Genomic DNA, 72089 nt, shown 5'->3' with positions numbered 1-72089 from the left:
GCTGGGGCATATACAGGGAAAGGCAGTCCCTAAGTTATGCAGGATCCTGACCATATAGGATTTTAAAGGTTAAAACCAGTGCCTTGAAGTGAATCCGGTACATTATTGGTAGCCAGAGCAGCGCTTTCAGCACAGGCTGAATGTGTTCCCATAAAGGAACTCCCATTATCAGCCTGGCGGCGGCATTCTACACTAGCTGAAGTCACTGGATTTGGCACAAGGGCAGCCCCATGTAGAGGGCATTACAGTAATCTATCCTCGAGGTGACTGTAGCATGGATCACAGTTGCCAAGTCATTGCATTCGAGAAAGGTGACCAACTGCCTCACCATCCGTAGATGGTAGAAAGCTGACATGGCAGTGGCAACTACTTGGGCCTCCATTGTTAGCTTTTAACTTTGGGTGCCAGCATAAGCTGCACTCCATCAAGGGTCAGTAAATGGACCTCTGGTCCTGGACCGTGATGTCTTAGATACAGAACCTCTGTCTTCTTTGGATTTAATTTCACTCTACTCAGCTTGAGCCACCCCGCCACAGCTTGTGGACAGATCATCTGGGATAGAGTCAGACTGGCCACCCATCAGCAGATAGAGCTAGGTGTCATCTGCATATTGGTGACAACCCAGCCCATGCCTCTGGGCAACCTGGGTGAGGGGGTGCATGCAAATGTTAAATAACATCAGGGAAAGAATCACTCCCTGCGGCGCACCACACGTAAGTGGGTGTCGCCGGGAAAGTTCATCCCCAACCGCCACCCTCTGTCCCCAAACCTGGAAGAAAGCCACTTCAAGGCCAATCCCGGATCCCAGTGTTGGCGAGGTGACAGGTTAGCAGTAGATTATCGACCATGTCGAATGCTGCCAACAGGTCCAATAGTATCAGCACCGCTGAGCCACCTCTATCCAGGTGCATCTGGAGGTCATCTGTGAGGGCAACCAGAACCGTCTCCATTCCATGACTTGGATGAAAGCTGAATTGATGTGAGTTAAGCACAGAAGCATCATCCAGAAAACTCTGAAGCTGCACCGCCACTGCCCTTTCAATAATCTTGCCTAAAAATGGCAAGTTAGACACCAGCCGGTAATTTGCCAATTCAGCCAGGTCCAGAGATGGCTTTTTTAGAAGGGGATGAACCACAGCCTCCTTAAGAGGCTGGGGGAAGGTTCCTTGAAGAAGAGACCTGTTGTCGATTTCCAGTAGCTCCTCCCAGCTGGCTTTTATTAGCCAGGAGGGGCACGGGTCCAACCTACAGGTACTTGGGCGTGCAGTGGAGAGTACTCTGTCAACCTCCTCCAAGCTGAGTGGAGTGAAGCAATCCAAAACCTGACTAGAAGACATGCTTGGAGCCTTGAGTTCATTTACTGTTTCCATGGTGGCTGGGCGGTCATGGCGGAGTGACAAGACTTTATCTGCAGAGAAGTTCGCAAAAGCCTCACAGCCAATATCCAATTCTCTAGCATGTACCCAACGGAAGGGTAGTTAATGACTGAATTGTCCTAAACAATTGTGCTGGGCGTAAATTTGCAGATGCAATCATAGTTGTAAGCTATATTTTCTTAGCAGCCTTGACTGCCATCTCATAGGTTTTCATATATGACCTATAAGCTGTTCTTGCCACTTCATTGTGGACTCGCCACCACTGCCTCTCTAGCTGTTTGAGCCTACTTTTCATCTGCCATAGCCCTGGCGTATACCAGGGCACCGGCTTTGTATGGGGGCACAGAGGATGCCTGGGAGCGATCTCATCAATGGCTGTGGTGAGCCTGTTATGCCAGGTCTCCACTAGCTCATCTAGAGAATCGCCAGAGGGCCAAGGATCCCAGAGAGCCGTCTGGAACCACAGGGGGTCCATTTGGCTCCGCAGGCGAACTAAAATACGCTCGCCGCCCACGCAGGGTTGTAGCAGAATGTTCAAATGGGCCTTCAGGGTGTAGTGGTCTGACCACGGCACTGCGTCAGCAGTATTACGATCCACTGTCATTCCCGCCACAAAGATCAAATCCAAAAAGTGTCCAGCCTGATGAGTAGGACTTGTAACATATTGAAAGCGTCCCAGCACAGCCATGGATGACACCAAGTCTGACGCCAATGTGGAACCCACGTCATCGGCATGGACATTGAAGTCACCCAGGACCAAAAGTCTAGGGTGCTCCAATGCCCAGCCTGCTATGGCCTCCATAAGGGCTGGCAGGGCATTGGCCGGTGCAGAGGGCAGTCGGTACACCAGCCAAATAGCCAAACTCTCTTGCTCCTCAACCACAATGCCAGCACATTCGATATTGGTGATCCTTGGGGCAGGGAGTGCCCAGAAGGACTAAGCCTCCTGGATGAATATTGCTACTCCTCCCCACTGTCCACTAGTGAAGGACCGAGAACCCAGGGAGAGCTACTTGGGAGAGAGCAACTGTCTCCCCGTCTTGCACCCAGGTCTCAGTCACGCAAGCCAGGTCCATATTCTGTTCTAGCAGGAAATCCCGCAATACAGAGGTCTTATTATTAATTGACCTGGCATTGCACAACACCAATGTCGGAGGTGGATGTTCCAACTTGGCCCCACTGCTTGCAACCGTTGGGATGGGACACAGGTTGGAAGGAGGTGGAGCATTCGGATATCTCAGCTTCCTTCCCTTATATAAATGCCTGTTCCCACCGCTATACTTTCCTCTCCCCGGGAGCACCGGGATCCCCAGCTCAGTCATCATCTTATGCTAGAGTGTGTATAAAATATACAAACACTTCTAACCTGGTGATATAAGGCTTCACTAACCTGCTTAATACCCAATTTAGTCTAAACTAATATCTAATCTCTAATACCTTGGTGGGGTAGGGCGGGATATAAATCGAATAAAATAAAAAAAATAAAAATAAATAATAATTAAATTTCCACCTACTAAATTAATTATGCCCCATATATAGCCAATTGAACAGAGCTTCCAAATAGGGCTGTAATAGTTCCCCTCAATTTCAGAAATTTACCTAATTAATCAGCACTTTCTAATGACCCAGTTTAGTAGCCAATTTCATTAGGAAAACAGAGAGGGAGCAAATCTATTTCCTTATCTACTAAATTAAATAATCCCTCCCCATCGCCAATTAATCTAAAAATAATCAATTCAGTACTAAAAATATATGCCTCTATCAATTAAGTTATACTAATTGTATAGCTCATCCAATTAATTTAGCAGCCAATACAGTGATATGATAATTACTTTAAAATTAATTCTAATTAGACTTAAATAAAAGTACTGTGCAAATTTATCAAGTTAGCAGTGGATGGTAGGTATCACAGTCCAAGTTAGCAGCAGTTGTTGATAGTGGAGTCCAATTTCCAGATCCAGCAGCCTGGCGACAGAGTAGCTGGGGAAGTTGGGTGTTTATCTAGAGTCTTTAAGTGCAAATGATGTAAAGTGCAGGTAATATATGTACAGTCTGAGTGCAAAAGAAAACAAGTCCCCATCAACATGTAGCAGTTTGGGCAGTTCGTTAAGTCATGCATGGTTCAACCAGCTACAGTTTGTCTGATGTATTGAGGGACCTTCCCTTCTTTCGTATGCCTCCGCAACAGACCAGTGCAGCCCTGCAGCCAGCTGATCGGTGTCGCGTCCATATATCGCTGTGGGGGGTTTCTGAGAGAGCAGAGACTCTCCTGAAGCTCCCCCGGTTGTTCTACTGGCATCTGTAATAGAGAAGACTTTAGGATCAGGCCTTCAAATTACCCCAAAAATTACCCCAAAACAGCACTGTTATCTGAAAATGAAGTTGTAAGCTTCTGACAACACCCTACACAAAATCTCTTCACTAAAAAAACCCCCAGACCAACTGGGAAAATAGCTGATAATTAATCTGATATGATTTTTGAGTGGTTTGAGGTAATTAGTGGTACATCATAGGTTGGTTAGTTTTAGTATTTCTAGCAGAACTATATTTTGTTATGCTGCATACATAGTTTGTTGATATTAGTATGTGTGCCCCCCAAAACATCACCTCCCTATGATGATAGTAGATAAGAAAACAATAACTTTAATCACAATTCCTCACAAGTTGAAAGTTTGACACATTCTTAAATATCTTGTCGATTCTGGGGCTGCAAGTTGTTTCTGCAGCTGGTGGAAATGTTGTCTAACTCCCAGACTAAAATTAAGAGCTGTAGGATAACAACTATGCCATGAAAATGTCCTAGCCCATTAAAGACTTGAAGATGATAGCACGCTATTAATGTTTCACATAAATCATTTGGGATTTGGAGAACTTTCAGTGCTTGCAAAGAAGTCAGAATAAATGCTTACATGGGTAAAGAGAAAAAAAGACAACACTGCTGAATTAAATTTTTGAGCAAGGCATTCTCTATTTTCCTACATGTTGCTCCACACCAAACAGGAGGAAAAAATAAAATCAGCTTTGTTCATGAGCATATGCTTTTGACATTTTTTTATTCTGGAAGCCTGTGAATTATTAATAAACTAATTTCTCTTTATAGTTCAATCTTTGGAGATTTAAAATGCTCACTCAAATGCATCAAGAGGGGAAATACTTCAGCTCCAATCAGCTCCTGTCTTCTGTAGAGATACTGGCCTTGAGGTATCTTGGAGTCTTTGAAATCCATCTTTTATTCAGCTGGGAATTTCTGAAGGTTTGGAGGTGTAGTCTGTTAATTCTATTTAATGCCCTGTTTATGTTCAAGCCATTTCAACAATATGACTTCTTGCCTATTTATGTTGTTCATGAGCTAAATGTATTTCTTTTCATTTGCCCTACCCTTTACATTACCATTATGTAAACTAACATTCACTATTAGGATGTTTAAGAAACATAGGAACCTAGAATAATTAGGAAGACCTCAGAACTGCAATCATTACTCATATCTTGATATCTCCTTTTATACCAGACACAAAATACAACTTAGAAGTTGTTCTTATGCTGTGTTTAGGCGTGTGCATGCATGTCTGTGTGTACACAAATGTACCTCTTCCAACTGTTTGCACTGGGAGCAACACTAATGTGGGCTTGGTGAGGAGCAAAAAGAAAAATGAAATAGTGAGAATTAACTAGGCACTAATAATATGTCTAGTGTATATAATACAGTATATTATTCAAGTGGAAGAGGAATAGAAACAAGAGATAATTGAGAAGACCTCAGAACCTTTAAACAATTTTTTGGAACATTTTCTCACCACAGTTGTCTATTTTTTTGGCAGAATGCTGAGAAACATGGCTAATTTTTTTCCCCCCGTTTTGGTGCATTGTCACCTGAAAAGTACTAAATAATGTCTCCAACAGTTATCATTTACAATTTGTTGTCTGAAACAAAAAAAACACTCTGTGGAAAAACAGTCCCAGAAATCTATACATTTGCTATCAGGGAAGTTTTTACCCCAGCCTAAGAGGGCCCAGTGGCGCAGAGTGGTAAAGCTGCAGTACTGCAGTCGGAGCTCTCTGCTCATGACCTGAGTTCAATCCCAATGGAAACTGGTTCAGGTAGGCGGTTCCAGGTTGACTCAGCCTTCCATCCTTCCGAGGTCGGTAAAATGAGTACCCAGCTTGCTGGGGGGAAGGAAGTGTAGATGACTGGGGAAGGCAATGGCAAACCACCCTGTAAAAAGTCTGCCGTTAAAATGTGAAAGCAACATCACTCCAAAGTCGAAAACAACTGCTGCTTCCACAGGGGACTACCTTTATCTTTTTAATGTAATCTATTGAGGTTAAAAAAAAATACTCCATGAGTTTTTCCATAACACACTGCTCCTGAAAAGTTATTTTAGGTGTCTTCAGAGAGTATATGTTTATTGTGATTGCCTAACCTGATTAATTGATAACATTTCAGGGTTAAAGTCCACAGACACCTTTCATGGTACCTTGAGAGCTAATTCCTGTTGATAACCACATATTACAAGGATCCCCAACCTTTTTGTCCCTAATTACTTGCACAGAAAAGCCTGTTTGAATAATTCAGTTTTATAATTTGCAGAAAGCCAGGAGAGTGGCATCACAGATCTCCCAGCTACAGAGATCAGTTTCCCTTAGGGTTGCCAGATCGAGGTTGGGAAATCCCTGGAGCCTTGGGAGGGCAAGGTTTGAAGAGGGAAGCAATCTCATCAGGGTATAATGCCATAAAGTCCACTCTCCAATGCAGGCATTGTCTCCAGGGGAATTGATCTCTCTGATCTGGAAAGCAGTTGTACTTCTAGGTGATCTCCAGCTCCCATCTGGAGGCTTGCAGCCAGGGCCATAGCCAGGATTTTAAAGGTTGAGTGGCTTTTTAAAAAGTCAGGGGGCACACTTTCCCATCCACTGTAGGGCTCAGAAGCTTTCAAGGGTAGGGACAAAAGTTGGAGGTTCTGAAATTGGCCAAGTCGAGGCAGAAAACCCTAAAACTTTGGGCTCAAGAAGGGAGTGCATCTTGCATGCAAGCAGGGGATTTTCCTTCCACCTCCCTATCCCCCACCCCAGTGCTTTGCAGCCAGCAGCACCATCTGTTCCCCTCCCACCCTGGCCTATTCCACATGGCTTCCTCTGCCTCCCGCTCCTCAACCTTCCTCCTCTTAATCTGCTGGTTTTGCTGCTGCAGTACACTGTGCCCTGCTCAGCTCTCCTGGTACTGGCTGCTGCTGATGGCACTTTGCTGGCTCAGCCATAGTAAAAATAAAAATAAAAAGCAGGCTGCACCCTGGAGGACCCCCTGGGAGTTGGGGGGCCCTGACTGGAAGTCAGGGGACAGTGCCCCCACAGCCCCCCCCCCCCCCCATGGCTGCAGGCCTGCTTTCAGCCCTAGTTCCCTAGAAGGAAATGGCTGCTTTGGAAGATGGAGTCTATAGCATTATACCCCTTTGCTGTTCCTCCCCTCCTCAAACCCCACCTTCTTCAGCCCCTCCCCCATTTCTAGGAATTTTTGTTAACCTCTTCACCTCCTTGCAGCAATCCCCATATCCTCTCCCCGCCTCATTCTTTCCTTCTCAGTCATTCACCAACCTACCTTTTATCTGCCTCCCATCTTCAGCTATGTTTATTATTTATTTACTTCATTTATACTGCACCTTTCTCCTTTATATCCACATAAACCTGTGAGGTAGGTTAGGCTGAACGTATGTGACTGGTCCAAAATCACCTAGTCAGCTTCTGCAAGAAAATGGGGATCTGAACCTGGGACTTGCAGGCTCTAATTTGAAGTTTTAACACCTACACCCAGGGCTTTTTTTGAGCAAGAACGCACAGGAATGCAGTTCCGGCTGGCTTGGCATCAGGGGGTGTGGCCTAATATGCAAATGAGTTTCTGCTGGGCTTTTTCTACAAAAATGCCCATTGCTAAACAATGGTGATGTCAGGAGGTGTGGCCTAATATGAAAATGTGTTCCTGCTGGGCTTTTTCTAAAAAAAAAAGTTCCTTCCTACGCATTGGCTTTCATAGGGTAGTTGCTGTTGGACAGTAGCAAGCAGCCAGACCTGCTTTAGTCATGCAAGTCAGGTGGCATCAAGTCATCCATGGTTCCCAACCTTCAGGTGGGACCTAGAGACCCTCCATAATTACAACTAAACAGCAGACATATGTCCCCCTGGAGAAAATGGCTGCTTTGGTGGATGGACTCTGTGGCATTATACTGTGATGAGGCTTTTCCCCTCCCCAAGCCCTTCACTCCCCAGATTTCACCACAACATAGCCAGGAATTTCCCAACCTGGAGTTGGCAAGACAAGCCAGCTTTGGCCCCAATGAGTTTTCTCTCAAAGGCCAATATAGGGCTAGAAAAGGCCCTCCCTTTGGTTTTACTAACAGAGCCAGGCTTAGGATGCTGTGGTTGCCTAGCAACATCCACTGAGGAAGTCTGTTGCTTAAAGCTACAGATGCTCCTTTTATCATTTTCAGATTTTTAAAGCAGTCCAGTGTGTTTTTATATTTCACATTTTTTTCTGCAAAAGTAGTGCCCTTTTCAGGTGTGTAGAAAAATCTATCTTGCCAATTAACAGCTCCAGCCACCAGGTTTAAGTATCCAAAGATATTCTGTCTTTACAATTAGAATTTAAGATATATCATATGCAGCCTTATTTAAAAAAAAAAAATTACCCCCCACAATTCCTAAACAAATCTAAATAACAATCTAAAAGGAGATATCCAAATGATAGATTAAAATGATGGGGGAAAAGAAGCTAAAACCAGTAACTTCCATCCGTCTAAAATACATAAGATAACTGTCAAGGATTAATAATTCATTAGAGAACATAAAGGACCTAACAGACTACTTTCACAAGTGAGCTGTGGCATCTCCTAAGGGCCTGTACTGGGGCTATTGATATTTACCTTATTTATAAATGGTTTTGAGTTAGGAGCGAGCTGTGCTAAAACAAATTTTGTGGCTAGCCCCAAATAATTCAGGAAACTGAAAACCCAAGAGGCCTATGAAGAGTTCCAACATGATTTTTCAGTGCTGGATGACTGGGCAATAGAATGGCAAATGTGCTTCAGTTTAAAGTGGGACAGAAATTCCCAACTTCACTTACAGAGTGATGGAATCTGAATTGGTGCTGACTAATCAGGGAAGAGGCCATGTACAGTAGCTCAGTGGAAACTGTGTGGCAGAAGTGAAAAAGGCAAATCCCATGCTTAAAATTACCCATAAAGGGTTTGAAAATAGAACAGCCAGTACCATAATGAGTTATGGTACAGCTGCATATAGAAAGCAGTTCAACCCATCTCAAAATAATTTGGGAAAAGTGCAGAAAAGAATAAGAAATATGAGCAAGGACACCCCACCCCCAGAGGTAAAGGCTCATCTCGGAATCTTTTATTACAAACAGAAAAAGTAATGGAAAGACATGACAAAAGGTGTACAGATACTGTGGAGAAAGTAGATAGAGAGAATGTCATTGTCCAGTGAAGTTGATAGACAAGAGATGTAGGACAATTGGGCAAACAAATGTAATTTATGGCTATGTCAACCTGTCACATTGTGATGCCCTTCCTTCAGACATCTCAGTGTGATGTAGATAGTTATCCTCATTCAATAACTCTTGGGATTAGGTTAGATTGAGAGGTGACTGTCCCAAGCAAGCTTTATGATTGAGTGTGGATTTTGAGCCCTGGTCTTTCTAATACTAGTTTGATACTCTAATCACCATACTCTCTATGATGTAACTATACCCTTCAGCTTAAAGGCTTTAAAACGGAATAATAGCAGTTTACAGAGGCCAGATCTGACAGTGACTTAGATACAGGAGCTAAAGGGAAGCTCCAGCTTCAGAAGCAATAAGCCAATGAATGCCAGTTGTTGGAAGGAAATAGTGGAGAAGAATGATTCTACTCTAGCCCTACTTGTGGGATTTCCAGGAGTTCATCTGGCTGGCTACTATTGAAAAGTGGATGCTAGACTAAATGGACCTTTGGTCTGATGCAGAAAGTGTTACCGGGAATCCCCTTCCCTTAAGTTTGCTATCTCTTCTTCCTCCCTATTGGCTCCAGAAGACCCTCCAGACCCTCCACAAGGAGAGCCACATAAAGACAACAGGATTTAAGGGGGGACTGTGTGTGTGTGTGTGTATATATATCATGAAGGTAGAATGCCAGCAGGGGGGTGGGGGCTTTCCAGTGTTTTACACTGAGTGTCACATGTATGACTATCTGTCCACAGGACAGAAGTCTTGGGTGTGTGCTCGATGCAAGGAGCTCCTAGTCCTCAGGGAACAAGTTCATACCTTGAGGCTGAGGTGGCGGACCTGGAGAAGCAGAGACAGTCAGTTAGGCACTCGGAAACTCTCAGGGACGTATTAGATGAGCCCCACTCTGAACATGGCAGCCCTGGAGCATGAAGTTCGAGAAGGAACAGGCACCGTGCTGAGGACAAGGAGAATGTGCCCTCAGAAGGGACCTCTTCTTCAGTTGGTGAGCAGGTATCCTTTTGCGCCAAGGAGCCATCCCTGGGCAGGGTGGGAGGGGGTCTTGGTAGTTGGTGATTCGATCCTTAGGCAAGTAGACAGCTGGGTGGCAAAACCGCATACTGATCATATGGTGACTTGCCTGCTTGGTGCAAAGGTAGTGGACATTACACATGTTGTAGATAGGCTGATAGACAGTGCTAGGGAGGAACCAGTGGTAGTGGTGCATGTTGGTACCAATGATGTGGGGAAATGCAGTCGTGAGTTCCTGGAGGAAAAAATTAGGCTCCTAGGCAGGAAACTTAAGGCCAGGACCTCCAAGGTAGCCTTCTCAGAAGTGCTACCTGTTCCACGTGCAGGGCTGGAGAGACAGGCACAAATTAGAAGGGAGGAAGGGTTTAAGTTTGTTAGGCACTGGGATGCTTTCTGGAACAAGCGGGAACTGTACAAAAGAGATGGTCTCCACTTGTCCCCAGAAGGAACCAGACTGCTGGAGCTTAAAATCAAAAAGGTGGCAGAGCAGTTTTTAAAATAAATCTTGGGGGAAAGTCGACTGGAGATGAAATGTCTCTGGTTTGGGAGGACTCATCTCAAAGAGATAAAGGGTTAGCTGTTACTTTTCTACCGGGTAATGGATCAGATTTGTCCATTGAGATGGTGACAAACAGTATGGACTGTCTGCCAAAGTCTCGAGGCAGCAGGAGGAAGGTTGCGGGCCTAACTTGCCTGGGAAATTATAGATGTTTGTATACAAATGCTAGAAGTGTTCGAAGTAAAATTGGTAAGTTGGAATGTTTAGCGTTGGGGGAAAACATAGACATTGTGGGAATTTCTGAAACTTGGTGGAATGAGGTGAATCAGTGGGACACAGTGATTCCTGTATATAAATTATATTGAAAGGATAGGGAGGGAAGGGTTGGAGCTTGGCTGCCTCTGTATGTCAAAGAGGGTATACAGTCCAGTAAGACTGAGGTCAGAGAATTAGATTCCCTTCTAGAAATGCTTTGGGTAGAAATAGAGGGCCCAAAAGGAAATTTAACTATGGGAGTTTGTTATCGCCCACCAAATAAAAAAATAGAGGATGATTATAATATAATGGAAGAATTAAAGATAGTGGCTAAATGTAAAAACTGTGTCATAATAGGTGATTTTAACTACCTGCAGATTGATTGGGTCAATATGTGTTCTGGTCAAGAGAAAGTGATTGAGTTTCTAGAAGCTCTCAATGACTGTACTATAGAACAGATGGTCACAGAACCTACCAGAGGTGGGATGATCCTGGATTAGGTCCTAAGTAATGCCCGAGACCTGGTGAGAGATGTAAAAGTGATTGCATCACTTGGAAGCAGTGACCATAACATTATTGATTTCACCATTTGTATAAATAGGGAGTTGCCCCAAAAGACCAGCACAACCATTTTTAACTTTAAAAGGGGTAAATTCTCTGAGATGAGGAGGCATGTGAAGAGGAAACTGAAAGGAAAAGTAAATGCAGTCAAAACCCTTGAGGAAGCTTGGAGGCTATTTAAAATTACAATCCTAGAAGCTCAGATAAAATATATACGACAAGTTAGGAAAGGCACAAACAGGTATAAGAAAAGATCTGCATGGTTAACAAACAGAGTTACGGAAGCTGTAAAAGGTAAGAAGGATTCCTTTAAGCAGTGGAAAGCTAGTCCAAGTGAGATTAATAAAAGGGAACACAGGCTGTGGCAAATCAAATGAAGACTGATCAGTCAGGCAAAAAGGGACTATGAGCAGCATATGGCAAAAAACATAAAGACCAACAATAATTTTTTTTCAAATATATTAGAAGCAGGAAACCAGCCAGGGAGGCAGTGGGGCCTTTGGATGACCAAGGGGTAAAAGGATTACTGAAGGAGGATAGGGAAATGGCTGAGCATTTTTTGCCTCCGTCTTCACTGTGGAAGATGAGAAGTGTTTGCCCACTCCAACAGAACCGCTAATTTTGGAAGGGGTGTTGAAAGACCCGAGTCAGATTGAGGTGACAAAAGAGGAGGTCCTACAACTGATAGATGAATTAAAAACTAATGTCACCAGGTCCGGATGGCATACATCCAAGAGTTCTGAAAAAACTCAAAGGTGAACTTCTGGATCTCCTGACAAAAATATGTAATCTTTCATTGAAATCTGCCTCCATTCCTGAGGACTAGAAGGTAGCAAATGTCACCCCCATCTTTAAAAAGGGTTCCAGAGGAGATCTGGAAAATTACAGGCCAGTCAGTCTGACTTCAATATTGGGAAAGTTGGAAGAAACCATTATCAAGGACAGAATGAGTAGGCACATTAATGAACACAAGTTATTGAGGAAGACTCAGCATGGGTTCTGTAAGGGAAGATCTTGCCTCACTGACCTGTTACAGTTCTTTGAGGGGGTGAACAGACATGTGGACAAAGGGGACCCAACAGATGTTGTTTACCTTGACTTCCAGAAAGCTTTCGATAAAGTTCCTCATCAAAGGCTCCTTAGTAAGCTCGAGAGTCATGGAGTAAAAAGACAGGACCTCTTGTGGATCAAAAACTGGCTAATTAATAGGAAACAGAGTATAAATGGGCAATCTTTGCAGTGGAAGACGGTAAGCAGTGGGGTGCTGCAGGGCTCAGTACTGGGTCCCATGCTCTTTAACTTGTTCATAAGTGATCTGGAGTTGAGAGTAAGTAGTGAAGTGGCTAAGTTTGCAGATGACACTAAATTGTTCAGGGTGGTAAGAACCAGAGAGAATTGTGAGGCACTCCAAAGGGATCTGTTGAGGCTGGGTAAGTGGGTGTCAATGTGGCAGATGAGGTTCAATGTGGCCAAGTGCAAAGTAATGCACATTGGGGCCAAAAATCCCAGCTACAAATACAAGTTGATGGGGTGTGAACTGACAGAGACTGGCCAAGAGAGAGAGATCTTGAGGTCATTGTAGATAACTCACTGAAAATGTCAAGACAGTGTGCAATTGCAATAGAAAAAGGCCAACGCCATGCTGGGAATTATTAGGAAGGGAACTGAAAACAAATCAGCCAGTATCATAATGCCCCTGTATAAATCGATGGTGCGGTCTCATTTGGAATACTGTGTACAATTCTGGTCACCGTACCTCAAAAAGGATATTATAGCATTGGAAAAAGCGCAGAAAAGGGCAACTAGAATGATTAAAGGTTTGGAACACTTTTCCTTTGAAGAAAGGTTAAAACGCTTGGGGCTCTTTAGCTTGGAAAAACGTCGACGGTGGGGTGACATGATAGAGATTTACAAGATTATACATGGGATGGAGAAAGTAGAGAAAGAATTACTTTTCTCCCTTTCTCACAATACAAGAATTCGTGGGCATTCAATGAAATTGCTGAGCAATAGGGTTAGAACGGATAAAAAGGAAGTACATCTTCACCCAAAGGGTGATTAACATGTGGAATCCTGCCACAGGAGGTGGTGGCGGCTACAAGCATAGCCAACTTCAAGAGGGGTTTGGATAAAAATATGGAGCAGAGGTCCATCAGTGGCTATTAGCCACAGCATATTATTGGAACTGTCTGGGGCAGTGATGTTCTGTATTCTTGGTGCTTGGTGGGGGGAGGCAAAGTGGAAGGGCTTCTAGCCCCACTTGTGAACCTTATTTTTTTTTGCCACTGTGTGACAGTGTTGGACTGGATGGGCCATTGGCTTGATCCAACATGGTTTCTCTTATGTTCTTAAATTTGTTTTGGCAGCCTTTTTAGAAGCTAGCAATTGCATGCTTTGCAGAAAGTAAGGTCAAAGCTTTCCTTAGGCTATGCTGGCTAACGCGTAGCCAAAACTTGGGTAGGAGACTGATACACTGATGGGACATCTGCCTATTCATTGCCACAGGGGCTTACGCTAGTTATATCAACATAATTTCATCAGCAAGGACCGCAGCTTTTTTTGTAGAAAAAGCCCAGCAGGAACTTATTTTCATATTAGGCCACACCCCCTGACATCACCATTGTTTAGCATAGGTTTTTTTGCAGAAACAGCCCAGTAGAAGCTCATTTGCAAATTAGGCCACACCCACTGATGCCAAACCAGCTGGGACTGCATTCTTGTGCATTCCTGCTCAAAAAAAGCCCTGGCAAGGACTAGTACAAAATCTAATTACTACCAATCAGCCAGGTAGGTTAGTTACTTTCACTGACCTTGTCTCCCAACCTTGGTTCCTCCCAACCTGCTGAAGCCATGGGTGGTCTCCAGTCTACCACCCCTTTTGTCCACTCTGCCCAGATGCAATCAACTTTTATTGCCTTTCTGGGAAGAAATACCCCCCCCCCCCCGCATACGCTTTTTGAATGAGTTAAAAGCTTTTGAATGAATTAAGAGTCAGGAAACCTACAGATTCTCATCTTGGACCCCCCCCCTCCAAATTCCTGAACTTTACCATTATTCCTTTGATAGCCTTTGGTGCCAGTTCCTATAACTATTGCTGTTCTGCCAGCCAAAAATGGCACAGTTTCATCCTTCTGCTGGCTTAGAGGCTACCAACTTCATACTTTTCTCCAGGAACAATACAATCTTCATACTATTTTCTTGGAACCTTTGGAAGATCTGTCTAAAGTCCCCTTCTCCTATCCTGAATCTCTGGATCATCTACACAGACAATGTAATCTATTCCGCTCAGCAGACTGAAGATAGGTAAAACTCTGTTCACTCCTTTTCTCTTAAAATCTTTCCCCTTCTTTAATTCCTTCCCTCTCCTCTTCATGGCCAGTCTGTAGTACAGAATTTTCACTCAGCTAGAGGCTTGGCTCTCATTTACTTTTTCTTTCTCTCATGTAACTCTTCATAAGCAAGTCCTTCTGAACACACCAGTTTCACTGTTATTATGCTTGGGTGCCTTTCTCAGTTCCTGTATTCCTACATTTCCCTCAATACATTCTTTTCTTGTTTCAGAAAAGATCTGGCTGTTTGGAGGTAGCCTACTAGAGGCACTTTGAACATACTGTCCAGGTAACATACTCTGTTCCCCCAATTGGTAAGTGTGTCAATTTTCCAAGCTGCCAAGCTGTGAAAGCAGGAAGACATTTCCCCTGACACTCAGCTTAATTTGCTCAAATTGATTGTGGTTATGGGTGAGTATCCCAAACCCAAATTACATGTGTCTAAGACAACACACCAAAGAGAGCACATGTGGTTCATATTATATTCTTGTTTTGTGATATTTGAGTATTAATTTATAAAATACACATTGCAGATGGAAGAGCAGGCAGATTTCCATACAATAAACACCTTTAAGGTAGCACCAGTTCCTCGGTATGACTAAGATCTGCCAAACACCATGCAGACTTGTTTAAAAAAACAACCAGTAATGCTACATTCCAAAAGATATCAGAAGAACCCTGCTAGATAAGATTTTGGGACTACAGTGCAGCATCCTTTTTCTTCTTAAACGTTTTATGTGCATGTGTGTCTCTCTCTCTTTGTGTGAACCTGGAAGTTATGGTGACCTCTGGTGACTGACCCCTACTTGGGGACATGGATGATATTCAAAGAGGTGGCTGAGTAAATCCTGACCCTGCCTCCATGCTCTGGTATACCAAAGAGTTCTCTGATCCAAGTACTTGCCAGAGTCAACCCTGCTTAGCTTCCAAAATCTGATGAGATCAGGCTTGCCTGGGCTATCCAGGTCAAGGCAGCACAGCATCCTTTTTCAACAGCATCTAGCCAGATGTTTGCAGGAAGCTCACAAGTACCCATTCCTACTCTCAGCTATTTCTCCAGACATGAATACTTACAGAACACTGATTTCAGCTCCTTCCTGGCAGGTGTTCTAACCACTGAAGAAACATCTATGGACATTAGCGCCCAGAGAAGAAAAGGCAAGCCATCACTATCAAGCAAGTACATACAAATGATAGCCACTTGAAGTCATTATAGTATCCTCTATCATTTTTGTTGCTGTTCTGTACCAACTGCAGGTAGAATTGCACATATTACTCAAGATTTATATGGCCATGGATTTATATAAGGCCATTCTTTTTTTTTTTTATTAATTCTGTCCCTATTTTAGCCTTGATATTAACACTGCCACGTTCCCTAATGATCTGCTTGCCTCAGAAAAATGGTTGTAGTAGTGAGCTTGACAATTTCTGCCCATTGATCTCTGCAACCCTTAACAGACTGAGTTAAAAGCTACAAAACTACATCTTGCTGAAAGCTCATGCTTGCCTCATGTGCATGGAATGAGGGTACAAGTCATCACCATGGCTTATTTTTCAGTTTTGAAGAAAATATTTAAAAACTAAATAAGACTTATATATAAGCAACCAGAGAACATACAGTCCAATCTGAAAGCATTGCTAAAGTATGCTGTATAATAAAAGTGTTATTTCTTTAGCAGAATTTTTTTAAAGAGGAAGAACTACAAAAAGCAGTGGTCTATTAACATGGACAGAGGCAATATTACCGGTAACATCCTGAGAAAAATCTACTTGATGTTCCCCATTCCAGGAAACTGGGGGGAAATGCCTTAAGAAATATATCTGGCTATATCTTATAATAGATGCATTTTTTAATTTCTCAATATGCAAGCTATTTTACATTAAAAACCCTTGTCCAAAGAATGGTACACTCCTATCTGGGATGGTCATCCTCTTCCACTGAGCATGCAGGTTTGGGAATGATACACATGGAGCAATGAGGGAGGTAGGGGACACCCGCCTAGCCTGCCAGATCACCCTAATCAACCCTGGCGATCAGTGGGGTGACAGATGATGCAGACAGATCGCCCTCACATTCATAGGGCAAAACTGCCTTTTAAACATTCTGATTTAGTAGTAAAAAGCCATGACCATCAATTTAGAAATGCTCTATTTAGAAATGCACCTACTCAAATATCTGTAAAATTAACACAATAAAGAGAAAATAATTGCTTCTAGTTAAGATTTGCATCTGAATTTTCCATGAGGCATCAACAACTCTTTAAGACAAAGAAAATATACTGGAGCAGAGGAGGGATGAGTTATATGAACACCCATCACGAACAACTAAGAGAAAATTATTTCTTGATCCAAGAATAATTGATGATAGTAATGTGGATTTCTTGGCTATCAAAAAAAATCAGGGGAGAAAATAGAGAAATATACAGTTTCATGCCGGAAATTACATCATAATAAAAATATAAGTGATTCTGGAGTTCTGGTCCCACCGGTTGACCACCTGATGTCTTTGGGGTTTTGGCTACTGCATGACACAGAATGTTGGACTACATGGGCCATTGACCTGATCCAACATAGCTTATCTTATGTTCTTATGATTTTAAAAATTAAACACTTAGGAAGTGGTAGCAAATTCTTCTGCTGCACGGCATCTGCCTTTCCTGGTGTCTGAATGTGGGAGCACACAAGCAAGGTAGATTGGCAGCGTGAATCCACCAGACCATCCCCAGCTGTTTCCATCTTAAAAAAAAATCCACTGAGCACATGAGCGCATAAGTGCATACACACATGACCACTCCACTCCATAATCTGCTCCATTTTAAACCAGCCAAAGTTGGGATGCCTCTCATGCACCCTAAACTGCCTGTCTGTACCCTGCCAGGGGTGTGATAAAAGTAGGGTTGCCAGCCTCCAGATGGGGCCTGAAGAACTCTAGCTTTTACAACTGATCTCCAGCTGGCAGAGATCAGCTCCCCTGGAGAAAATTGCTATTTTGAAGGGTGAACTCTATGGCATTGTACCATGCTGAAGCCCCTCCCCTCCCCTCTCCTGGATCCATCCCCAAAGTCTCCAGGTATTTTCCAACCTAGACCCAGCAACCTTAGCTGAAAGCCATCCTTCTAGCCAAAGCTTACCTTTCTATATTTCCCCTCTCCTTCTGGAAATCCAATAGCACAAGTATTGATATTGGCTGAAAGAAACGAAAACTCTTGAAGAGAATACCTAACAAGAGGTAAGAGGCAGGCACAAGAAAGGCACATACTTCAAGCAGACACATCTTTTTTTCTTTAAGTTGCCCCCTCCCTCATCTTCCACTTTACTCCAAGGGTCACCAACTTTTTTTAATGCTATGGGCGCTTTTAAAATTCTGGCAGAAGATGGTTGGCACAACCAGAAAATGGCTGTCACAAAAAGCAAAACCAACCACAAAATGTCAGGGAGTGAAATTGTGAATAATTCTAATAGTAACTCTTCAGCATTTTAGGCAGAAGCTCTGTTATATCTGTTATATGCCTTTTAAAAATGTCAGCAAACACTATGGCATTTACAGATACCACATTTAGGAACCCTGTTCAACATGATCAGGGAACATCTGGGTTTACAGACACATATATCTTGTAGGAGTTTAAACATTACTGTTATTGTATCTTCATACCAAAATCCATGCTTCAATTCTGGTGAACATTCAGGCTTTCAAGTGTGCAGGGCTCTTCTGTATCAGCAGTATCAGAAAACAATGGTGATGTCAGAGGTGTGGACTAATATGCAAATGAGTCCCTGCTGGGCTTTTTCTACCAAAAAAGCCCTGAGAAAAACAATTTACCTGGGAAAAGGTGTGAAATTCAGAATCTAACAAGCTCTTTTTCTTGTATACAGGCTTTTTTTGTAGCAGGAATTCCTTTGCATATTAGGGGACACACCTCCTAGTACAGGGCCTACTGTAAGCTCCAGGAGGATTGGCTACATCATGGGTTTGTGGCCTAAAATGCAAAGGAGTTCTTGCTTGTATACCTTCTCAGGCAGAAACCTCTCTGTATTTCACATGCATGTTCATGAATATATTTGCCCCAAACATTACATTTCACTAAAATGTACCTCCAAGTAAGTATTTTTCAGATTGAATTCTTAATTGAACTATATTGTCAAAAGCTGTGACTTGCCCTTTCACCTATCTACCTTGTTGCCTCAAACTCATCCACACTTCTATTTGTCTTTCTTCCTTTCCTATATTGGAATGTACTGAGAATGATAAAGAAGTTTCCTAGAAAATGTGAGGCATAACTTTTCAGCATAGTTTGTAGGATAAGTGGTTTGTAGAGGATTCTTAATTCTCAGTCCCTTAGGTATAATGTCCAGGTGTTTGCATTTCAAAAGAAAGGAAATATCAGACTGTACCTGTGCAAGTTTCTCTGCAAGGTTGATGGAGTTCCATTCCATGTGGCTTAATGTGGTGCATTCCATGTAGATAGATCCAAATAGGCAGCCATGTTGGTCTGAAGTAGTAGAACAAAATAGGAGTCAATTGCACCTTTAAGATAAAGAAGTTGTTTGGGCTGATCTTGGCCTGGATTAAGCCTTTCTGATTGGCTCAAGGTGAGCACAGGGACTGAGACACATTCTCCTAAACAATTTTGTCCATGCAGTAAGAGTTCTTGAGCTCCATCCAGCAAAATGGATGGAAATTTTATTATATCGTGGGTCTCTGTCAGGAAGCACAGGATAGTTAACATTTGCCATTGTTTGCTCCTGCCTGTGTTCCTTAAGTTATTTCCTAATGGGAGAAATCAACAATAGCTAAGTATGCAATTTCCCTCATCACTGAAGTGTATGGGGCAGGCACATGCAGCTTTGTGTGTGTAAGCTATTTCTTTAAACTGTGAAATATTTGTCGTTGTCACTCACTTTAAATGCTTCAGTATTGAACAATTATCTATCCCATCTTGAAACTCCCTAACCTCATGTCTTCCAATCCACACTTTCCCCCTTCAGCTGCTTCTTTCTCTTTAAGTGACAGACATATGTTCTTCTATGCTCCTATCACCAGTTACATTACTGTTCTATATTATATAACATATACTTAACAGCCATATTGGTTTGCTGTTTCATACACACATTACAATCCTAAAAAGAGTTACATCTGTGTAAGCCAGCTGACTTAAATGGATTGTGAAGGGTGAAATATTGTTTAGAATTTAATTTGTTTACTTTGTTATTCACATGTGTGAAGTCACATGTCTTACCTAGCTCCTGGTGGGGGATTTTCTTTGTGCATGCTTTGCATGCATGGCATGATGACATCATCCAGAAGTGATGTTATCATGCTGGGCATGTTGTAGGGGACACTCTAGCACATTGGGGAAAATTCTATGATTATCATAGTTTTCTCCCAAAAGCTAGAAACCCCCCCCCCCATGTGCCTGGTGCAATAACATCACTTCTGGGTGACATCATTGCACCAGGCACATTGCAGAGTGCCGGTGCTCTTTGGGGGTGGGGGTCTCCCCACCAGCCAGTTCTGTGGTGGCAGGTTGGAGGCCCTGAAATCAAGGTACAGCCCAACCCCTCTTGTCAAACAGCTGTAAACTTGGCTATACCCCCCTCAAACCTTAGAGGGGAGGGGGAGGAAAAATAGATATTAATTTAGAGTTGAACTTCTACCTTTAAGGGAACTGGGTTCTTATGGTCTGGTAAGCTTTTCAAATAGTGGCCAGTCTACAAACACCAAATCTAACTATAATATAGTGGGTTCTATGCATGATAGCGTCTCAGAGTAAGTGATAACAAGCTCTTTAATAAGAATCACATAGAAAAAGGTCACAGTACAAGACTGGCTTTGGGCCCACGGGCCGAACTTATATACATCTCTGGGTTCCTGTGCAAGCAGGTTATTGGGTCATTCAAACTGGTGAGGGCTTGTGATTGGTCCTGGGCTGCAAGGGGTTTGAATCCTACAGCCTTTGTTCCCAAGTCCCCAAGCTCTATGTATGGCAGAGTCTTGGAGTAAGTGATAACAAGCTCTTTAATAGGAATTACATAGCAAACGGTCACAGTACAAGACTGGCTTTGGGCCCACGGGCCGAACTTATATACATCTCTGGATTCCTGCGCAAACACGTTATTAGGTCATTCAAACCGATGGGGGCTTGTGATTGGTCCTGGGCTGCGGGAGTTTGAATCCTACAGCCCTTTGTTCCCACGTCCCCAAGCTCAGTCCATATGGCTCCAATGAGTCAGGCAGAAACACCAAAGTCTTCCCTTAAGTCCACACACATGACACAAACGTTACAAAAACATAAAAGGACATTAAAGCAAACACAAAAAATAACAGTGTATAGAGATGAGGAACAAATATAAAACAAAAAAAGCTATTGGCAGCTAGCCAGACTAACTCTTACACTATGTACTGTTGTCTCAAGCTGCTTGCCCCACACAGTTCCTAGTTTACTACAACATAGAAATACTGAAAAGCACTTTGCATAAACCCTCTGTTAGAGGAACACAACCTATTGCCTGTTGGAGTTTTTTTAGCAGAGTCTCCAGCCCTTGCTTGTCCTTCCAGCCCACAGGTGCAATATCACAGTCTGATAAAAGAGAAGCAAAATACTTCCACTGCAGACATTAGCTCGCTCACCCTCTGCTTGTTGGAATATCTCTTGGTCAGGCACACCTTTAAACAGTCTTGGCTTCATTTTCTCATCTGGATGATGGAGCTCTTTTGCATAGCCTCTGATCTGGCTATATCCTGGCTGTTAGCACTAACTAGCTTAATTAGATAGCCAGTCCAGCACATGATCTAAGGCTATCTCAGCAATTTCTTTTAGGTTTCTAGTTGTCAAAGCTTAGTTCTAGATGTTTTGCTGTCACATCATTAGTGGTACAAGTGAGACTAATCAACTTTGTACATAATAAGATAATTGGCTTCTGCCAAAGCACACTTTTAACAGGTACAAGTTCTTACAACACTTAGAACATGTGGCTGACCAACACAAATACTTAGACATTGAATACTAGGAATTAATTTCTTGACACCCTTGCCCCCAGCGGGAGGCTGAGAACCCTAGATAATATTCTGGTAACTTGATGTCACTCATTCTGTAAAACTCTGCCAAATTCCATAAGGGCTCTGTGGGACCTTATGCAAACCCACAGGGCCTACAAGGCAGAGATGTTCTGCCAGGCTTTTGGTTGAGGACAGCTATGGTTTCCACCTTGGCTGGTACCCTTCCCTGTTTTTCATGCTCACTTTGCCCACTTCCCCTGTGCCTGTGAAGTGGCCAGCAATCTGTAAATTTGGATAATTCATGCATCAGTAGTCACAATCTTTTTTTATAGTGTAATGTTTACTGGTTTTTGTTGGAATTTTGAGTATTTATATTGCATGACTAGGCAATGTTTGAACTTCAATCATTATAGGGTGAAATGTGTTTACCAGTTGGTATTGTTTAGCTGACTCAAGAAGGGATATCTGGCTCACTGCCAATGAGATGACAGCTGATGGAATGTTAAGGAGAGGGTTAAAAACGATGGTTAAAGAAGAGCAGTTAACAGTTTTGGATCTGAGAGAGCTGACTGAGTGCCAAGCTTGTTAGTGATAGAGTAAGGATGTAGTCTATAGTGTTATTATTTTCATCCCAGTGTCCCTATCCCTTTAGAAATAAAATATATATTTTAAATACTAAAGATCTCTTGATTTCTTTTGTGATCCAGTGGTCCATTGAACTGTCTGGAAAAGTTTAAACAATTTTCCTCACAAAATTTCCCAACAGTTTTATCTGGCAAATGTTTTAGTGCTAATGCACATTGCTCAGAGCTGTGCAGCAGCAGAGACTGGGCAATTCACAAATTATTATTTATTTGTTTGTTTGTTTATTTATTTCTTGGATTTATATACTGCCCTCCCCACCGAAGCAGGCTCAGGGCAGCTCACAACAGAAATTATTAACAACAACAACATAGTTGTGTCTAGGGCTGCCCATTATGGGAAATTTCTGGAGATTTGGGGGGGAGGGGTGGAGCCTGGGGAGGGTGGGGTTTGCAGGAGGAAGAAATCTCAACAGGGTATAATGACACAGAGCCCACCCTTCAAAGTAGCTACTTTTTTCCAGGGGGATTGATTTCTATAGCCTGGAGATTGGCTGTAAGTATATGAGACCTGCAGGCCTCCCCTGGAAGTTAGCAACTCCAGCTGTTGTGGCATGGTATTGTGTAGTGTCCCTGGACAATGTATGTTTACAAGAGGCTCTATGCACCTGGGGTACTGCTTTTTAAAGCATTTATCCATATGCAATAGAGGAAGAGAGGTAAAAACAGACTGATTTGCTGCTGACCAACTAGCAAATAAGCTTAGAGGGAGACAAAAGGATGGTATGGTAGTATGGTAATGGTGTCAGCAGGAGCTTCAGACTTGTACTGTTTTCCCACTTATCTTACGCTGCTCTCACATTCGTCTTCTCAGCACGGCTTCCTTCCGATTTCACACTGTCTGCCCTGGGGCTGCAGCAAGCATCGGTGTTTTTGTGCAGCAAACAGAAGCTGGTTTTTAGTGATTTCTGTTTGCTGTGCGAAAACGCCAATGCTTCCTGCAGCCCCAGGGCAAATAGTGTGAAATTGGAAGGAAGCCCCGCTGAGAAGGCAGACGTGAGAGCAGCGTAAGGTGAGTGGGAAATCGGTCTTACTTTTTGGAAAGTCCCATGTGAGAGCAGGCTCTTTCTCTTTTTTTTTAGATTTTCTTTTAAGTTCTAACAAAGGAAGCTTGCAAGAAGTTAGTGTAAATTGGTGTAAGCTAAGGGGTGTTCTCACTAATCAAAATGTGCCTTACAACATAGCTGATTAATTTTTCTCTCACAGTTGGTAAAGTACTATCATCTGCTTTGCCCCAGTCTCAGCATTTTACTTATAGTGTAGTGCTCCTGTGATAGGTGGGGATGATACATAGTTGATTGGTTGGCTTCTTAGTTGGCTTCTGACCTCACTTGCAATGTTTGAGAGATTTCATTTAAATGTTTGAAAAAGAAGTCCCTTCTTTGAGGCTACTGAGAGCCCATATTTACTGAATACTTATCTGCAGAATTTGTTTAATGACAATTTTTTCTTTTAGTCATAAGAATAACAAGTCTTGCTCTTAAATCAAAATCAATGTTACTCTTGACAATGATATCATTGCTATGTGTTTTTTTTCCCCATTCCTGAGGTTCCTAAGAATGATTGCCATATAACATCCTGGAATATTTATTTAATTTATGATACGCATTAACTGAGCCTCTAGTATATATGCTTTTGAGCATGAGTAGATGACACAGATTATTGCACCAGTTTTCCATAACTTGCATGATTCTGGCATTAGGATCTAGCTCCAGTTTATGGTATCATATAATTAGTCTAAGCTTAGAGAATATCTATGAACCATTGTGGTTCAGTACAATAAAATATATTATTAATGCTATATGTATTTTGTGGCAGATGGTTTCTAATAATTTACATCTAAGCCCTGCTTCAGTCTTCTTAACATTGAATAATACTGTGTTTGTGTTAGAATATTTACATTGTATTAAAACCTCAGGTATTCTAGCATTTAGTATTATTTGCATGTTTGATGTTATCCTTCACTGCTTCCACATATATTTATTTCCACCCATAAACTACAGCTGTTGAATAAATTTTATTCCACTATGGTACGTTCTGTCTCCCATTGGAACTCTGTCACTTTGTCATAATTCTGAAATGGTAGTGTTGTGGTCTTGATCCAGGTTTTCCCTTTAGCCAGCCTTAAATGATCAACTTCTAGGGGTGAGCAATGATGAAGTGAATGTCTCTTCCGTATGGCTGATAATATTAATTCTAAAAATGAATTTCAGATGAGATAGTCTGAATTTACTAATACACGTGTATAAACCATATGTGATATCAGAAAGTGTCTATTTTGATTATTTATTTATTTTTGCTTAGAGCCTGCAACTTTACGGCAACTCTTGCTTTGTGGTGACCAGTCTTTCTAAGCTTGACTTCTATTCCCCTCTCCTGTTTTCCCTAATATGGAACAGTATGTACCTTTACCATGGATTTTACTTTTTTTTTTTTTTGCATTTTTTACTTTCCTAGTAGTAAGAGACGTGCCATTTCTTTTAAAAACTCTTCTGCCAAGTTGTTATTCCCCTTTTTGATAGCTGTTAATGCAATTCAGATTACCTGTATTAGATCACATTTTGTTTCCTAGCTAAAATTCTTGTAAACTATGTAAAAAGTCACAATTTTGGGAATGTTTAGGTTTTACCTGCACAGCTTATTTTTATTTAATTTGCAGCTTCTCCTGCTTAGAATCATATGCCTATATTACTGTCATTGTGTAGTCCAACTGCAGGTCAGTCTCCCATAAATCGCTTCAACTAGAATACTGATAATAGCTCCTGCAGCCACAAACAATTGTGAATCCATGTAAATAGTTGTTTCGGTTGCTGGCTGCATCTTTGTGAATATGGTTTAGTTTTCATTTTTATTCTAGAAATGTAATCGTCTTCCCTGTTCAATGCTTGGTTTATTTTATTTACCCGAGGGTTTGGCTTATTTGTTCCCGTTTGCAACTTTGCTTCAATTTGCATACTTTAGTTAAATGATTATTTTCTCCACAAACATCAGTCTTTCTCTTTTTCAGGGCATGCAATTTTATAGGGATAGCTGCCACCAGTAAATAACAAGTAAGACCTTTCTTTGCTGACAAATTCTGCTTTAGTTTTATACCACATTTTGAGTTGCTTGTTTATTGCCTTTTTGAGTCTGCAGTTTATTTTATCTTTTCTCCTAGTGGATGATTGGATTGGTTGATTCTGGCCTCTTGCATTTCAGATGTTTTCTTGGAAAGTTCAAGATTTAACATTTCTGTTGGTGCAGTTTCACAATCACTTAGCCCTTATTTTTTTAATCAGATTGCATCAATGATCAGGGTAGCCAAAAGGTGGGGGTAGGCATTCTATTTACCTGCTTTGGGGGCAAAGAATGACCTGCCCCAGTTCCCAGTTCCTACCCTTGGGAGAACAAATAGCCTCCTTGTAATGTTGCTCTAGGAATTTACCCTAGTTTCTGTGAAAAAGATCATTGTGACTAAAGGAAATTCTTAGAGTTTTCAAGCTATGCCCTCCCCAGGCACCACTGCCATGCCCAAATATCCTGGCTTTTGCCAAGACAAGTGTTGGGAAAACCTAGGTGAGGTTACTCTGATCACTCTGAAATAAGATTGCTTGGGAAATTCTTGAAGGTTTGAGAGTGGAATTTTTTGTTTTTTTTTTGGGGGGGGGGTGAAATTAATGTGTTGCTGGCCTGGGTCTCTTCTAGTCTCCCCTGATGCCCCTGCTGTTTGCCAGGGTGACCTGGCAAACCCTAGTTGTTTGTGAAGATCTAGTAGATACCTTCAAACACAAACATAACTTTATTGAACAAACTTTACTGTAATTTATTTTAGTTTGCACTCTATGCCTTTTTCTTCTAATTTCTTAGTTAGAAATGCTTCCTTCTCTGAAGTGACAGACACAGTTTCTGTATTTACACTTTCTATTTATGTACTGATTTACAACTTTATTTTAATGTATAACTGCAGCCTTAAAGGTTTGACAATATGGAAATACAGAAATACGTTTAAATCATGGCTCATTTTGGTTCATAGGGCCACACGGACCATGAACGTTCATGAACCTTACCATTTACCGAACTGGTTTGTTTTGTGAGGCTTGTGATGTGGTAGAATGGCCCATCTGTGAGCTCACTGCAAGTCTCTAGCTGACTCTCCATTACCTGCCCTCCAAGTTTGGTGATTATTGGCTTTAGGGTGGCCAAGTTATAGTTCCCCAAAGCAGGTGCTCTCAGGAAAGTGCTTTCTGGAAAAATCAGGTTCAGGAGTGTGTTGAATGCCCCACCCCCCCGCAAACTCTCAGTGAACCTCCCCAGTATTCCCCTCTCTCTGCCCTCCAAGTCTGATGATGATTGGCTTTGGGAGGTGGAGTAGCAGCCCCCCAACAAAGTGCCCCCAGGAAAATGCTTTCTGAGGAAACCAGAGTCACAGGTCCAGGAGTGTATAGAATGGAACCCCCCCAAGCCAGAGGCATCAGACTTGCAGAGGACCTCCATGAGATGTCCTTGTACATGATCCCCATAGAGCAGAATGGGAGCTCTCTTACTGGCAGCCAGCACTGTCTGTTAGACTTTGGAGGGCCCCTACTGTTGTCTCCAGAGCTGCAGAAGTCCATCACACCTGTTGTTTTGGTGATCATAATTGATCACCAGTGTGACAGACATGGATGCCACTAACATGCACCACCACAAACTATGAGCTTTTTCACACAGTCTATGTATTCCGGTATGGAAGCTGGTCAGTTACTGAACAGTAACGGGTTTCTGCTGGCATTTCAGACAGACCCGATTCAGTAACTGGCTGCTACCGGAATACTCTCACCTTTTCACACACTCCCGCGGCTGTCCCGGTAGTGAGGCGTGCCTGAGTCGTTACAAACAAAGAGCAGCTTCTTCCACTTTTCAACCCCTCCTTCTGGGTTGAAATCGCTATGGGGTGCTGTGTGAAATGTCCAGTATCTAATCCGGGAGCAGTTTTCGCGCCCTTTTTCGCCCGCCGGCGCACAATCTCCGGCTTTTTTTTTTTAACGTCGGGCTAAGATCGCTATAGCGCTATAACGACATATCACAACAGCAGCACCATAGGGATGCCTGGATTGCATTAAGATGCCAGAGATCGCCGCCGCTGAAACTTGGTAACTTATTTCAATGGAGCCTAGCCATCTCTATGGTGGTGCTGTTGTGATACAATGCTATAGCGCTATAGCGATCTTTGCCCGACGTTCCAAAAAAAAAAAAAGCCGGAGATCGCGCGCCGGCAGGCGAAAACGGCTGGCGCTGGTGGAAGCGAGATAAAAGCGGAACAGTGTGAAATGGCTTGCTTCAATCACGGAACCCTACCGGGAAAAAAAACATGTGTCTGAAAACTCCCATCCCTGTCTCGGATTACTGCAAGGCGGCACAATACCGACTCCCTTCCAGCTTCCACTGGTAAGTGTGAAAAGGGCCTATCTGAACCTGCAGAAACCACATGGAGGGTTGTGGGAAGTTTGCCTCACCAGCTTCAGCTCATCAATAATAAACCAGATGAGTTTCCTCATGAATTCAGACTCATGAACCGGTTTGTGCCCATCCCTATTCTTAAGCATTTCAACAACAATGAATATGTATTTTTTTTCAAACACAGTCATCAAATCCAGAAGGAGCAGCAAGGAGGTGCTCCCTTCATCAAACAATAGAGGAAAATCATCCCCCAGTGCAGAGTGGTTCACATTCCAAGACCACTCTTAAAGAAGAAACAAAACAGAGTAGATGTTTCATCCAGTGATGCAGATATTTCTGCTACTGCTTTGTCAACACCTGTCCAATGGTTTGGCTCTGAAGAGAACATTGCAAACTGATCTGATTAGTCAACACTTAAGACTCAAGGGTAGGCTTCTTCAAGGTGTCTAATTATAACTTTTTAAAGACTTTAGAGAAAACCTCAAGTAGCATGGAGTGCACACTCCTCCACAATGTGGGCTCTCCTTATAAAGTTTTATGACTCATGATGGAAAGGATCAAAACAACAGCTTGTGAGTCTAATGGAACCTAGAATTCTGTTGATGTCATCAGGAAACTAAGCTGAAATTGTTCCAGATGAAAAGGATAAAATGGTGCAGGTGACATTTCTCCTGCTTGACCTATTGATAAGCTGGAACACATCTGAGAGATTTTATCAAAAAAGTATTGCATACCAAAATATCACAGATAAAAGGAAATTGCTATCAATCTGTGATCCATATTAGGAGTCTTCATAAATCTGTAGCATGCTAAACAATGGAGCTGGTTGTGATATGGCCAATGCTTAAGCCTCTATCCTTCCTCCTCCTCAAGTTCAAAGCAAGGCTGCAAATACATTTTAAATAAGCCACAAACCACAGAGCTCCACTCATATCCTCATGTGCACTGTAATGACCTGGCCCAACCACGATTCTGCAGAAAAATTGTTCTCCCCTGATCTGTTGGTGCAAAACTAGCTGGAATAAAAGCTACCAAGAGTGACTATCATGTGGCTTTGAAGCTGCCCAGTTAATGCAGGCAGGCAGTTATCAAGCTACCAAGAGTGACTATCATGTGGCTTCATGTGGCTTCGAAGATGCCCAGTTAATGCAGGCAGTAAATTGGGGGGAGGGGCTGAGAAGAAGACATTTAGGACTAGACTCACAAGGAAGTCACAGCTGCCTGGTAAATGGGTCCAAGGCAAAGTTCTCAGTATGTCTAGAGATTTCTCAGATACTTCTTTTATTGATTTTCCATCCCTTTGAACCACAGACCTGCTTTAACAACCTATATCCTGTACATTTCCTTTTAAAGCAGAGATAGGAAAAAGAGGGGAGAATTAGTTGATCTAGCTAAAACAAATTATTGTGACTATTTTTAAAAAAATGAGGGAAAAGTTGTCTATAGAAAAGCAAACAATTACTTTTAAAACCATGTGAAGTCAACAATAAAAAGTCTCATTACGAGATTATGTGTATTCCTTTAAGTGGCTGTTTCTAGTCTCTGAGGTAACAAAGTAGTCATGTGATGTGGTAGGTTGCCATGACAATAATCTGTAATTGTGCAGAAAATCCACTGAACTAGTATGCAGGTCCTTGGTGTATTGGATTGAGAGAAAAATCAAGCCTGTGTAAACCATGAATTGATGCTATGAAGCAACACTGAGATAAGTGAATCCTATGGTGAAATTTAGGTAGTTACCTTTAGTTTTATGACTCTCTCTCCCCCTGTTTTCATTATTGCTTTTTTGTTTGTTTGTTTGTTTGCAAGCAAAAAACCCCCAAGATCTTCCATTTTCAAAAGAGCATTTTTTTTATTTCCCCAATTAAGCAAAATTTGTTTTTGGACTGAAAACCTTAATAATCTCACTGACAGAATGCACATGCCCTGACTAATATAACATTCTGTTTACACATCAGTGAAGCATGTGCCTGAAGCATGTCATGTTGGTCATAATCCAACATTAAACTGTGCTTTAAAACATTGAAATCAATGGAATCAATTTTGTATTAGATTGTGGTAAACACTTTTTAAAAAAAAATTTGCAAAGTAGGACTTCACTTTTAAGTAGGTGACATGTAACATTGCTGAGTCGGGTGTGTTCTAGTTGTAACTTGGCAACTGTGTATACTCATGGAAACACACCCATTAGGTGGCAGCCAAATGAAGCATTTGTAATTCAAAACAGTCAGTGAGGGGAGGGGGAAGAGCACTTCAAGTCTACTATTCATTACAGTGCACATGACTCCATTTAAAACAGTGGACAAGTATGCTTAACTCTGCATTGAACTGTGGTTAAAGAGAAAATGTGATTGTAGTAGTTGTAGTATTCGACTGGGATGGGGAACCCTTGGCTCCAATCCCCATCCTACTAAATAGCTTGCTTGGTTACCTCGAACCTATCAGTACCTCTCAACCTAACCCACCTCACCAGGTTACTCATGCAGTTCAGTTAGTAAACCTTAGGCTTCCCATTTAGTGTGTGACAGCTCATTGGTTATTACTTTTGTCATGAAAACAGTAATTAAGACAAAAGTTGTTTTGAGGATAAAATGGGGGGAATGGGAGTAAACTTAGTTGAGCTTGAGGCAAAGCATAATTCTTGTCTCCTCTCAAGGGTTAATGAACAAATAATGGGCCTGGTGTTTTCTTCAAGTGTCATTGATTAAGGGCTTCAGCCTGCCTAGCACCTTATCAGTCCAAAGTCAGGGGAATGAGCTTCACATGAGAATCTGTTGGGAGGGGGAAGATCAGGAGCAATTATGTAAGATTCTGGAAAATACTCCTGAAAGCATATTGGGACTGGACATTACCATCGCCTGACTTGAAGGGTCAATAATTATATTCCCCAGAGGGCAGGGGTTCCTCTTTGAAACATCATGCATAAGATGCTTCACAAATCACCAAAAGCATAGTCTGTGCTAATTTGAGGCCTATTCTTGGATGTAGGTTTTGTACCAGCTGACAAACCTAAGAAAGCATTGGGTAGTAAAAACTAGCTTTGTTGTTTTGTGTTCTGTATGTCTTTTGATTATCTGTTGGCTATAATCTTAATAAATTGTCTAATCTAATAAATAATATTTAAAAAATTTAAAACAATAACACCAATCTGGCTACTTGTGTACATTCATTCTGGGGACTCATAAGGTCAGCCTGTGCAGTTCCTTGGCAAGCTCCTTGAGGGAAGTCAATGAAATTTATTAGTTTCTTTTTTCCTTTGAATTTTTTTTACTTCTTAAAAAATTAAAGCAGTTAAGGATATCTTTCAACTCACATAAGAAAGTTTATTCCCACTAAAGCTAAAAGAACATCTACATTTCAGAGGTGGTTCTTCATATATTATCTGGGATTATTACCAACACCCCAGCTGTTCCTTGTCTTCTTTTTCTGTTGAAAGAGAAATGTAACATATTTGGGTCTTACCTGCCCTATGGGATATTCTGGAACAAACTGTTGCAGCTGCATCACCTGGTGCCTAATTATAACATCAAGATTTGCACAAATTGGAATAGCAATTGAATCAATAAATACATTACTGTACTTGGTACAAATCTGCAGCCAAACAGTAACTACTGCTGCCTCCATACTCTCCTTTCCCCCTAGAAATCAGGAAAATATCACATTAAAATGGAATGTCCACATGACATAATTCTCAGTCCTAAAACAATTAATGACATTCAATTCTGTTTTAGTTACTATCAAAGTGAAATCCATGAACAGGCTGTAGGGGATTGTGAAACATCTCTCCATCACCATGAAGGAGGGAGAGGAGGAGTAGATTGGATTTATCCTTCACTCAGAGTGGCTTACAATCTCCTTCCCTTCCTCTCCCCATGACAGACACCCTGTGAGGTAAGTGGCCCTAAGAGAGCACTCAGAGAACTGCTTTTGAGAGAACAGCTCTGTGAAAACTGTAGTTGACCCAAGATCACTCCAGGAGTTGCATGTGGAGAAGTGGGGAATCAGACCCAGTTCTCCCAGATTAGAGTCTACGCACCTAGCCACTACACCAAACTGGCTTGAAGCACAGCCAAGCTGAAAATGTGAGTGATCAGTCCCATGCAGCCCCCCCCTACTTTACCTCTCTACTCCAGCCACACTGGAGTGTAACCACATTGCTCATTACGTAAAGTGAGGAAAAGGGGAGATTTCAAGACTGTCTGGGTCCCAGCATGACATGAGAAGTGGATGCGGGGAACATCAGGGAGTGGCATGGAAACTGGTGTGTGTAAACACACTTGCTCCTATGAAGATATTCTGAGGATATGCATGTAGAACAGCTAGATTTGGACTCCAGTAGCACCTTAGAGTCCAACAAGATTTTTGAGATATGAAGTTTCAGAGTCAAAATTCTCTGATAAGGGTATCTGATGAAAGAAGCTTTGCTCTAAAATATTTGTGCCCCCAAATTCTTGTGGTTCTGAGATGCTACTGGACTCATTTGCTCCTGTTCTGTTTGTTGCAGCTGAGGTGGCATAAGTCCATTTCATACATCTGTGTGGGTTTGTTTAGTCTATGTTTGCTCAGACTTCAATGGGATTTATTTTGAGTAAGCATGCTCAAAGTTGCAAAATTATTGTGCTCTCCTTTTTTTAAGGAAATGGGCAAACTGGAAAGACCTCAAAGGGGAGAAGCAAAGGAGACTGGGTTCAAAGAGGCCAGATTGTAATAATTGAACTGAATATGCTTTGCTTAGAAGAGATGATTGGGGATGATCATGACAACTTTAAATTGACCAAAACTTTGTTCAAGCAGAGAACAGTGAGGCAGGAAATGTACCATAGAGATGACGATCCTTTTGGTGCACATAGTGGCCAGACTGTTTCCCAGCATATCTAAGGTCCTTTAACTGGAGATGTCAGGGACTGAACCTGGGAATTAAGGCACATGAAACAGATGCTCTCTACAGAGCTTTTCCACACTGGAGAGCAGTGTCAGAGCATATTATGTACTCTTGTAATGAATGTTCTGTCTGCTCCTTTCTACATAGGTTCAGAAGAAGCAAAGCCTTAGCTTTCTAAGGTATCATATTTTTATTAGGTTAGGTTAAGATACAAATATTTTGGTGCTTTTAGTGTTAAAACTTGCACTTTTACTAGATTCAAATATTCAAGCCCATTTATTTCGTTAGAAAATATATATGCCACCTAAAGATCATCTTGAGGCAGCTTATGAATAAAACAATAAAACAAAACTATAAAAACAAAACCACTTAAAGAAAAAATTATTAAACAAGGCACTAAGAGCAATCAAACACTATTAGGTCCAGTATTAGTTTTAACATGAGAATGTTTCTCTTCATTCTATTTATTTGCCTGCATTTCATGTTCAGTTTGCTGAACAGATGCTATAAAACACAGTTCTAGAATGGTTACTATTACTAACATCCCATCTGGACATCTGCTTGTAATATAGTTGTAATATCCATATTGAGATGTGTGTGTGTTTGTCAAGAATGAGAGATTTCCATCAGTGCTTAAAATGCAGATTGCTATAGAGTTTGCAACCTGATTGCCCTAATATATGAACACATAGAACACTGGGTTTAGGGATCCTTAAACTCCTGCAGGTCTGCCTCATGTCATGATTGCTAGCTGTGAATAAAACCCAGATTGATCACTGTTTTGATCACATAAGCCTTTCATCAGAGTTCAGTTGAGAAGTTACACACTTATGTCTAGCATAACAACATACATGCACATGTGTGGTAGACAGGCCCGTAGCTATGGGGAAGGGGTCCGGGGTGGGGAAGGCCTCTCTATTAACCCCCCCCCCCTATGTAGGGCCCCTCCATTGGAGGGCCTCCAAAACCTGTCAAGCATGCATATTTCTGAGTGCCATTATAGTTCCTCAGATGAAGAACAGGACACCAAGCTCTCCTGCCCCCACCTCTTTTTACAGCCTAAGGGCAATAATAAATCCATTTGGCTTAAGGATGTTTAGGTTAGCTTAGCTGGTAACAGTGTGATACGCCTCTCCCCCAGATTCACACAGTCTTATCTACTTTCAGAGAAAGTGTGAGAAAGGGAGATGTTTCTGTTACTTGCATTCCTTAGCATAAAAGAGATATGTAGTAGTAACCTTTGAACTCATTACTCAAATTGCATCTGTAGGTTATCCTTTGAAACTATCCTATAAAGTAACTATGTGAATCTGTACATGTCATTACTTCCAAGGATTCTGTCCTTGATAAAGCTATGCAGTTTCTACAATAAAGCAACCTTTGATTTAACAACAAAAGGCTGATTATTGAGAAATATCAATGCTTGACTGGACCAGAGAGAAAGAGAGCATGGGAAAGAGGCAGAGAGAGAGATGCAGCAAGAGAGAGAATGGGAGACCAGCAGAGAGGGGGGCAGGGAGGGGGAGAGCAGCAGTGAGAGAGAGAGATCGGCAGCGCAAGAGAGAGGGGAAGCAGAATGGCACACACAGAGAGAGAACAGCGGTGTGAGAGAGGAGGGGACAGTGAAAGAGAATGGCAGCATGAGAGAGAGGGGGGCAGTGAGAGTGCAGAGAGAGAGCAGCACCATGAGAGAGAAGGGGACAGTGAGAGAGCAGAAGCAAGACAGAAAGCAGGAGAGTGACTGTGATGAGGGAGAGTGAGAGAGCAACAGTCAGAGAGAGAGTGCAAGAGAGAGCTGGGGTTGGGCAGGCTTGCTGCTGGAGGGAAGAAGCAGCCAAGGCCCATGCCCCCCCCCTACCAAATCTTTTAGCTCCCGGGCCCCTCCACCCAAAATTTTCTGACTATGGGCCTGGTGGTAGAGCAAAGGAACATATGTTTATGTGTAAAGTGCCATCACGTTGCAGCCAACATATGGCTGCAAGGGGCTTTCAAGGCAAGTGAGAAGCAGAAGTGGTTTGCCATTGCTTTCGTCATGGTCTTCGTTCCAAGTACTAGTCCTGCTTAGCTTCTGAGATCTAATGAGATTGGGCTATGTCATGCCACCTTCCCTCCCACATAGGGGCATGGGAGCTGTATTTTCCCTATGTTTGTCTTAAAACCAAAGATTTTTTTCACATTTGGGGGCTCCAATTCACCTCCTCCCAAAGTATTTTCTTCCTATTTTGGGGCTCTGTTTCAGCATGATGACCTTCTAAGCCTCTATGCAATTCTATGTCTAAATTTAGCAGCAGATAACTAAAGCATTTGCAAAAGCTGTTAGTCTGTTTCTTCTTCCTTGGGTGGTAAACTCGAAATTCTCTGGTGAGCTGGGCAGGCAATAACAGCACATTCCATGATATAAAAAATGCTGAATTTTATTCATGATCCTAATTCCTACATAACCGACAGGATGCTTCAAAATGGATACTGATGGTTTCTACAAGGGGTCACCCAAAAATGTACCATTAAATCATATGTTACAGGCAGGTCCACAGATTGCACAAAAACACAACAAAACAGTGCTTTGTAGTGTGAAAATCAGGAGGAAAAATTTAAAGTAAGGTCTATGCCTTAAAGTGGTTATAATCCTAATGTAGAAAGTGTCAGAGAGAGCGAGAGAAAACTAGAAGGGGTAGAAAGTCAACATACTTTCAGAGAATGCCAATATTGCTCTGCAGCAGAAGATCTAGATTTTAATCCCGGAGTGGTTTAGAGACCAACATGATTTTCAGGGAATACACTTTTGAAAGTCAAATCCTTCAGCAGGTCTTGTCAGTCTCTTGGGTGCTACTGGACTTGATTCTCCAAGTCAACGCAGTAATTGAAAAGAAGGATTTCCATGGACAGGCAGAGGCTTTTGGAAGCAGAAAAATACAGCATCTAGTGAAAGGAAGTACTCCCTTCCTAAAGCTAGGGCAGAGAAGAATGCTTTCATTTTATTGCTACTCCCTTCTATGCTCAGTCATTCATGCATGCTACTAACAAACCACTGGGAAACTTTCTGACTTGTTGCAGCTTTTAAAGTTATCATTTTTGTTTGAAGTTGCTGAATTTGGAGCCCTCACCTTGCCTCTTAGGGAGCAATGGAAAGGTAAATATTTTTTTCTTTCTTTTTTCTGTTTTCTTATGAATTTGTTATATAGCTAGGCAGATTCCCTGAGCATCCGTTCTAAGTTTGCTAGAAACCTTTGCAACTCAGAGCAAAATTTAAAACTATCCATGAATCATAGAATTGGAAGGGACCTCCAGGGTCATCTAGTCCAACCCCCTGCACAATGCAGGAAACCCACAAATACCTACCCCAAATTCACAGGATCTTCATCGCTGTCAGATGACCATCTAGCCTCTGTTTTAAAACGTCCAAGGAAGGAGAGCCCACCACCTCCCGAGGAAGCCTGTTCCACTGAGGAATCGCTCTAATGGTCAGGAAATTCTTCCTAATGTTGAGCCAGAAACTCTTTTAATTTCAACCCATTGGTTCTGGTCCTGCCTTCTGGGGCCACAGAAAACAATTCCACACCATCCTCTAGATTAGAGCCCTTCAAGTACTTGAAGATGGTGATCATATCATCTCTCAGCCGCCTCCTTTCCAGGCTAAGCATCCCCAGCTCCAACCTTTCCTCATATGACTTGGTGTCCAGACCCCACACCATCTTCATCTCCCTCCTCTGGACCTGTTCCAGCTTGTCTATATCCTTCTCAAAATGTGATGCCCAAAACTGAACACAATACTCCAGGTGAGGTCTTACCAGAGCACAGTAAAGCGATACCATCACATCACGTGATCTGGACACTATACTTCTGCTGATACAGCCCAAAATTGCATTTGCCATTTTAGCCACTGCATCACCCTGTTGACTCATGTTCAGCGTATGATCCACTAAGAACCCTAGATCCTTTTCGCACATACTACTGCTAAGACAATTCTCTCCCATCCTATAACTATGCATGGGATTTTTCCTACCGAAATTCAGAACTTTACATTTATCCCTGTTAAAATTCATTTTTTTGGTATTAGCCCAGTTTTCCAGCCTGTGATGTAATTCCAATTCTTCTTTGGGAAGATGACTTATTGAAACTTGCAGCTTTTGAAAAAATATCGTTTTCTGGTCGTAGACAAATGTGTCGTTTTAATGAGATTTGGAGTCCATTTATGCAAATGATGAATGTTTAGCTGATTTGATTTGATATCGTTGTAAACTGTATCGCTTTACTTTTCTTGTATTCACTATATGAAAGTTAGGTTGATGTTCTTCTTTCTGATATCTATTAATGTTTAACTTGAGTAACTATTGTAATTTTATGCACTGGGGTCTCACATGTGGGGTTTTTAAAACAACAATAAAGTAAAATAAAAAAAAAACATAAAAAAAAGGTCATCCTGTATCCTGTTTCTGTCTTCTACTGTATTCACAACCCCTCCCAATTTAGTATCATCGGCAAATTTAATAAGCATTCCCTCTATTCCTTTATCCAAATTGTTTATAAAGATGTTGAACAAAACAGGTCCCAGGACAAATCCTTGAGGCACTCCACTTGTCACTCCTCTCCAAGAGGATGAGGAACCATTCACAAGCACTCTTTGGTGCAATCTGTCAACCAGTTACAGATCCACCTAATGGTAACAGGATCCAAACCACATTTTACCAACTTGTCAACAAGGCTAGTATGTGGAACCTTACTGAAATCGAGATAAACGATGTCTACAGCATTCCCCTGATCCAGCAAAGTAGTAACTTTCTCAAAAAAAGAGATCAGGTTAGTTTGACATGACTTGTTCTTGAGAAACCCCTGCTGGCTCTTAGTAATCACATCCATTCTTTCTAAATGTTCCAGGACGACTGTTTGAAGAAGAAGAAGAAGAAGATATTGGATTTATATCCCGCCCTCCACTCTTTGAAGAGTCTCAGAGCGGCTCACAATCTCCTTTATCTTCCTCCCCCACAACAGAAACCCTGTGAGGTGGGTGGGGCTGGAGAGGGCTCTCACAGCAGCTGCCCTTTCAAGGACAACCTCTGCCAGAGCTATGGCTGACCCAAGGCCATTCCAGCAGCTGCAAGTGGAGGAGTGGGGAATCAAACCCGGTTCTCCCAGATAAGAGTCCACGCACTTAACCACTACACCAAACTGGCTCTCTTTTTAAATTTTAAAGATACACATGATTATATAAGAAAAATAGGCCATGGGCGAATGATAGTTTGTCTAAAACTTTTCCAGGTATAGACGCCAAGCTGATGGATTGGTAGTTCCCTGGATTGTCTTTTTCCCCCTTCTTGGAGATGGGGACAACATTCGCCTGCCTCCAATCTCCTGTTCTCCAAGAATTCTCAAAAATAATAGCCAGAGTCTCAAAAATTATATCTGCAAGCTCTTTTAGAATCCTTGGATGCAGTTCATCTGGCCCTGAGGACTTAGTTTCATTTAAAGAAATTAGGTGTTTATGTACTACCCCTATACTGATCCTAGGTTGGAACTTCATACCCTCCTTATATGTTCTGTTTTTGCCATGTTGAGCACCATTTCCCTCAGAAGAGAAGACTGAGGAAAAGTAGGAATTGAGCAGTTTTGCCCTCTCTTCATTACCTGTTACAATTTCACTTTCCTGCCCTCGCAATGGGCCTACCATGTCTTTGCTCTTTTTCTTACTCTGAACATAAGAAAAGAACCCTTTTTTGTTGTTTTTAGCATCTTTGGCCAGCCTAAGCTCATACTGAGCTTTAGTCATGAAGCATAATGACTATACCTTTCTTCTCTTTCTGGAGTTCAACCTCCACTTTTTCCTATTCCCTCTATCTCTGACTCAGTTTGTGGCTGCTCTGTATCTTAATTATGCCTGGAGATCAAGCGAATAATATGGCTGCAGCCACTAACCTGTTCACAAGGCATCTGCAATGTTTTCTGGCAAAGTTATCCTGGAATTGGTTCCCCATAGTTGCTAGAGCTTCTGGATGCTTCTTCTTTCTACCTGAATAAATGTGCTTATATCTTGCCTAAAGTTTGTGTTTATCATGTGGTGTAGTAATTAGAATGGTGGTTTATTCTAGGGTTGCCAGATCCCTGATCTGGATGGGGAATCTTCCAATTTTGGGGGCTTTGACCTGCCATTTGCCAGCTCACCAGTGGTGGAAGCCCCACCCTGAACATCCTCCTTGTGTGGCAAATTTGCCATCATGATGGCATCACATGGAAGTGCTGGGGACATTGCAGACAATGCACTCTATGCTAGTCATATTTTGGGCAAAACTCTATGCTAGTCATATAGTTTTGCCCCAAGTGTCAGAGTATCACTGTGTGACATCTCTGGTGTAAAAACATCAGTTCTGTGTGATGTCATTGCATCAGCAACATTGTGAGTGGCAACTATGCTCCACCCACCCCACTCTTGGAAAGCTGCTTCCCACGCCTCACCAGCAGGGTAAGTTGACCTGGTAACCCTAGTTTTTTCTCTGTCATAAGGCTATTTTGCTGCTCTTTAGCCATCATCTTTGAGCCTAATAATTTAAAAGCGTTTTCAGAAAATAAAATGGGGTGGGGTTACACTACCCTGAATCCATGTGACAAACAATGGGATAAAAATGTAGCAAATAATACTGGAATAATCCCAGTATCCATTCTGTTACAAGAATAAATATGTTCATTGGCTCAGTTGTGCAAGATGGGGTATTGTACAATAAAAAAAACCCTAAATCTTCAGTCGCATGTATATGTATTGCATTTTAAAAATCCCATTGAGTAAACTAAAACAATGCAGTGACATACTTCAGAATAGTTATGTGCATGTGGTATGCTTCTATGATATGACCCATTCTTCAGAACATCTGGCATTCAAAAGCGATCTTAAGTCCCCCTCACAAGTTTTAGATTCTTTAGTTTAACTGAATTTTTAACGCAAGTGAGCCTCATATATACAAACATTTTGAAGCAGTGGAGACACCCAGCCAGCTTATGTTCTCAGAGTCAGTCCAGTTTAAGCATTTTGGGTGGAACCCGAAAAAATAATTTTTGAGCCACCGCCCTTTTAGATCAAAAATAACCAGTTTCTGCCAGCCATTATCTCTCTGTTATAGACAAGACTGATCTAAGATTTGTAGGGAGGGTCCAAGTAATAGGGACATTATTTCTTAGAGCTTTTCCCAATTACAAATGACTCAGTACACAAAAATGTGAGTTCTCTACTTGCTTTGCTTTATTTCAGTTGGAATATATGAAAATATCAAACATGATTAGGAACCAATTCCTAAATGCCTTATGGACTCTGCTTATGGACTATTCACTCATGTGAATATTGTCACTGTTGAGAGTGGGAGGACCCTTTCCTATATGCACCAAAACTAGCTATTTCATTAGGTGCTCAACAAAATATCCAGTCCTAAATTGAGTCCAATGAGGTTGAGCCCTAGCCATGACCCCTCCTTCACCCATCTTTACTTTTGCTTAATAGTATGCTATGGTGGGAATGTCACTTTGGTAGGTTCTCTTTTAAGTTGTAAGTGCAGCTATGACTACATGTGGCAGTCTTAGGGAAACCCAATAGAAGCAAAGTGTTCATGTCACCATGTTAATTTTGTATTACTATTTTGGAAATTGGGATCTGGATGTCACGGAAAAAAATTATATCTTTGTCTTGATTGATCTAACAACTTAGCATCTTAGCAATAGTTCCATAGAATGAATTTTGGAATGTTATCATTTGTTTAGTTCTAATTGGTTGATAATTGAGTATAAAAGCCACATGAAAAAGTACATCCCCCCCCAAGTCTATGGTATGCCTTATCATTTTAAGAAGAAGAAAAAGACGACATTGGATTTATATTCTGCCCTCCACTCAAGAGTCTCAGAGTGGCTCACAATCTCCTTTATCTCCCTCCCCCACAACAGAAACCCTGTGAGGTAGGTGTGACTGAGAGGGCTCTCACAGCAGCTGCCCTTTCAAGGACAACCTCTGCCAGAGCTATGGCTGACCCAAGGCCATTCCAGCAGCTGCAAGTGGAGGAGTGGGGAATCAAACCCGGTTCTCCCAGATAAGAGTCCACGCACTTAACCACTACACCAAACTGGCTCTCTTTTTAAATTTTAAAGATACACATGATTATATAAGAAAAATAGGCCATGGGCGAATGATAGTTTGTCTACACTTTCTACTTTATAAATTATTTTATTTTTGTGAACTCATTCAGTGTAGTGAATGTACAGCTAGGGCATTTACTGTTACATAAAATAAGTCCAAGAATGTTCCAGAAAACATTTTTTTTAAAAAATTTCTGAATTATCCAATACCTGACTGCATAGGGCTCTGGGCGATTTACAACAGGTTAAAAGCATTAGCATAAAGTTATTAGAATACAACATTAAAACCTTAAAATCAACAAATCAGTCAGTCCCAGTTAGTGTATGTGACTTTACGTATAGAGTATCAACTGTATGCAAGTGCATACAGTTGTTCCTTTTAAACTTTTCTGTGTTGCCATTTGTAATTATATAACATTACCACAATATTCCCAATGCTTAGAATAGAGGCTACCAAGGGAATTGTGTGAATACCACACTACAATTATTTAGTTAGAAAGCAAATTGAAAATGGGTTGAATGTGACTGCTGCAGAGAGAAAAAGCTCAATTTTAATGACTTCGATTAATGTGATTTTAAACATTGTTTGCCGTACAGTAACACCACATGCTACCACACTCTATAGGGCATTTGTTTCCTTGAAGGCAATATTGAAAATAGAAGCTGTTTGAATGTTTTTCAGAGTTCAAATGCAATAAACAATGCAATGACTCTCTGCCACAACATAAGCTAATGAAGTAAATCAGACTTGTCCTCTACTTTCTGCATCACCTCTCCAAATATTACCTAGTGAAAGTCAAGGTTGAAGTCTTTATACTCCCTTCACTTTTGTTCGTTGGCTCACTGTAGCGGGCAGTACTTTCCAAAACCTGTAGCTATAGTAGACCTACTGGCAAACCTCAGTGTTATCCACTGACAGCTGAAAAGATGGTGAAAATGGTGGCAAATTGGGGGAGGGGCACACCAACACTGCACCAATACACAATGTCACTTCTAGTAAAACCCAGAAGTGACACCATAGATGCTTTGGAATTTGCAAAAAATCTTATAAAACACAACTTCCAGTTGTCACTATAATTTGTCAACATGGCAATATGACACTAGCACAGCAGTCCCCCACCCTCCCAAAATGTTCCCAGAAGTTGCCAATTGCAGCCTGACAACTCTAGCGGGCAGTTATACAAATGGGAATGCTGACAATGATAAAAAAAATATGCCTACACTACAAACTTTCTCTTCCTTATATATATTACCCATACATGGTTACAAGAGTACAAGAAACCATGATTACAGGACAAGGAGGAGGGGGGGGGAAGGTGCCTGAAGCATATTTCAATTTAAAATCAAGTGCCTCTTGATGATAATTTGGAGCTGCCAGAACTTCTTGATGATAAGCTGGAGCAGCCAGAACTGACCTCACCAAATAGTACTGGTTCACTTTTCATGCCAACAGGTTCTGACCCAGTTTATGACATGTTCTGGAGGATAAGGACAATATGTGGGTTTCTAGCAAAGCTGAATGTATGATATCTGTTTAATAAACCTCTTAGCTAAATTCAAAATAAGATCTTGTTTTGTAGGAAGAAAGGAGAAGTGTAGTATTCCAAAGCTGATTCCATGTTTTATTAACATTCCAAAGTACCAGAATATGGAAGTGTTCCAGGTCAGATTCTTCATTTGGCTCTGGATGAGCTGGATCTAGACAAGCTGCTGTGAATTGGTGTAGGCTTTGTGCTACTTTCTTTGTTTTACACTGAATAAAGTTTATTTTAAGATAGCAATCATATATGTTCCAAACAAAAATCAGAACACAATCTTCCACTAGAGCTGCCAGGCAACCCCAGGAGACATGGGGGAGCAGAGTCTTCCTGATTGGCATCTCTCTAATGTTGCATCATCACTTCTGGCATGAATCCAGAAATTACATCACCATATGATTCACCCCAAATTCTATGTTTTCAGCTATGTTTCATCATTTCTGGCATGTTGACATCACTTGTGGAATCACACTGGGAGCAATGTCACAATATTAGTCTTATGTAGAAACCCATTCTGCAGTTTGCTCCTGCTGCTTCACTGAGCACCAGTGGAAATACAACAGCCCAGGGCAGGATCCTGGTAACCCTACTCCCAGCTTCATTAAAAACAGCATGACTAGGGCTCACCATTATGTCCTGAGGAATTTTCCTTTCTTTTTAAAAAAAAAATTATAACATCTCGCTTGATGAATCATTGTAGAGAACTCAAAAGGTTGCACACTGTTAAGTGTCATTTGGTTGGTCCTAATGAAAGGCATTGTCCTGACCTGGATAGCCCTGACTAGCCTGATCTCATCAGATTTTGGAAGCTAAACAGGTTTGGCCTGGTTAGTATTTGGATGGAAGACCACCAAGGAAGTCCAGTGTCATTATGCAGAGACAGGCAATGGCAAAACCGCCACTGAACATCTCTTGCCTTGAAACCCTATGGCAGGGGTGGCCAATGGTAGCTCTCCAGATGTTTTTTGCCTACAATTCCCATCAGCCCCAGCCAGCATGGCCAATGACTGGGGCTGATGGGAGTTGTAGGCAAAAAAAAATCTGGAAAGCTACTGTTGGCCACCCCTGCCCTATGGGGTTGCCATCTCAGCTGTGACTTGATGGTGCTTTCCACCTCCATCACCAATTAAAGGCATTATGACTGCTCTGATTTTCTGTTTATTTAAAAAGACCCTCAACATATTTGAGTGACAACATCCTGCAAGTGTTTCTCTTGCAGATATGTTCACACTGATTCAGGGCAGGGCAACCTGAGTGGAGTAAGCAGAAGCACAAATCAAAATAAAGGGGACAGTGGATCAGGGTACAGTGAAATGACTCCCAGTACCATAAGAGTCCCATGTCGCAGAGTGGTAAAGCTGCAGTACTGCAGTCGGAGCCCTCTGCTCACGACCTGAGTTCGATCCCAGCGGAAGCTGGTTCAGGTAGTTGGTTCAAGGTTGACTCAGCCTTCCATCCTTCCGAGGTCAGTAAAATGAGTACCCAGCTTGCTGGGGGGAAAGTGTAGATGACTGGGGAAGGCAATGGCAAACCACCCCGTAAAAAGTCTACCGTGAAAACGTTGTGAAAGCAACGTCACCCTAGAGTTGAAAATGACTGGTGCTGGCACAGGAGACTACCTTTACCTTTTATCATAAGGCTCAAACTTCTGCTGTATTTATATCTTAGTATATGGATGCAAAGTATATTGCTAAGGGATTTACTAAGGATTTTTGTATTCCACGTTTGGGTCTCAGATAGAGATGCAGAAATAATAAGGAATACATTCAGGATAGTGTTTGTGATGCTGGATAAGTTTGATGCTTGTGTGGGACTCTCCAACATAACCAATACAGACTGCTCATAACTGGTAGTCTGGCACTAAGGACTTGGAAAGTATTATTTCATTAATAATACTTACTTTAACCCGGGGTGTCAAACTTATGGCCTGGGGGTTGAATCAGGCCCCCGAAGGGCTCCTATCAGGTCCTCGAGCAACTGGCTCTTGCCTGCTTCCTTCTCCTTCTCTCTTGCTTCCTTCTGCATCTCAGCTTGCTTTGCAAAGCTTGCTCAATCACACAGGAGCTACAGAACAAAACCTCTATTGGTTTAGGCTCCTTCGTCTCCTGGTTCCCTGGGGAGGGAGGGAAAAAGCCAGAGCTTCCTTTGGCCAGTTCCCTGGATCCCATGGGAAAATACAAAGAAAACACCTTTAAAACCAACAAGTGCTAATGTTTTAAGCATGTTTTATTTTAAGGGTTTTTTTTTTTAAAAAAAAAAATTAGTTGTGTTTATCTGTGTCCTTTAAAAAGTTTATATCTCTGCTACCTAATCTTAAATAGGTACACACATGGCCCAGCCCAACATAGCCCAGCCTGGCCCGACAAGGTTTCATTTAGGTCAAATCCAGCCCTCATAACAAATGAATTCGAAACCTCTGCCTTAACCCATATGAGGGCTGCCCCAGCAGGCATTTTCCTGCTAATCCACTTACTTGCTTGATAATGTTGATAATCATAGTGGAAAAACGGAGGGGGGTATTATATCCAAAACCTGAGGTAATGGGAAATGCTCTAGGAATCCCCCGCTGTCTATGGTATTTATCTCTATGGTTTCCTGAAAGTAACATCATTTATGAGTTCAGACACAATCCACACACACATACTTTCTCCTGTCCTGATAAACAGGAATCCTGACAACCCTACCCCATACATTTGTATCTTGTGTCTTCATTCCCAAAAGGTGGTAAGTAGGCAGGGCTGGATTAAACCCTTTGGAGGCCCCTAGGCCGTTGAAATCTTGAGGCCCCTGTCGCAAATTATCTCAAGAGTTGGAGCACCCACCCCACTGCCCATTGCCTGCAGCCTGCAGGCACCGGTGACTGAAAAGGCAAATACAATATTGAGCTGTATTAACAGAAATATAGTGTCCAGATCACGTGAAGTGATGGTATCGCTTTACTCTGCTCTGGTAAGACCTCACCTGGAGTAGTGTGTTCAGTTTCCGGCACCACATTTTAAGAAGGATATAGACAAGCTGGAACAGGTCCAGAGGAGGGCGACGAAGATGGTGAGGGGGTCTGGAGATCAAGTCCTATGAAGAAAGGCTGAAGGAGCTGAGGATGTTTAGCCTGGAGAGGAGGTGGTGGAGCGGTGATATGATCACCATCTTCAAGGACTTGAAGGGCTGTCATAAAGAGGATGGTACAGAATTGTTTTTTGTGGTCCCAGAAAGTAGGACCAGAAGCAATGGATTTAAATTAAATCAAAAGAGTTTTTGGCTCAACAAAACAGAGTCCTAACAGAGCTCTTCCTCAGTAGAACAGGCTTCCTCGGGAGATGGTGGGTTCTCCTTTCTTGGAGGTTTTTAAACAGAAGCTGGATGGCTATCTGACAGCAATGCAGATCCTGTGAATTTAGGGGGAGGTATTTGTGAATTTCCTGCATTGTGCATGGGGGTTGGACTAGATGACCTTGGAGGTACCTTCCAACTCTATGACTCTATGGCTGGTAAGGACTGGGAAAGTTATTTTAAAATTTACCATATGCCACATATATGAGAATATGCTTATATTTCATGTAGAAGATGAATAGTTATCACATAGTGACTAACACAGAACAGAATTCACAATATCTGGCACGCACTGGAAAGTGAGTGTTGACAAGGGAGCATCAACCATTTTGTGACTCTTTACCTACCCTGATTGCAACTGAAAGTAGAAATAACCTTCAACAGATATGCATCCTATTTAAAGGCAAGCATGCATACATATGCTATAGGAAGGAGGTGCTCTAAAACTGCACTGAACATTGGTTCTCAGATTGGTATGGGTCACATGTGCCCTATTTCTTGTAAAAGGTGCCTCATATTCAGGTGAGAGTATTCTATGTACTACAGGGTACTTTCTATTTGTATTTTAAAACATTTATATCCTACCTTTCCTTCTAAGGCAAACAGTAACATATTTCTAAAGACATCTTACATAAAACCTGTCAGGTGTCAAAACACACAAAAAAAGTCTTCATTTAAAATGTCCAAAGAAACAAAACAATTTTGTCCTTCTGAATACCAACAGCAATGTGATCTTTATTAGCTCCACAGAGAGCTTATTCCACAGAAGTGGAGCCAGTACAGAAAAAGTTCCTGAGCATCTGGTTGCCAGCTCTGTCACTCTCAGGGAAGGCAGCACTAACCAATATTGATCTTAGAAGCACACTGATGGCATGTGGATTCACAGAGACTGATGTCTTTCAGATATTCACCATCCCAATGCTAACCATGACCCCTAGCCTTTTAACATGGTCTACTAATGACTATAAAGCAGAGGTGGCCAAACTTGCTTAACATAAGAGCCACATAGAATAAATGTCAGATGTTTGAGAGCCACAAGACATGAATGTCAGATATTTGAGAGCTGCAAGACAGGAAGGAAGGAACTAGGTGACAGTCCTCACCTAGGATGCAAAAACAATAGGCACATTATACTTTTTATTAGGTTCAACCCAAATGACTCCCAATATTGCTCAAGCTTTCTCCAGAATTCTTTATCAGTGAACCTCAAAAGCTCACACATTTTTTGTATTATCTATTTACTTAAGGTATATCCCATCTTTCTCCCTAGTAAAGACCCGAAGCAGCTTACATCATTCTTCCCTTCTTCATTTTATCCTTACAACAATCCTGTGGAGTAGGTTAGGCTGATAATGTGCGTGTAACTGGGCCAAGCCAAGGTCACCCAGCAAGCTTCCATGGCAGAGCAGAGATTTGAACCCAGGCCTCCCAGAATCTAGCCTGACACTCTTAACCACTACTCCACACTTGCAGTAAATAAAAATAAAGGAAGGAAGAATGCTCAAAGGCAGTGCTTTCAGCTGCCATGGAGAATATATACATTGATGGTGCCAGACTTCCTGGGAGTAAGTCCCATTGAACAGACCAGAGTAGGATTCTGAGTAGACCTGCATAAAACCCAGAGTCACTGCCAGCTTAACCTACCTTCACAGGTTGTGACGATAAAAATGAAGGAGGAGAGAGCAACGTTGTGAGCCAGTTTGTATCCCCACTGGGGAGAAAGGTGGCAGGGTATATATATTACAGTAAGTAATGATTGGGAGGAAAGTCACAGTGCTGAATTAGGGCCGCTGTCAAGGAGCTGGAGTTCTCTGGGAAAGACAACTGATCTCCAGAATTTACCCAGAATAAATGGCCGCTTTCAAGGGTGGATCTAGGAATCCATTCAGCTCCTCCCTGCCCAAGGCATAGCCCCCAGTCTCCAGGAATTTCCTAAACTAGAACTGGTAAGCCTAGTAGGGCTTACTCCCATATGAATTTTTTTTTTGGGGGGGGGGGATAAGATTGCTTCCTGCTGAGCCTGGGCCTCCCACTTCTTATTTTACAATGTCAACCTTTCATGCCTATTCCCAGGCAGGCTAGACTGGCCCTTTTTCATGATAGGTTTGGTCAATGAGCCACAGGCGCAGAAAAGTCCAACTCGGCCAATAAGGTCCAACTCCAAAAAAGAGCACTAAGCCCAAGGGACGGGTGCATTCTAAGCCGCCCCCACCAAGTTTCCTTTTCACACTGAGGGAGCCAGCAGCTGCCAAAGGAAGTGGAGGGAGGGGTCCCAGACGAGAAAGCAGCTGGCTTTTCCTCCCCACAACACATGAAAGGAACCTGCTGCTGGAGAGCCAGGCACTGGGTCCTAGTGCTCCTCCTACATCTTTCCATCTCTCCACGCCTTTCCAATCTAGCGCCCAGTCCGCCCCCCCCCCCCCCCCCACACACACACAGAGGAATGCACACACAGAAGGAAGGAGGCTACTGGGTGCTGTTGCAGGGGCGGCAATTAGCTCTGCTCAGCTGGAGGAGGAGGCGAGAGGAGCACTCCAGCTATGAAAACTTGGGGGGAGGGGGGAGCTGTCCTGAGGCCCCCAAAGACCTGGGGCCCATAGGCAAGCGCCTAGTTTGCCTAATTCTTAATCTGGCTCTGTAAATAACATTTACCTTCATAGAGGAAAAACTTGAAATTATGAAATTGTAGTACAGAAGTAGGCTTTTGCCTAGAGTTAGTAAATGGCTTTTAGAAATGCAAAATGTAAAGAAAAAAACCCCACCTATTTGCACCCCCCCTCCTTATTCATGTCCTTCCTTTCTTTCTTTCTTTCTTTCTTTCTTTCTTTCTTTCTTTCTTTCTTTCTTTCTTTCTTTCTTTCTTTCTTTCTTTCTTTCTTTCTTTCTTTCTTTCTTTCTTTCTTTTTTCTTTTTTTCTTTTTAAAAAAAGTCTTCTATCATTCAAGTAAATAGGATATTTGTATGAATGTCTGGGGCATTGGAATATCCAGTGTCATGTCTTCTCCACCTGAGATGGCAGTATTTAATTATTGTTCAGTGGGACTTTAATATTATTACAGGCTATTCAGGTGTTCTTCAAGTGAAACAATGACCCTCATTATTTTACTGTTTGTTGAGAAAAAGTTTAATTGATAAAGACTGTGATTTATATGATTAGAATTAGTGTCCCCTTAATATTAGGGGTCATTGCTGAACGAGAGGCTACAAAATGGTCTAATACCGTCTCTTGTTTATCTTTTTCATCTTGCATGAAATAAATGTTGACATTTCAGATCAAAATGAATACTTAAGGCAAGGACATCCTTAGAAAATAAACAAAAGTATGTCAGCATTCTCCCTCTCTCTTTGTAAAAGAACATTTCTAGTCCTTGTGTTTCAAAAAACCCTACATAACTACAATAGATTGTACAAGTTTAGATAAAGCAGCTAAGACTATGGGACAGAGCACAATCCTAAGGGGGGTGAGCACAATCCTAAGAGGGGTGGGAGCAGACAATCCACTACGTTGGCACAAGTAGCATTTGTGTCTGTGTAACTCCAGCTCCACCATTGCAGAGGGGACTTACACCAGCGTGGGGCCACTGGAGTGCCGCCCCACCCGAGTGCAGCAGTGCCTGAGCACTGTGCCAGAGCGTTGGCGGAAGTGTGGCAGAGCAAGGTGCTCAGGTGCAGGAGGGGGTGGAGTCAGGGGCATGGCTAGGCTTAGGCGGCTCCCTAAGGAGTTGGGGCCATGACACGCCCCCGAGAGGCATAAACTTATGTCTGCAAAAACAGCGGCGTATCCTATAGCACTCATTGAAACAGAAAACGAAGGTTTTTGCAAACCCCTTAGGGAGCGGTGTAATTGCCTCACCAATCCCCTCATGCCCTGGACTGATGAGCCCCCTCCCCAACAGCCAATCACCATTCCCCCCGTCCTAGAAATACTTCTGCTCTGGCCTCACACAACTCAGTTGTTCGGGACAGGCGCATGTGGCAAGGGACTCTGCCGGGGATCTCCCTGCCACATGGACTTAGAGCGAGGGACAGGCACGTTGGTGACAGGCTCTTCACTGCACAATTGCTTTGACAGTGCCTTTGACTTGTGAGGGGGAGAGTGAGGTCTCTCCCCTGGGGCTAACTGCTCTTGTTTCCAGGTCTCCACAGGTTCCTGGCTCCCGAAGGCTCAGCATGCGAGGACTGTCGCCCATGGCTGGGTAAGTGCAACTGTGCACCCCCACTGTCCTCCCCCTCCCCTCACTCAAGACTGTGTGGTGTGTGAGCATTTCCGGCACATGAACCAGGCAGTGGGCTCAGGCAAGGGGCTTTTGCTGGCTCCGCTCCCCTGTGCTGCTGCCTGCTCCTTTCTCTTGGTCTGTCCTCTGCCGTGGTCTCACCCCTGGCAGGGCGGGAGGGGTGTATGGCAGCTGCCATGATGCAGGGAGGTGACTGTCCCTTTAAGAGCGCCCAGCTGAAACGCAGCCTGCTCCTCCAGCTGCTGCCCCTGAAGGTGCTCCTGATCTCTGTTTCTGTTTTACATGTGGGAATCCAACACAGAGGCTTCTGTGTGTGACGCTCCACCTTCCACTCCCTCAACTGTTCCTGCCCACTGCTCTGAATGGAGCCCACCCCCAGCGAGACTGCCCAATGTGCACTGGGGAAACCGTTGCACTCTGTTCCGGAACAATAAAGTCTGAGCTGTGCCCTCCGTTGTTTCTCTTGCTTGGCATCTGCTGCATGTTCCCTGGGCACCTCCCCCCTGCCACTCTGTCAGTGGCCTCTCCGAGGGAATGCCTGGGAGGGTGGGCACATTTGGTTCTTGGGGACGGGTGGGGAGAGAGCTATGGCGATGGCTTCTCTCTCACTCGTCCGCCCATGCCCCCCCTCCCCGCCTGGCGTAACGTCTCCCCTTTGGGAGCTGACTGCAGTTGCCTACGCTAGTTCTACACTCAAGCGCAGCTATACAGCAGTTCTCAGGATTGGGCTGTTAAAGTATTTTGGAGAAGACAACATCTTTTATTCCATTCAGCTTCCTGTCATCCGACAGACTCCAGTGCTCCATCCTCCTACTGAGTGCTTCCTTCTAGTTCCTGCAGAGTACCTTTCCCTTTCATAAGAGAGTGGAAGAGAGTCTCTGGGCTTTCTTGACTGACTGCAAGCTGTAGTCACTAGGATTACATACATGTCTGAGGCATTCCAACCCTGAAGAATATGGGATCGAAATTTGCCTTACTCTCTCCTCACACTGCCTACCCTGCTGTGCCAAATTCTGCCTTGGAGTCTGCATTTCCCGGCTTGCCTGCTACTCCCCAAATCTTAACACCCATCCAAGTGAATCTATCTCAACATCTTCCAGCTGCTGCCTTCCTTCCTGCCCATATACCTTATCCTTCTTGTGCCATCAAATATCCTTGCTGTTAGTCTGCCTCTTCCTCATGCTACTTCAAGCTAAGTGGCTGCAGTGCTGTCTGCTATTTTTAAATCTTTCCTATCAGTTTTCCTATAGACTTTGTTGTTAAACATGGGAGACTTACATTACCTCAAGGGGGCTTTATTGTATCTATTTGAAGTTTGGCAGTGTGGCTCTGGACTCATTGAAGGTCACTCCTGTGACCCAGGAATACAGTCAGGAGCCTAAACAAAAGGAATCCCAGCTGCAAACTTACCACAACATCTCCAGTGGCCCCAGGAGCCATGCCTAGCAAAGTAGGACATGGTGGCAAGAAGGATGATGTCTTCTGTGAGGGTGCCCCATGACTTCCAGTAGCCCCAGAAGCCCACCCAGGAGAAGCAGGAAACATCAATGGCAGCAGCACTGACAGCACCAGCACAGAACAGCATGGGGCCATTACCAGCAGCAGCCTCCACACTAGGGTGCCCGAACCAAAAATAAGAAGAAACCTTGGCAAAAGAGCACAAACTACAGAAATTGTAATAAAGAAAAATTCTGTATTTATAATGAAGTCTCTGTATGGATCTTTTCTAATTATTGTAAGTTGCTATAATAGATATGCTGAAGTCAAAACCTAATATATAGAGTCCAAGTCTAGGAAATCAATCAAGTGTCCAAAACAAAGAATTTCAAAAGTACAATGAAGAGATCCTGGTCTAAAAAGTGGTGTTCCAATTCACTCAGGATCATTTCAAGCAGGTAAGTCTGTCAGCTGGAGCCAGTGAAGATATTATTTTAAAGTAGGGGAGGGATGGTGGCTCAGTGGTAGAGCATCTGCTTGGGAAGCAGAAGGTCCCAGGTTCAATCCCCGGCATCTCCAACTAAAAAAGGGTCCAGGCAAGTAGGTGTGAAAAACCTCAGCTTGAGAACCTGGAGAGCCGCTGCCAGTCTGAGTAGACAATACTGACTTTGATGGACCAAGAGTCTGATTCAATATAAGGCAGCTTCATATGTTCATATGTTCATATTTATAGCCTGGGCACAGCCCTTTCGTGGTATATCTACAAAAATACATACACAGTGCCAGCTGAGTGCAATTTGCACCAATGAGTATTTGAAATCCTACTGTTCTGTGTAGTAAGACTAACTGACTTACTTGTGAAGGTTTGTTCCTAGAAAAATCATCTTGGATATTACAAATTTAACAAAATTTTGGTAAGTTTTGTCTTGATTTTAAGTTATATATTTTAATTATTGCAGGGCTGTTGTTTGCACTATATATATTATATATATATATATATATATATATATATATATATATATATATATATTGTAGCCTGGGTAGGGCCAGTGAGTTGCTGATCAGGCAGCCAACCACAACAGTGAAGGGGAAGGAGGGACAACCGCCACCCACAGAACAAGCTGCATGTGGGGGAAGGCAGGGAAATAGGATGATTGGGTGGTCTGTTTAAGGAAGTAGTGGGGTTTATGTTTGCTGATGATGCTGCACTCGTCTCCCACTCGGTATCAGCTCTGCAGCATATGACGTCCTGCTTTGCAGAGGCTGCCAAGCTATTCGGCCTAGAAGTTAGTCTGAAGAAGACAGAAGTTCTCCACCAGCCTGCACCCCAGGAAGATTATCACCCTCCCTGCATCACTGTGGGTGAATCAGTTCTGAAGACAGTCCAGCAGTTCAGCTACCTGGGGTGCATCATCTCCTCAGATGCCAAGATCGACAAGGAGATTGACAACAGGCTGGCAAAGGCAAACCGTGCATTTGGCCGACTGCACAAAAGAGTGTGGAGCAACAAGCATCTGAAAAAAGGCACAAAGATCAATGTTTACAAAGCGGTTGTGATGACAACCCTCATCTATGGCTCCGAATCGTGGGTTTTATACCGTCATCACCTGCGACTTCTTGAGCGCTTTCATCAGCGCTGCCTTCGCACCATCCTCAACATCCACTGGAGTGACTTTGTGACCAACACTGAAGTCCTCAAGCGGGCAGAGGTTACCAGCATCGAGGCACTGCTGTTGAAGACGCAGCTGCGCTGGGCAGGGCATATTTCTAGGATGGAAAACCACCGCCTTCCCAAGATTGCCCTGTATGGCGAACTCTCCACCGGCCATCGAAATAGAGGGGCACCAAAGAAGAGGTACAAGGACTCCTTGAAGAAATCCCTTAGCACCTGTCACATCAACCATCACCAGTGGTCTGACCTAGCCTCAGATCGCAAAGCATGGAGGCACACCATCCACCAGGCTGTCTCTTCCTTTGAGAACACACGCATAGCTGGTCTTGAGGACAAAAGGAGATTGAGGAAGAATTGCACTGCTACAGGGCCAACCCTAAATCAGACTTTTCCCTGCAGCCGCTGTGGCCGGACCTGCCTGTCCCACATTGATCTTGTCAGCCACCAGCGAGCCTGCAGCAAACGTGGACTATTGCACCCTTCTTAAATCTTCGTTCGCGAAGCCAAGCCGAGAGAGAGAGAGAGGGGTTTATGAACCCCACACAAAATGGGCTCCACAATAGGCCAGAGAGGAAGGGTGGACCTGGCTATGCAGTTAGGAGCTCTGCAGTCCTGGGAAGAAGGAGGAACAAGGTGATGCAACTCCTTCCTCTTCTCATTCTGAATCCTTAGGAATCTGCTTGACATCGAGAAAGCCAGTGGAGGGCAAGCAAGCCCACTGGTCCGGGAAAAGGCGGTATTGCAATATATGACTATGCAATGTGTCCATATGCAAAAATAAGATAGGGGTATAAGATCAATGACAGGCAGGAAAACTGGGCTAAAGCAAAATGAATTTTAACAGAGATAAATGTAAAGTTCTGCATTTAGGTAGGAAAAATCAAATGCATAATTATAGGATGGGGGAGACTTGTTTTAGCAGCAGTATGTGTGAAAAGGATCGAGGGGTCTTAGTGGACCATATACTGAACATGAGTCAGCAGTATGATGCAGTAGCTAAAAAGACCAATACAATTATGGGCTGTATCAACAGAAGTATAGTGTTCAGATCATGCAAAGTGATGGTATCACTTTTCTCTGCTCTGGTAAGACCTCGCCTGGAGTATTGTGTTCAGTTTTGGGCACCACAATTAAGAAAGAGACAAACTGGATGTGTCCAGAAGAGGGCAATGAAGATGGTGAGGGGTCTGGAGACCAAGTCCTATGAGGAAAGGTTGAAGGAGCTGGGTATGTTTAACCTGGAGAGGAGACAGCTGAGAAGTGATATGATAACCATCTTCAAGTATTTGAAGGGCTGTCATATAGAGGATGGTGTGGAGTTGTTTTCTGTGACCCCAGAAGGTCAGATTAGAACCATTGAGTTGAAATTAAATCATAAAAGTTTTCAACTATACATTAGGAAGAACTTCCTGACAGAGCAGTTCTTCAGCGCACAGGCTTCCTTGGGAAGTGGTAGTTTCTCCTTTGGAGGTTTGTAAACAGAGGCTAGATGGCCATCTGACAGCAATGCTGATGCTGTGAACTTAGGGGGAGGTATATGTGAATTTCCTGCATTGTGCAGTAGGTTGGACTAGATGAACCTGGAAGTCCCTTCCAACTGTATGATTCTATGAATTTGGGGGCTTCAGCTCAGAACTCTAACCCCTACCCCAAAAGACTGACTATTAGGGGTATAAAAGCAATAGTACTTGAATAGCAGTTCCAAGTAAATTCCATTTCAACAATATGTTTAAAACTTATACTGATGTCTTATTAACAGCTACACTGTTTACAGTCCTTGGATATATTAAGTTGAAAACAATCTTAAATATATTGGATGGGGAAGGCAGTCATCATAATTAAGTCTCTTCAAAAACCTCATATAAGATGTATTTGCATTGAACCTTTGTCAAACAGTTGACTTTTTAAAAAGCAAAACTTGACCGCTAATAACTGACAGTCAGATGGAGAGGGCTAAATTCTTTGAATAAATAATTCATTACTGATCATTTGCTCAGCTGTAGCCTGTTTGCAGCATTTTTCACTGTACGCCAATCACATTAGTGCAGCAGAAAGCATTAGCTTGTGGAAAAACTAAGTTCATGGCATAGCAACCAATCCATCTCCACAATACTTACCCAATAAATAAAGTGCACCTGCTAAGAGGTCTCAAACTGAGAAAGTAATCCTGCAAGGTCTTCATCACATGAGATGGGATGAATTAATCAAAGCATTAAAAGATGTACTAATGTAGTAGTTTCACTATATGCAAGCCCCATATGAAAACATCTAACATTTGATACAGGGTACTAGTTAGACTTTCCCACTATGTGGGGCTGCAACATTTTCTGATAGGGACAATTTGCCAAGAGAAAGTGGTGGCTGAAGCAGTCTAGTCTCCAAACATCTTGGCTGAGGAAAATTCAGAACACTGGTTTTAAGTGACCCCATCTCTTTTTAAAATTACCTCATACCATCTTTAAGTGGGAATTCACAAGGACTTGCAGGAGGCATCTCATCTCCCCTCCCCTAATATTTCTACTTTCCCTTTCCTGCAAGCCCACATAACCTCTCCCCTTTTCCTGCTTCTTTCTTTCCTTCTAGGGTTGCCAGTCTCCACGTGGGCCTGGATATCTCCTGGAATCACAACAGATCTCCCAACTACAGAGATCTGTTACCCCTTTGGGTTGTTAGCTCCAGACTGAGAAATTCCTTGAGATCTGCGAGTGCACAGGAATGGATCTCTGTCATCTGGAAATCAGTTGTAATTCCAGGTAATCTTCAGCCCCCACCTGGATGCTGGCAACCCTAGTTCCCCTAGTGGAAACAGCTGCTTTGGAGGGTGGAATCTATGGCACTATACCCATTTGATGCCCCTCCCATCCTCAAACCCCACCCTTCCCAGGCTCTACCCTCCAAATCTCTAGAAATCTCCTGACTTTAAGTTGACAATCATATCTCCTTCCCATCAAACAACCATTATCTGCCCCTCTGTCTAAAGCATTCTCTCAACCTCCCCACTGATAGCCTCTACCTAGGAAAACCATGGCCTAGTTGTGTGGTGCCAGCTCCTGGGACAGACCCACTTCCATGGCAAGGAACCTTCAAGGACATGTGGAGTGGCACCTTGTCTTCCCCTGTATCCCCCCTTTCCACACTATTTCCGTTTCTGTTCTCACTGGCAACCCCCATATCCTCTCCCCTTTCCCTTCCTCATTTTCTCCTACTCAGTCCCCTAACATACATACTATAAAATTTGCAACATAATATGCTCACATACATATTATAAAAATAATATTTCCAAATTTAAGAGAAATAAAAATAAATTATTAAATAAAAACTACAAAACTCTTTTTAATATTGTGATGTGGTTTCAGTTGTAAGCTGCCTCAGATAGGGTTCTGAAGTAGCAGCAGACTGACTGATTTGTTGAGTTTAAGATTTTAATGTTGTATTTTCATAGAATCATAGAGTTGCAAGGGACCTCCAGGGTCATCAGTCCAACCCCCTGCACAATGCAGGAAACTCACAAACACCTTCCCCTAAATTCACAGGATCATCATCGCTGTCAGATGGCCATCTAGCCTCTGTGTAAAAACCTCCAAGGAAGGAGAGCTCACCACCTCTCGAGAAAGCCTGTTCCACTGAGGAATCGCTCTAACGGTCAGGAAGTTCTTCCTAACGTTGAGCCGGAAACTCTTTTGATTTAATTTCAATCCATTGGTTCTGGTCCTGCCTTCTGGGGCCACAGAAAACAATTCCACACCATCCTCTAGATGACAGCCCTTCAAGTACTCGAAGATGGTGATCATATCACCTCTCAGCTGCCTCCTTTCCAGGCTAAACATCCCCAGTTCCTTCAACTTTTCCTCATAGGATTTAGTGTCCAGACTTCTCACCATCTTCATTGCCCTCCTCTGGACCTGTTCCAGCTTGTCTATATCCTTCTCAAAACGTGATGCCCAAAACTGAACACAATACTCCAGGTGAGGTCTTACCAGAGCAGAGTAAAGTGATACCATCACATCACGTGATCTGGACACTATACTTCTGTCGATACAGCCCAAAATTGCATTTGCCTTTTAAGCCACCACATCCCACTGTTGACTCATGTTCAGCATATTATTCACTAAGACCTCTAGATCTTTTTCGCACATACTACTGCCAAGACAAGTCTCCCCCCATCCTACAACCATGCATTGAATTTTTCCTACCTAAATGCAGAACTTTACATTTATCCCTGTTAAAATTCATTTTACTGATTTTAGCCCAGTTTTCCAGCCTTCAAGGTCATCCTGTTTTTGTCTTCTACCGTATTTGCAATCCCTCCCAATTCAGTATCATTGGCAAATTTAATAAGCATTCCCTCTATTCCTTCATCCAAATTATTTATAAAGACGTTGAACAAAACAGGTCCCAGGACAGATCCTTGAGGCACTCCACTTGTCACTCCTCTCCAAGAGGGTGAGGAACCATTCACAAGCACTCTTTGGGTATGATCTGTCAACCAGTTACAGATCCACCTAACGGTAACAGGATCCAAAACACATTTTACCAACTTGTCAACAAATAGTATGTGGAACCTTATCAAAAGCCTTACTGAAATCAAGATAAATGTTGTCTACAACATTCCCCTGATCCAGCAAGGTAGTCACTTTCTCAAAAAAAAAGAGATCAGGTTAGTTTGACATGACTTGTTCTTGAGAAACCCATGCTGGCTCTTAGTAATCACATCAATTCTTTCTAAATGTTCCAGGACCAACTGTTGATGATTTGTTCTAAAACTTTTCCAGGTATAGACATCAAGCTGATGGATCGGTAGTTACCCGGATCATCTTTTTTCCCCTTCTTGAAGATGGGGACAACATTCGCCTGCCTCCAATCTCCCGGCACCTCTCCTGTTCTCCAAGAACTCTCAAAAATAATAGCCAGAGGCTAAGAAATTATATCTGCAAGCTCTTTTAGAACCCTTGGATGCAATTCAACTGGCCCTGAGGACTTAGTTTCGTTTAAAGAAATTAGATGTTTATGTACTACCCCTATGCTGATCCTAGGTTGGAACTTCATACCTTCCTTATATGTTCTTTGTTTGCCATGTTGAGCACCGTTTCCCTCAGAAGAGAAGACTGAGCAAAAGTAGGAATTGAGCAGTTCCGTCCTCTTTTCATTACCTGTTACAATTTTACTTTCTTGCCCTCGCAATGGGCCTACCATGTCCTTGCTCTTTTTCTTACTCTGTACATAAGAAAAGAACCCTTTTTTGTTTTTAGCATTTTTGGCCAGCCTAAGCTCATACTGAGCTTTAGCTTTCCTAACTTTTTCTCTACAAGCACTGGTGATTTGTTTATATTCATCCTTGGTTATAAGGCTCTCCTTCCAATTCCTAAAGGAGTCTTTTTTATTTCTCAAGTCTTTAGAAAGCTGTTTATGGAGCCAACTCGGCTTCTTTAGGCCTTTTCAATTTTTTCTTCTCATAGGCATCATCTGTGATTGCGCTTTCAGTATTTCATTTTTAAGAAACTCCCACCCCTCCTGAACCCCCTTCTTTTTAATAACATGCTGATGTTTTTTAATAATATGCTGATGTTTTTAACCTGTTGTAAATTGCCTAGAGCCCTGTACAGTCAGGGATTAGGCAATTCAGAAATTAAAAATATAAAAGCAAATAAGTAAAATGTTTTCTTTCACATTCCTGGATTTATTTCATGTACTAAGAAATGTCATTCACTACACTGAATGAGTTTACAAAAATAAAAGAATGTATAAAGCAGAAAGTGTCAAATTATCATTTTCTGGCCCTTGGCCTAATTTTTCTTATATAATCATATGAATCTTTAAAATTATAAGGCATAACATAGACTTTGAGTAATGTGGCTTTTTCATATGGCTTTTATGCTCAATTATCAACCAATAAGAATTTCCCTAATTTTGGTGCCATGACTGAGCAGGCACTTTCTTGGATTGCCACCCAACTACCCTTAGAAAGTAAGAGCACCACTCAAGGGCTTTACCTCTGCATAATGTGTGAAATTATTCAATAATACTGTACAGGTACTAAATATTTTTTTAAATGTAAGCATTATTATTGTTAACTATTGTGAGATTTGTGTTTTATGTTGAAAAGCTGGAAAGTAGTGTAAAGTTTGCAAGTGGGTTTGAAAAGTACAATAAATTTAGAACTTCAAAAGTTTGATATATAGAGAACTTTAGATGGGTGAACTTGTCATTCAGGTATGTCAGTGCACCCCTGGCTACAGCCCTGATTTGGTGCATGAACTGACACAATATAGTGGGTATGTTTGTGCTTGCAGTGTCCCCAAGTTTTCTTGTATTTTCTTTAAATGGCATCCTCTTGATGAAAGGAAGATGGACCATAAGGCACTTTCCTAGTTAAAAAAAAAGTGATGAGCTAATCTTACTTTCTTAACCTTATCTAAAAAAACCAAGAACAATAGTCAATCTTTTCAAATACACCCTAATTAATATTTCACATCCCCACAGCTAATGCCATGTTGGGTAACTCAGGGCAAACAATGAGTAAGATTCACTAGCCGCCATTTTGAAATATTATATGAGCACTTGATAGAAAGTTCCTTATAGTTTTCTAGCCGCCATTTTGAAATATTATATGAGCACTTGATAGAAAGTTCCTTATAGTTTTCTGACCCAGCAAGAATGCAAACACTAGGACCTACTTTGGTTTGTATGAAATATTTTTTCTAGATGCTAATAATAAAAATGAAAATGCAAATTGCCTACCTAGTCAAAGATCTAGATTCAAGTCCAGTAGTAGAGACCAGGGGTTTTTTTGTAGCTGGAATTCCTTTGCATATTAGGCCGCACACCCCTGATGTAGCCAGTCCTACAAGAGCTTACAGGGCTCTTAATACAGGGCCTACAGTAAGCTCCAGGAAGATTGGCTACATCAGGCATGTGTGGCCTAGTATGCAAAGGAGTTCCTGCTACAAAAAAAATCCTGGTAGAGACCAACAACATTTGGTGGATATAAGCTTTCACAAGTCAAAGCTCTCTTTGTCAGATAAAAGAGCTATAACTCACAAAAGCTTATATCCCAAAAATACTGTTGGTCTCGAAGGTATGACTGCAGACCAACATGGCTACCTTCTGAAACTACCTCGCCTCAGATGAGCAAGGTAATTTGGAACACAATGACAGATGCACTAGAGCTAGCTTATATCTCTCTGTGCCTCACTGTGTAACTTCCCTCCAAAAGGACATGAGTATGAATCTAGAATAACAGAAGTGTTCTGTCTTTTCATTTTCCTGATTTTTAAAAATATATCAGTACCACAGGTGTGAAGTGAAAAGGATTTGACATTTACCATTATTCATAGATAGGGCAAAGTCATAGTAAATTCAAGCTCTGATGCTACAGAATCAAAAGAATATGAAGTTCAGTGGCTCTCCACAGTCTTCTTGAATGAGAAAGGTTGGAGAAGAACCCTGCCTGGTACAATAGAGTGCCCCAAGAGAATTGTCAGGTTGAAGATCTTTTGGTTTGGTTAAGCCTAACAGTGCCTTCTATTATGTAAACCTACAACAGTGCTGAGACCCATACTGGTATCAGACAAAAGAATATGAATGTTTGGTTTGTCCTTGAAGTTTAGGACTTGGCTGGATATGTGAAAGGTTCCAATTTGGTCATATTATACACAGAGTTGTCACAATGAAAGTTAAGGGGAATCTTCTTGAAATGTGACCTTGCGGTTTATGAGATGACAGTTAACCTTAACTGTGCTAAGGTGAACAAATCTGGGAAATATCTATAGACTGCTTCCTAGGTTAAGAACATAACTTGCCAACTTAAAATGGATTTTTGGTATGCTTAGTTATTTTTTATGTATATATGCCCTTTGGACATCATCATTTTCGTTATGCATTTTGTTAAAAAAATGAAACTTCCAGTACTGCCAGCTAAAATACCCTTGGTGAGAAATAAAAAAATTATGCTGCTGATTAGAGCCAATTGTGCAAATTTCAGCAATTTCAATGAGACCAGTTAATCTTTTTATTACTATTACTATTGATACTATTTGTTATGCTTAAAGATTTTGCTTGTACTATTTATATAGCCTGCAGATAAGTACAAATGTTCATGACAATTCTTCTTGTGTGTTTAAAGACTTGATCTTGATGTGAGACCACAGAACTGAATGCAGCTGCTCCTAAAAGTTGTGATCAAGATTGTGAGTGGATTTTACATGAAATGCGTCCAGATGGCTATTCAGCAACCTACATTTTTAGGAGTTTGGTTGCAGGGCAGAATCAGGTATGTTTTACCACATTTAGCTGAATGGTGCCACGGCATCCCTGTTATAATATGGTGGTGAAGAACCCAATTATTCAAAAAACAGATCAGAGGAAGGAAAATTAATTTGCCCAAGGAAGATTTTATGATTCATTATTTATGCCAACCACTGGCAGAGTCAGTTTGCAGTGTGCAGTATACAGAAAATAAAATAAAAACTTAAATATTGACATGCTAGTATGATGCTTGTTTTTAACATCAATATTTTAAAACTGTATGGGTCACATTACATTTTTGCTTGATTAAAACTTGTTCTTCTGGCAGCAGTTTTTAAAAAGCTTTCTTCTTCCCCTAAGTATGAAGGGGTGGTATTATTGTCTATTGTTTTGTTATCCCATCCTATGGCAAGCAAGAAGAAAAAAAATATATTTATCTCTGCTTTGCAAATCAGTGGTGTTTAAAAGGATCCTTCATCTGCTCTCAGTAGCAGCAAATTTACAGTGCAATCCTGTCTAAACCTACTAATTACAGTCTTTTTAGGAATGCACTCCAAGTGAATGCTTCTATGTCATTCTTTTCCTTTGAAGAAATGAATGTCTTTTGAGAAATAAACTAAGAGTTCAGTTCAAGCAATGTAAGCCAAAATGTCCTCAAAACGAGGTTGGGGAATTGTCAGGTGGGCACCTGGCTCACTCAGGATCTTTTTACCTGTGTATACAGGATTCCACGTCCAGAAAAGTAATGCTTACAATATTAGGGACTCTAATTAAGTAAAACAATTATAATTTATTAAGAAAAATAGAGGCTTCCATACCAGATAAAATACTCATAAAAACACACATTCAGTCCTAGGAAACATAGATAGAGAGATAGGGGAACACATGGGTAGACAAACAGGGCGATATTTACCTATCGTAGTCTTCAAGGAAGGCTCCAATAGCGACGAGCAAGGAAGTGGGAGAAGGGACCCGAAACTTGGCCTTAAAATCGGGGATGGATCTATGCAGCGGAAATTGGGATACTGATAGAAGCACACCTGTGGGTAGCTAGTCCACAGATTATAAGGATTCTCTTGAGCCTTTAGGGGATGGGAGGTACGAGGGAGGAGGAAGGTGGTCAGCTGGTGCGTGACCTCATGAAAAGGGGAGGTTTCGCAGTGACCATAAGGGCTGGACTACTGCGACAACCAATAGAAAGTTCATTGGTGGCACCTAATTGGGTGCTTGCTCTTGACCAATGGACTTGCTTGGATCCTGGATATCTGAGTGAACTTTCAAGTTGAAATGGACCAAGGGGAGGCTCCAAAATGACAGTTGGGAAGAAGAATAGAGATTACTTGGGTGGGGAGATGCTTAGGACTATTAGACTTATCTAAAAGGGTGACAATAGAGAGTCAAATCATGGCCTAGGTAACACCCAGTTTGTACAAAGGAACTTGGCTCTGGCTGAAGATGGTCTTCCTCTTCTTCTGTGCACCAGTCTTTGTCTTGAGTTCCGTCAAACAAAGAAAGTGGTGGTTGGACGATTAACCACTCCTGGGGTGGGTAGGTTGCTTGCAGGCATAGGTGACATCTGGTGGGTACATGAGCCGTCCGCTTCTCTGGAATGGAGTCAAGCTTGGTAGGAAGATGGCTGCGTGTGGTGTTAGCCCTCCACGGTGGATTCCATGGTCAGCGCTTCAAAACCATTCACCTGGATAGTTCCTGGCGGCGCAGTCTCCTCCGCTCTATGGCTGGGATGGACATCATACAGAATGACAGGGGAACCATCCGTTCTCCTGGTGGGCACTCTTGTACCGGTTTAGAGTGCCTCAGTAGTGTTATGGCTGCTAGTACTGCATAAGTCCCTTTTGCCCCTGGATAGGTTTACCCACACTCTATGGCCAGATGTGTGTGAGTCACTTCTCCAGGTGCTCTGGCAACTAAGCTGGTAATCACGATGTTCTGTAAGGGTGTTTTTCCTCACAACAATTTTGGGTATTGGGCAACCTTTACTTATGGACAGGCTTTAAATTTATCACTATGATCTGATTAACTGAACTGTGGATGTTTGATTAATAGTCTGGGTTATTTCATTCACTCACAGATTTTCACTGTAGAATGACTGCTCAATAAAGGAGGATATTTTCAGTGCAATCCTAAATGGAATTACACCTATGAGGCCAATGGGTTTAGAAAGGTGTAGCTGTAGGATTGCATTGTTTGTGTGTCAAAGCACAATGCTGAAGCTGTGAAAATAAAATTAATGTCATTGGTGATTAGGATGGAGTAAACAAAGTAGTACATGAATGGCAGACTAAATAATCTCATTCCTAAAATTTCAGTTATCCTTTTCATATTCTTTATCATCCTACAGCAGAGGGCCCAGGACTTAAATTCAGCAGGAGCTCACAGGAGCACAGCTCCTGAACCTTTCTGAGCATTCCTCCTCTTCCTCTTCACCTACCTTGTCCTTTGAAGAGTAGGTGCAGCTGCATAACAATCCCTGGATTAGGAGAGCGGGCAGTCAGCCAGTCACCAGGAGCCTGCCACACCCCCAAGAGTCCTCATTATCCCCCAGAGAAGCCCATGCCACCCTTTCTCAACTTCTTATGTGATTTTGGGCAGCAGGTGGCTTGCTGGCCTTTTGACTGTGGGGCCTCAGCCAAGGAGAGCCCCAGGTGAATGAGGCCTTCTTGGGCTGGCTGGATCTCTAGCCAGCCCAAGCATGCCTTGCTCGCCTGGGTCTCTCCTTTCTTGTGTCGGGTTGCTTTTGGCTGGTGGGGGGGGGAGCATATGCTAATGAGTTATGCTAATGAGCTCCACCACCTATTTTTCTACAAAAAATAGTTCTAGCTGAGAGAGCCATTAGAACTAGAAATATGGATTGTAATTTTAATATACTATTACAAATTACAAGGAAAGACTTGATACGACTCTTAAGAATGCAAGCAAAATTGTCCATTATCATAAAATCTATCAAGGAAACCAGGTCGCAAAAGAACAAGGCAATATAGAAAATTTGTTTAAAACTCAGACAACAGAATAAGCTATCAATACTAATGTCATAGTAGACATTTGTAAGAACATAAGAGAAGCCATGTTGGATCAGGCCAATGTCCCATCCAGTCCAACACTCTGTGTCACACAGTGGCAAAAAAAATTATATATACACACACACTGTGGTTAATAGCCACTGATGGACCTCTGCTCCATATTTTTATCTAAACCCCTCTTGGCTATGCTTGTGGCTGCCACCACCTCCTGTGGCAGTGAATTCCACATGTTAATCACCCTTTTGGTTAAGAAGTACTTCCTTTTATCCGTTTTAACCTGTCTGCTCAGCAATTTCATCGAATGCCCATGAGTTCTTGTATTGTGAGAAAGGGAGAAAAGTACTTCTTTCTCTACTTTCTCCATCCCATGCATTATCTTGTAAACCTCTATCATATCACCCCGCAGTCGACGTTTCTCCAAGCTAAAGAGTCCCAAGCGTTTCAACCTTTCTTCATAGGGAAAGTGTTCCAGCCCTTTAATCATTCTAGTTGCCCTTTTCTGGACTTTCTCCAATGCTATAATATCCTTTTTGAGGTGCGGCGACCAGAACTGCACACAGTACTCCAAATGAGACCGCACCATCGATTTATACAGGGGCATTATGATACTGGCTGATTTGTTTTCAATTCCCTTCCTAATAATTCCCAGCATGGCGTCGGCCTTTTTTATTGCAAACGCACACTGTCTTGACATTTTCAGTGAGTTATCTACCACGACCCCAAGATCTCTCTCTTGGTCAGTCTCTGTCAGTTCACACCCCATCAACTTGTATTTGTAGCTGGGATTCTTGGCCCCAATGTGCATTACTTTGCACTTGGCCACATTGAACCGCATCTGCCACGTTGACGCCCACTCACCCAGCCTCAACAGATCCCTTGTTTTCTTCAGAAATTTTTTTTTCAGAAGCTGAACATGTCTGATGGTGAAGGGACCATCCTGCTAGCTAAGAGAGGTTAAACACTCGAAACAGCATGTTTGAAATCAAACCAATGAACCTGAGAATTCCAATCCTTACAACATATGAATCCCTACAGCAAAACAAATTACAATGAATAGTTTGGTTATAATTTGTGCATAAAGTGCCATCAAGTCACAGCTGCCTTATGGTGACCTTGTAGGGGTTTTAAAGCAAGAGGCTAACAAAGGTTTGCCTTTGCCTTCTTTAGTGACCCTGGAATTTCTTGGTGGTCTCCCATCCAGACACTAACTAGGGTTCACCCTGCTTAAGCTTCCAAGATCTGATGAGATTGGGCTGGCCTGGGTCATCCAGGCAAAGGCAGTTTATAATACAGGAATGAAAATTATGAAACTTAGATATTTACATGGATGCACAATTGCTGTAAACCTAAGAGAGAAATGATAAGGCTCTGAAGATGCTTAAAAGTTACACTTGCAATTTTTGGGTGTATTAGTAATATGAACACTTGTGATAGAAGAAATGCCACTGATTAATATTTCAAATGGTTGTACAATACATTCGGTGTGCTTGTTGGTTTTTAAGTTGGAAAAAAATAATTTCAAATGTAACAGTTGTGTGTTGCTGATGAGTTCCTTGTTTATGGTGCTGCGATATATAAAAAGCTAACCGGAAAATAAAGATTTGGAACTGTGCTTGAATAGAGTTAGCAAATAAATGGAAAGACTTCTCAAATATTCCAGAGTACATAGTTACTGCCAAAAATATGGTCTGTGGTTGATATACTAAAATTCATTTATCTTGCAATCATACATTAAGGGAAAATCAAGGGAAAATAAAAACTGATGTATGGAAAGTGGAAACCATTTGTTAGATATCAGAATCAATTTGTGTGTCTGATATTTTATTATATATATATAAAACCTTATTTTTTAATGTAACAATGACTTTAAAACTCATTTACTAAGGAGTACTCTTTTGTTTTGTTCAGTAGGGTAATACGTTAATTACATAAATGAAGATAATACACAAACTACCAAAATAAACTACCCTGAACATGGCAAATTAGTTGCAGAAGGGGAAAATGAACTTTTAAAAAAGGTTTCAAATATATGATATCTCACTGCAAATTGATACGGTACAATCCATAGCAAACTTCATCATGCCGCTCTGTTGAATGTGGCAATTAGTTATGACTACTTCAAAAAGTGTTAAATACATTTTCATGCCTGTTAGCATTTCAGTCCATTCAGAGGAGTCCTTGGGTTCAAATTCCCATTACACTCCTGTGGGCCAACACCTTACAGTTGTCTTCTACCTTTCGCTTTTCACCCCAGACTGCACAGTTCTATTTCTCTCCCTCCTCCTTTCATTTTGTGACTCCCTTTCTCTTGTTAAAAGGTGAATTAAATAGTTTTTAATCCACTCTTCTAAGGGCCAAAGTACAAATGATCACATCTACAGATCTGAACAATGGTCACTGCTGCCATTTAAAAACAATTACAAATTCTGAGAAAATCAATCTGGATATGTCGGACAGTGTCACAGGCTGAGGAGCTCCTGTCCGTCCCCCCCCCCCCTTTTGTGGCTTCTTCATGGGTTGAAAATGCTGCAGGGAGGCATCTGTTTTGGCACTTGACTAGGCTCATGTGGGAGAGAAGGGCAGTTCTGCCCACTGCACTGCAGACCCAAGAAGCACTGGCCCACTACAGCATTTTTAAATTGTTTTAAAATGGTGGCCCCATCCATGAGTTGGACCCATAGATGCCATCACATCTATTTTGGCCTTAACCCTGCCCAGAAACTCCCGCAGCAATGAACGATCTCTGAGGCAATCTCCTTTTCTGTTGAGACAAAGAGACATAGGAACATTACACTTAATTGTTCCTTTTTAGTATCATCATCACTAGAGTTGGTAACAGGTCTGGAGGGGGGGGGGAAGTCCTGTCCCTTTAATGGAGGCTTAATGTGTAAAAATGGGCAACTGAAGATTTTAATGGAGGTAAATAACTATACCTGGTACATAAGCCTCTGTTTAAAAGTCAGGTAGTCAGCACTCACAACAATAATTGAAATGGTGTTTCACTTTACAATGCAATGCTGTAGGAGCTCCTGGGTTGTTCTCTCATTTTTTGATTGTAGATATCCATTCATGTTCCTTTTAGTGATTTGGCACCAAAGAAACATTAAAAAAATTAGAGGCCTCAGCACAAAACTCCTATTTCCTGATGGCTGGGATTTCTGGAAGAAACACAGTATGACTAGAAGCATGGGACTCTTTCATTCCCAACAGGTAGGTTTTCCATAGGAGTCATGAGCCCTATTTACAAGAGCCCTATTTACACAATCCAGATTTTTCTTTATACCTGCAATGAGTAATTCATGTTATATTCAAGCACGGGCAGCACAATGTGTCATTTGAACATTACATTTATACAAGTACTGGCTCCCAATTTAATTTGTAAAGCCAGTGTATGTTGGCTTTTTCTTGAGAGCCAGTTTGGCATAGTGGTTCAATGTGCAGACTCTTATCTGGGAGAACTGGGTTTGATTCTCTACTCCTCCACTAGCAGCTGCTGTAATGGCTTTGGGTCAGCTGTAGCTCTTGCAAAGCTGTCCTTGAAAGGGCAGCTTCTGGGAGAGCTCTCTCAGCCCCATCTACCTCACAAAGGTGTCTGTTGTGGGGAAGGAAAGTAAAGGAGATTGTAAACCATTCTGAGATTCAGAGTAAAGGATGAGGTATAAATCTAGTATCTTCTTCTTCTTCTTTCTTACAAACAGATGCAGGTGCAGGATTCTGGATAGTCACTGCCAACTGAAATATCAGCAGTAAACAATACTGAAATGGACCAATACTTCTGGCTCAGTAAAAGGCGGCTTCATGGATTTAACAACAGCAACAACAAAACAAAACAAAAAACCCCAGCCATTTTAAATACAGCTTCTGGTATTCTTACTTTAACAAAAATCTGGATTTGAAAGAATATTTTGCATATATTAGGAAATTTCGACCTTTCACATGTGGATTCTGGTTAAAGCAACAACAAAATGCAAAAAATAAGCCCCTTACTGGTAACACTGAAGAGATGTATGGAAATTAGGGCTTTTTTTTTTTAGCAGGAATGCACAGGAATGCTGTTCCAGCTGGCTTGGTGTCAGGGGTGTGTGGCCTAATATGCAAATGAGTTCCTGCTGGGCTTTTTCTACAAAAAGTCCTGTGCAAAACAAGGATGATGTCAGGGTGTGTGGCCTAATATACAAATGAGTTCCTGCTGGGCTTTTTCTATAAAAAAGCCCTGATGGTGTAAGCCAAAATGCCCTCAAAAGAGGTTGGGGAATTGACAGGTTGGCACCTGGCTTAAAAAGGATCTAGAATCTATGTATACAGGATTCCACTTCCAGAAATTATTGCTTAAATTCACCAAGGACACTAATTAAATAAAAAACAATTAAAATTTATTGTAGAAAATATAGAACACACATACAAGGTAATGAATACATACAACACACATACAGTCCTAATAAAAGGTCCGGCCCCTTCCCAGCCGAGCCAGCTCGCTGGCAATAGGCTGGGGGCCGCCTTTGCATCCCCGGAAGGAGGGAGTGGCAGCAAGATCACCCGACATACGGGTGTTTTTTGCTAGGCGCGGAGTTGGGGCTATATAAGCCCCGGCTCCCGCCTTCCCACGCAGTTTGTTTTTGGCTCTCTGGGAGAGAGCCACGTCCGTTGCGGCAGGTTCCAGGCCTGGGCGGCTTGGGTCGGAGCTTCCCGTTGAACAGCTGATCGGCGCGCTTGCGGCGGCTGTATTGGGCAGCGCGGCGGGCCTTTGAAAATCAGCTGTTTGGCGCAGCGAGGCGCGCTTGCGAGGCGGTTTTCGGCGGCAGAGCTCAGGAGGACCAGCTGTTCGGCGGCGGGAAGGCTTCGCGCCGCGAGACGCGCTTGCGGTGGCTGATCAGCGCTGCGAACGGCTCTATTAGTATCTGGGGCTTGAGGGGAGGCCGGGACGGGCCGGGTTGGCACGGGCTTCTCCCCTTTAGGCTCCTCGCCCCTAGTGTCGGGAGCGTGGGTTGCTGGCCAATATTGGGCGGGCCCTTCTCCTGTAGTTTGCTCACTTGGAAGCTGAGCCGGGTTCCCTTGCTGTTGGGGTGGTGAACGATTCCTCCCCGGCTTTCTTTTCCCGAGTGGAGAGCTCGGGGTTCTGGTACTTCAGCTTGTGCATTCAGTAACCCTCCCCTCCCTCCCCCCCCTCCTAATCATACCTTCATTAACTGTTGGGTTGGCAAGTCCCAGGGTGGTAAACGGGGCTCGTGCCTGTAGCAACCCCCTCCCCCCCTTACATCATCATTACCTCTTGCCAGTTTGGGGTTGCCCCATTAACAAAGGAGTATACATCTCCTCTTAGCTTCCTTACCCGTGGGCTACTGGTTACCTGGTTCACCCCCCCTGACAAGGGAGTATACTCTTCCTAAGTTTGGGTGGGTAGGACGAGACGGGGCCTTGGGGTCATTTGTAAGTACTTAGCCTATTTTGTTACTGGTAAGGATGGCACCATCAAAGGGGCAAGGCAAGTCTAAGGGCAAGCAGCCCGCTCGCCCACCCCGGGGGCGGGGTCAGCAAAGAGCCCCTGCTGCGGAACAGGGCCAGAGTGAGCGGGTTCGTCTCGCCATTATTAGTCAATTAGATGCCCTGGAACAGGAACGGGTGGCCAGGGGTGCACCCATTTGGGAGGGCCGCCGCCGTGCCACCGGTCGGTCGGTGCGGCTGACTTTCGAATCCGAATTGCTTGCCAGGCTGTCTGCTTTACAGGGTGGGCAGCCGGAGCCCGAAGCACCGCTGGAACCTGACCAAGACGAAGATCCAGGTGAAGGCCCATCGGGCACGCCATCGGGCGGGGCGTCTGGAAGCGGGGGGATGCAGCCCCCTGGAGGTTTGAGCGTCTTTCCGGGTGACGGCGGTAAGCCCCTTACTCTGTCTGTTCAAGGTTGGCCTTGGGGTCCTGCTCAGCCAACCCCCCATATGCTGGGGGCAAGCGGGGTAGGATGGGGGCCCGGGTGGTTTGGTGCCGGGGAACAGGTGGGCCCAGCTCAACCATGGGCTTGGGGTGCTTATGCACCCAGTTGGCCGTCCAGTGTAGTTTCTTCCCCTCTTGGTCAGCAGGTGGGCGCTGGGGCCCCCCCTGCAGCCCCTTCCCCACTGCCCACGCCGAGCATTTGGCCAGGGGGTGGGCAACAGGGGGCGCAGTTACAGGGGGCACGGTTTGCATCTCAAGGGGGTGGGTGGTTCTATCCACCAAACCCCTATGCAAGTATCCCCTTTCATGCTCTCCCTTATGGCGACACTTCCTTGCCTTTGGGGGAGCATCTGACGGCGGCCACGCGTGAAAAAATCCTCCGTGGGGAGTACGTCGATGTTTTTGGTCTCTTGTTTCGGGAGCTCAAGAAGAAAAGTAAGGATGAGCTCGACGACAGGGACAAGGAAAAGATAAAGCGCAGGAAGGTCGACAGGTCCTGGTCAAATTGGTTGCCCGGCTTCCTGATCTATGCCGGGGTCATCGCAAGGGCACAGCCGGCTAGGGCGGCCGCCCTGTTTCAATATATAGATATAGTCTATAGGGCTTACACGGACTTCGTCGGGGCAGCATGGCTGCAATATGACGAAGCCTTCCGGATGCGGGCCGCCGTCAATCCTGGAATGCCATGGGACCAGATAAATCAGCAGCTGTGGCTGCAGCTGATGGCCCCGGCAAAACCGAATTCCGGGGATAGGTCCGATAGTGGCCACCTGGTGCAGAGAGCACAGCAACAGGAGACTACCCCAGGCGCCCGCGTTTCTGCGGGCCAGCCGGATCATTCACGGTTGTTGTGCTGGGAGTTTGCCTCCAAGGGGGTCTGCCCCAGGGAGCCTTGCAAATTCCGTCACGAATGCCCGCTGTGTAGCGGGCCCCACGCGCTTTCGGCCTGTAGTAGATCAAAGTCTGGAGCGGCCGGTAAGCGCCCCGGAGGCGGCGGCGGCGGTTCGCAGCCACCGGGAAAGGGGGCCCAGCCCCATCCGCCTGCCGGCTCTCAGTAGGTTAATGGCGATATGTCCGCCAGGGCCGACGCTAGCCATTTATGGATCCATAGCTGCTGATAGGGGCTACATGCCCTCTGCCATCCAGCATATTCCCCCTGGTCCCTTTGCAGGCTGTTGGGTGGTTGGTTAATTTGTACTGTTGCTGACTGTGGTTTGTTTTTTCAGGTGCTGTGCTCGGGGTGAGAGAAGGCGGGTTCTCATCTGCGGGCACGGCACGGTTTCTTGGGCTGCCCATTATGCTAGACGGTCTCCTGTGGGTACCCAGCTCTGGCTCAGTGCATGGGCTACAGTGGAATGGCTGGGCGTCGGAGGCTGCGCTGGCCTGGGATCATGCCATTTTTGTTCAGGGAGCGAAGGGCGTTGCCTCCTCGCATTCTTGTCGTTCACTTGGGAGGGAACGACTTGGGGTTGCTGCGTGGAAGGCCCTTTCCCAGCAGGCGTTGGCCGACCTCCGCGAAATTCGTCGCAGGTGGCCTGGGGTTACATGGGTGTGCTCGGCAATGTACCAAGCTGGGTGTGGAGGCACGCCATTTCCTGGGTGGAATTGAACGGGCCAGCTGTGAGGCCAATAGGGCCATTCAGAAGGCCATAGAGGGTGGACTTGGAATTTTCCTCCCTCATCCGGCCATACAGGTCAACCAAGTGGACCTGTATCGGCCGGATGGCGTTCATTTATCCAATTTGGGCAGCCGGGCCTTTTTAGATGAAATTCGGCAGGGGGTGCGGCTGGCTCTGGGCCACCCGTTGGGGCGCTAATGCCTAAGCAGAGGCTTGGCATTGGCGGTGGCTGGATGAGGTTTGGCCACGGGTTTTCCAGGGGAGCACCTATGGCCTTGCACCGGTGGTGCGGTGGTCTGCAGGAACCGTAGATGGGCTAAACGGCTCAGTACGGTGATGCAGATCACAAGAAGCCTCACCTGGGTGGATCTTTCCATGGGGATTGATGCCAGCCCGGTTGGTGATGGCTGGAGGCCTGGCCGCTCAGTTACAACCCGATGACGGCGGGTTTGTGCTGGGGGCAGGGTG

The sequence above is a fragment of the Heteronotia binoei genome, chromosome 5 (genome assembly GCF_032191835.1).
Source record: "Heteronotia binoei isolate CCM8104 ecotype False Entrance Well chromosome 5, APGP_CSIRO_Hbin_v1, whole genome shotgun sequence".
NCBI lineage: Eukaryota > Metazoa > Chordata > Lepidosauria > Squamata > Gekkonidae > Heteronotia > Heteronotia binoei.
This window is presented reverse-complemented; position numbering follows the sequence as displayed.